Source organism: Furipterus horrens, unplaced genomic scaffold (assembly GCF_987537825.1).
Source record: "Furipterus horrens unplaced genomic scaffold, mFurHor1.1.pri manual_scaffold_3, whole genome shotgun sequence".
In the NCBI taxonomy this organism is placed as follows: Eukaryota; Metazoa; Chordata; class Mammalia; order Chiroptera; family Furipteridae; genus Furipterus; species Furipterus horrens.
Genome location: NW_028327173.1, coordinates 140028264 through 140100352, shown reverse-complemented (window position 1 = coordinate 140100352; position 72089 = coordinate 140028264). Strand labels below are relative to the sequence as shown.

Sequence of the window (72089 nt, the reverse complement as noted above, 5' to 3'; positions counted from 1 at the left end):
TAGTTCAAAAGGCAGTTTCATTTTTAGAGTTATGAGGTAATTCCATACTGTTTTCCATAGTGGCTGCACCAGTCTGCATTCCCACCAGCAGTGCACTAGGGTTCCCTTTTCTCTGCATCCTCGCCAGCACTTGTTGTTTGTTGATTTGTTGATGATGGCCATTCTGCCTGGTGTATCTAATGGGCTTTAATGTGTATTTTCAACTTGTATATGTTCTTGCAAAATGCAACTTCTGTGCATACTTCTTTTTTTACCCTCATTGAAAGATGTTTATTGATTTGAGAGAGAGAGAGGAATGGAGAGAGAGAGAAACATAGATGTGAGAGACAAACCTCAATAAGTTGACCTCCATACTCACCCGGATTGGGGATTGAACCCACAACCAGGTATGTGCCCTGACTGGGAATCAAACCTACAACCTTTTTGGTGTACGGGACAATGCTCCAACCAACTGAGCCACCCAGCCAGGGCCATACATTTTTTAACATGCTTTTTTCACTCAGCACTAAGGTTCCATCCACGGTGTTACATGTACCCCCACTGCCTCTAACTGCTCCGTGGTACTCCATGGCACCCACTCACTCCTGAGGATGGATACCCAGGTCCTACTCTCCTACTCTCCCAGGCACCACAAATAACTGTGATAGACTTCCTCATACATTGCTCTTTGCGGACCAATGAGGGGATTTCCCTGAGATGTGCGCCCACAAGTGGAATTTCGGGGTCATTGGGTATACATAAAGTTAATATGACTGAAGAGAGACAGATTCCTGTCCAGAATGGGTGCACTTATCTAGCCTCCCACCAGCAATGCCTACGAATTCCTGTATCCCCATGAGGAGGGAGCATTCTAAAGCAGAAATATGCCCACAGTTCTCCCCTGCTTGCCTCTCCCCTCCCCATGATGCCTTCCCACTGCTCTCTGGATGGAGTCTCCCTGCTTAACACAGCCTCCAAGGCCACAGTGGCCAACACTTGCCCTCCTCTTCCCTCCCACTGGGCTTGGTTGCACATATGTATCTGCACTCGGGTCTTGGCCCCATGTGCCCTGTTCTCCATACACACCCACCATGTGGTCATTTTTCCAAACCCACTGGAGGAGCACCTTAACCCCAAGCTGGTCTATATACCTCCTCTGGATTTCACAGCTCCATGCTTCCCTTCACCACAGTCCTGACCTGCTGGGCTGTTGGTGTCTTTATATCTCTTGTACTTCCATTAAACCAAAGTTTCCCAACGCCGGCACTTTTGACAATTTGGGGTGAATGATTCTTCCCTGTGGGAGCTTTCCTATGTAAATATTTTAGGATGTTTAGCAATATCACTGGCCTCTACCCACGGATGCCATTAGCATCTCTTTCTCCAAGTCATACCAACCAAAACTGTCTCCAGACATTGTCAGATATTCCCAGGGGATCAAAAATCACGCCCTTGGGGGAAACCATTGCATCAGACCATAAATTGCCCAGGGCCTGGGGTTGGGTCTCGTTGATGTTTGTATCTCCAGCACCCAGAGCAAACCTGGTCCAGGTTAGCTGCTCAATAAATGTTGCCCAAATGAACGGCAACCAATCTTCGTGCAAAGATCTGAGGGTAGGACTCAGAGATTCAGATTCTGGGATATGCATGATGTCATGGGGTGGGAGGTGTCTCTTTTTTTCCTCCCTCAAAAACCACCCAAATCATCTTCTCCTTTTGTTCTTATGCTCTCCCTTTTGGGGAGGGAAAATCGAAACTGCCAACAAACTTACTGTGTGGCCTTGAGCAAGCCACCACACCTCTCTGAGCCTCAGCTTCCCCACCTATAAAATGTGGACAGATAGCCTGTGTGAGTTTGTAAATGCTGACTGAGTCAACAAGGAAGGCCATGCTCTACTCAAAGACTCGTGGCACAGAGCAACAACTGCCCCCGACCCTGGGGCCTCTCCCACAAGGAAACACTCAGTGGAGAGAGGTAAGCCAGGTGGCATTTATAATGAGCGTGGCGGGGGCCTTGGTGTTTGTTGTATTAAATATAGTCGAAGATGCAGAAGTAATTCCAGCAGGGAGAATGAGTCAGTTGGAAGGCTGCCGTACGCTCTGGCAGGTCAGCAATGAGCAGCTCAAGGACCTCTCCTTTTATTGAGTTTTACAAGTATAGAAATCAATAGGGAGGGTAAGAAATGAGCTAACAGGCACATTCCAATATTGATTATAATACACAATTACTTACTTGGGATTAAAACAAAAGGAGGTGAATATATAAACTATAAAGAATGTTTCCTGAGGTGGCTAAGATGGCAGTGGAGTAGAGGCAGTGTTCTCTGCTCGCTCCTGTTAAGGAGAGACTCCAGGAACGAATGCGGAGAGGAGTGACTGAGTGGGTGTGGATCGCCGATAGCGTGAACAGGGAGGGGAGTGTGGGAGCAGCGTGGAGGGGGGTGGAGGGGTTTACCACACACTGCAGGCTGAGTCATTCCGGGACCCAGTCGTCTGCAGTACCATGCCCAAGGGCTCAATAGCCGAGAGCTACTTGGAGGCTCCCCCTGCTAGGGGCGCACTGGTAAATGAAGTCTCGTAGGGAGTTAGGGAGAGGATTCGGCTGAAAAAGCCAGAGGAGTGGGAGAACAGTGAACAACCAGGACTGGGAGAAACTGTGTGATCTGAGTCTAGAGGGAGGCCTCCTCAGCTGCAACCTCCGACCGAAAGCTCGGCATTCCGGGCGCACGCAGCACCCGCGCTAGGGCCCTACAGGACAGAGGGACAGTTTGGGGGCAAGGAGACGGGCTGTGCAGAAAAGCCACTGCGGAACTCCGGACCAGGGGAGAGCTTCTGAGCAGGAGAGCAGTGCATGCCCCCGGCGCTTTGAGTGATGGCGCTATAATCCCACAGAACAAAGGGTGGGTTCGGGGCTAGGAGAGAGATAGGGCGCACAGGGCGTGTAAGCAGGGAAGCGAGCGGAGGCTGTGGCTCGGGAATGGAGATGTTTTAGGGCGGGGAGAAGGGCCCACAGGGAAAGGCCACTGCAGAGCTCCAGACTGGTGGAGAGCTCCTGGGTAGGAGAATGCCACGTTGACCGACCACACTAGAGTTCTGCAGAACAAATGGATGGTGCTGGGGCGGGGAAGGAGATAGAGCGCGCAGGCCTATAGACAGGGAAGCCAGCGGAAGCTGTAGCTCAGAATAGAGACCGTTTTGGGGCAAGGAGAAGAGCCCACGCAGGAAAGCCGCTGCAGAGCTCCAGAGTAGGGGAGAGGTCCTGGGCAGGAGAGTGCCACTGGGCCCGGTGCTTTGACCGACTGCGCCAGAGTCCTGCAGAACAAAGGGACGGTCTTGAGACAGGGAGAGAGGTAGGGCGCGCAGGCATATAGAAGGGGCAGAGAGTGGAAGCTGTAGCCCGCGAATAGAGACACGACTGGAGGCAGGGCAGGGATCGCTGGCAGGCACAGGCTGGTCCAACAGTGGGAAGGAGTAGCTGGACAAGCCTGAGGAGGGCTGAGGGTGCCACAGGAGGGGACAACTAAACGCAGCTCACAACAGAGCAGCAGTAGGCCCACGAATAAAAGACTAGCAACCCCAGAATCAAGCAGGACGTTCTCACAGCCAGCCAACCAACCAGAAAAGATTTGAAACCCATGGAATTTTGAATAGGGGTGGACCCAGGAAGGAAGGAAGGAAGGAAAAACAAAAAGCAAACAAACAACAACAACAACAACAAAAAAAAAAATACAGAGACTGTGCCCAAAAGTTGAATTGAGTTAAAATCATCTCATTCTTTTATTTCTTACTCTCTCTGTTACTGACCCTCCCGTCCTTTCTTATTCTCTCTTCTCTTCTCCCCTCCTCTTCCCTCCCTTCCCTCCCTTTAGCATGTCTCCCCTTCATCCTATTCTTTGTTAATTTTTTAATTTCAAGTTCTTTCCCATTCCTTCCTATTCCCTTCTTCTTATCTCCTTCCCTCCCCCCTATTCTCGTCCTCTCTCCGTTGCCTTTCTCTCTCTTTCCTTCTTCCGCGCTAAGCACTTTCAATTTTATTAAATTTCTTTCTTTATTTTGTCCCCCTTCCCTCATCGTTTTTCTTTCTTCCCTTTCCCTTGTTTTCCTTCTCTCCCTATATATATTCTGTCTTTCTTTCTTTCTTCCTCCCTAGTCCACTTTATTTTCTGATCTTTTAATTTTTTAATTTTAATTCTAATCTATTTCCCTCCCTCTTCACCATCCCCTTCTTACCCTTTTACTCTTTCCTCCCCATCCCTTCTCTCCTTTCTCTCCCTCTTGTATTTCTCTCCTTCATCCTATCTTTTGTCAACTCTTCAATTTCAATTTTTTCCCTCCTTAATATCTCCTCTTCCTCTCAATTTCCTTCCTTCCCCCATGTTCTTTCCCTCCCTCATCCTCTTCTTTCTTCCCTTCTTTCTTTCTATGTACTTTTAATTTTATTAATATTTCTCTTTATTTTGCCCCCCTCTCCCTCTCCATTCATTTATTTTTTTATTCCCTTTCCCCTCTCTTAGTCCTCTCTATATATATCCTCTTTCTCTCTATCTCACTATTTTATATCATGTATTAATCTTCTATTTTTTAAAAATTTTAATCCATTCCCCCCTCTTCTCCCTCCCCTTCTTCTTTCATTCTCTTTCCTACCCTCCTCTTCTCTACTTCCCCTCTCTCTTTCCTCTCTCCCTTCCTGTCCTGCTATTCTCTACTCTGTATTTTTATTCTTGAAAAATTCTTTCTCAATCTGTTTCCTACCTTCTAACCCCCTCAGCCCTCTGCTTCAATTTTTGGCTGTCTGTCTACCTGGATGTCTGTTGTGTCTATCCTCCCTTCTACACTAAACATATAGCATATACCTATTATATAATCTTAATACTATACACTTCCACTTTCTCACTACATACTGGAACCCTCTCCTCCTTTTCAAACATACAGTGTAAATGTTAATTGTTGTCTTGCATAGCTTTGATCCCAATTGCTAATATTATTACTCTATCACCTTCGCTCTCAAAAATTACCCTCCCTTCATTTAAAACACTCCTATCTGTTTCTCCTATGAAATAGGAGTCCCAGTATCTGCACAAGTATATTAATACGGGCTCATTTGCAACCTATAGTGAGATTGTAGTTGGGGGAGATATTGGAGGGTGTGGGTTTCTTGCCTGGGTTGTGTGATTACGTTTTAACAGCACCTTCACAAAAGATCTCAAGACAAGGTGGGCAGAGTGACTCTCAATCAACTAACCAGAGGAAAAGACCCACCAAAGAGTAGCTGAAATACAACCAGGCAGATTAAACAAATAACATAAAGGACAACACAGACGGAGATGCAAGATGGCGGAGGAGTAAGTGGAAGCTACACGAACCTCCTCCCAGGACCAGTCTGGATTTACAACTTAATTTTGGAGAAATCATCTGGAATAACCAAACAAACACCAGCTGGAAAGAAGTCTTATAACCATGGAGAGACAGAAAAGGCCACAACATCCCAACGTGACCAGTAGGGAGTACGGAGATGCAGAAGGACTGGCTGGGCTCACACGGGTAGCAGCTGAGGGACTGAGAAACAGCTCAGCAGCCGGGGGTTCCCCCTGAGAAGGACAGGGTCTAAACCCCCAGCTGAGCTTCCCAGCCTACAGCGACAGAGTGGAAAGCAAAATAGCATCCAACTGTGGAAAGTGAAAAGCCACAGGGTTTCTTGCTAGCCAGAGAGAAACAGCAGGAGAAAAAGAGCTCTTAAGTGAATCACATACAAAACTATTTTGGCCCCCACTTACCCTGGGCTCAATCAGAGGGAAGGCAGAGAGGACTGAAGACACTTGGGGAGAGTTTGACGCTGTGGCTTTGAGGGGAGAACTGGAGGAGCAGCCGACCCGGTCCCAGTGCTGACTCATCCCCAGAACAGCAGGCAGACCATACCCCTCTGAGTGGCGTCAGCCTGAGGGGAAATAGAATCCCTGCCTACAGGAATTAAGCTGCCACACACACGGTCCTTAAGCCTGACGGCTACTCATAGATTGAGTAGATTAACAACTAAAGAAGACAAAGGCAGTAGATCCCTGGAAGTCTCCAACAGGCTCCCTAGGCCCAGAATGATACAGGTTCTGACGCCACCAGGGGCAGAGCCAGGAAGTGCAGATCATTCTAAGAAGCACCAACAAACAATAGGAGTCACAAAAATGGGGAGACAGAGAAACAACCCCCCATCAAAATGAAAGGTAGAATCCCCAGAAAGAGTGCTAAATGAAATAGAGGGGAGCCAACTATCAGATATGGAATTCAAAACATGGATTATGGAGAAGCTGAATGAGCTCAGCGGAAACTACAAAGAACTCCAGGGAAACTACAAGGAACTCCAGAAAAACTACAAGGAACTTACTGAGAATTACACCAGCATGAAAAAGGACAGAGAAGCTATGAATAAGAGCCAGGAGGAAATCAAGAATACAATCTCTGAACTGAAGAACACAGTAGAAGGAATTAAAAGCAGGCTAGAGGAAGCAGAAGACCAGATCAGCGAGCTAGAGGACAACGTAGACAAAAACTCCCAGACAGTACAACAGAATGAAAAAAGACTGAAGAGGTTCTAAGACAGCTGCAGGACAATATGAAACGTAATAATATCCGTATCATAGGAATTCCAGAAGGAGAAGAAGAAGAGCAAGAGATAGAAAACCTCTTTGAAAAACTAATGACAGAAAACTTCCCTAACACGAGGAAAGAGTCACACAAGTCCAGGAAGCACAGAGGGTCCCAGTGAAGATGAACCCCAACAGGCCCACTTCAAGACACATCATAATTAAAATGGCAACATTCAAAGACAGAGAGAATCCTAAAAGCAGCAAGAGAGAAACAACTAATAACATACAAGGGAGCTCCAATAAGGCTATCATCAGATTTCTCAGCAGAAACACTACAAGCCAGAAGGGAATGGCAAAAAATATTCCAAGCAATGAAAAACAAAGGCCTACAACCAAGAATACTCTACCCAGCAAAGCTCTCATTCAAAATAAAGGATGAAATAAGGAGTTTCCAAGAGAAAAGAAGGTTAAAGAATACATCTCCACCAAACCAGCATTGCAAGAGATGTTAAAAGGTCTGCTTCAAGAAGATAAAGAAACAGAGAGAGACAGAAAGGAACACAAGTACAAAGGGGGAAAATGACAATGAATAAGTCCCTATCAATAATAACCTTAAATGTAAACAGCTTAAATGCACCAATCAAAAGACATAGGGTAACTGAATGGATTAGAAAGCATGACCCACATATATGCTGTCTACAAGAGACCCACCTTAGAACAAAAGATCTACACAGACTAAAAGTGAAGGGATGGAAAAAAGTATTTCAAGCAAATGGACATGAAAAAAAAGCTGAGGTAGCAATACTTATGTCAGACAAAACAGATTTCACAGCAAAGGCCATAAAAAGAGACAAAGAAGGGCATTTCATAATACTTAAGGGAAAAGTCCATCAAGAAGATATAACCCTCATAAATATATATGCACCCAACTTAGGAGCACCCAAATATGTAAGGAAAAATTTGAAAGACTCCAAGAAAGATATAGACAGCAACACACTCATAGTAGCGGACTTTAACACCCCATTGTCAACAATGGACAGATCTTCAAAGCAAAGAAACACCAAAGATATTGAGGCACTGAACAACACTCTAGATCAAATGGACTTAGTCGATATATATAGAACTTTTCACCCCGAAGAGGTAAAATATACATTCTTCTCAAGTGCACATGGAACATTTTCAAAGATAGACCACATATAGGACACAAAACAAGCCTCAACAAAGTCAAGAAAATAGAAAGTATATCAAGCATCTTCTCAGGTCACAACGGCTTAAAATTGGAAGTCAACCTCAAGGAACAAACTCAAAAACATTCAAACTCATGGAGAATGAATAACATGCTATTAAATAATAAATGGGTTAACAATGACATCGAGGAAGAAATCAAAAAGTTTCTGGAAAATAATGATAATGAACACACAACAGCCCAAAACCTATGGGATACAGTGAAAGCAGTTCTGAGAGGAAAGTTCATAGCAATATAGGCCTACCTAAAAAAGATAGAGAAATCTCTAATAAAAAATTTAATCCTCCAGCTACAAGAACTAGAGAGAGAACAACAAGCAAAGCCCAGATCAAGTAGAAAGAAGGAAATCATCAAGATCAGAGCCCAATTAAATGACATAGAGACTAACGATTCGAAAAATCAACATAAGTAGGAGCTGGTTCTATGCAAAGATAAACAAAATTGACAAACCTTTAACCAGGCTCATCAAGAAAACAAGAGAGAGGACCCAAATAAATAAAATCAGAAATGAAAGAGGAGAAATCACAACCGATACCACAGAAATACAAAGGATTGTAAGAAATTATTATGAACAGCTGTATGGCAAGAAATTTGACAACCTAGAGGAAATGGACAAATTCCAGGAAACCTATAGTCTTCCCAAACTGAATCAAGAAGAAGCAGAAAGTCTGAATAGACCAATAACAGCTAGTGAAATTGAAACAGTAATCAAAAAACTCCCAGCACACAAAAGCCCTGGGCCAGAGGGCTTCACAGGGGAATTCTACAAAACATTTAGGAAAGAACTAACTCCTATCCTCCTCAGACTATTCCAAAAGATCCAAGAAGAGGGGAGACTCCCAAACTCGTTCTATGAAGCAAGTATAACCCTACTTCCAAAACCAGGTCAAGACACAACAAAGAAAGAAAACTACAGGCCAATATCGCTGATGAACATAGTTGCTAAAATCCTCAACAAAATATTGGGAAACCGGATCCAGAAACACATTAGAAAGATCATACACCACGATAAAGTGGGATTCATCCCAGGGATGCAAGGATGGTTTAACATTTGCAAATCGATAAACGTAATACACCACATAAACAAAATGAAAGACAAAAACCACATGATCATATCAATAGATGCAGAAAAAGCATTTGATAAAGTACAACACCCATTTATGATGAAAACTCTCAGCAAAATGGGAATAGAGGGAGCATACCTCAACATAATAAAGGCCATATATGAGAAACCTGAAGCCAACATCATACTCAATGGGCAAAAGCTGAGAGCATTCCCTCTGAGATCAGGAACAAGACAAGGATGCCCACTCTCTCCACTCCTATTCAACATAGTCTTGGAAGTTCTAGCCACAGCAGACAAGAAAGAGAAATAAAAGGCATCCAAATTGGAAAAGAGGAAGTAAAACTGTCATTATTTGCAGATGACATGATAGTGTACATAGAAAACACTACAGACTCCACAAAGAAACTACTCAACCTAATAAGTGAACTCGGCAAAATAGCAGGGTACAAAGTCAATATTAAGAAATTGAAGGCATTTCTGTACACCAACAATAAAAACTCAGAGAGAGAAACTGAAAGAAAAATCCCATTTACCACAGCAACAAGAAAAATAAGGTACCTAGGAAGAAACTTAACCAAGGAGATAAAAGACCTGTACTCAGAAAACTACATAACACTGAAGAAAGAAATTAAAGAAGATACAAATAAATGGAAGCATATACCATGCTCATGGATGGGAAGAATCAACATCATTAACATGGCCATACTACCCAAAGCGATTTATAGATTCAATGCAATCCCTATTAAAATGCCAATGACATATTTCTCAGACCTAGAACAAATACTTCAAAAATTTATATGGAACCAAAAAAGAGCTTGAATAGCCACAGCAGTTTTGAGGAAAAAGAACACAGCAGGAGGAATCACAATACCTGATATCGAACTATATTACAAGGCCACGGTAATCAAAACAGTCTGGTACTGGCATAAGAACAGACATATAGATCAATGGAACAGAATAGAGAGCCCAGAAATAAACCCAGGTCTATATGATCAACTAATATTTGACAAAGTGGGAAGGAATATCAAATGGAGTGAAAAGAGCCTCTTCAACAAATGGTGTTGGGAGAACTGGACAGGGACATGCAAAAAAATGAAACTAGACCACCAACTCACACCATACACCAGAATAAACTCAAAATGGATCAAAGACTTAAATGTAAGCCGTGATACCATAAAAGTCCTAGAGGAAAAAATAGGCAGGAAAATTTCAGATATCCCACGTAGCAACATTTTCACTGATATATCTCCTAAGGCAAGGGAGATAAAGGAAAGAATAAACAAGTGGGACTACATCAAACTAAAAAGTTTCTGCTCAGCTAAAGAAAACATCAGCAAGATGCAAAGGAAACCAACCATATGGGAAAATATATTCGCCAATGACATCTCAGACAAGGGATTCATCTCCAAAATATATAAAGAACTCACACGACTCAACACCCAATACAGACAACCCAATTAAAAAATAGGCAAAGGACCTGAACAAACACTTCTCCAAAGAGGACATACAGAGGGTCCATAGACATATGAAAGAATGCTCAACATCACTAGCCATCAGAGAGATGCAAATAAAAACCACAAGGAGATACCACCTCACACCAGTCAGAATGGCCATCATCAACAAATCAATAAACAACTTGTGCTGGAGAGGATGCGGAGAAATGGGAACCCTGGTGCATTGCTGGTGGGAATGCAGACTGGTGCAGCCACTATGGAAAACAGTTTGGAATTCCCTCAAAAAACTAAAAATGGAACTGCCTTTTGAACCAGCAATTCCATTGCTAGGATTATATCCAAAAAATCCTGAAACACCAATTCAAAAGAACCTATGCACCCCTATGTTCATAGCAGCACTATTTACAATAGCCAAGTGCTGGAAACAACCTAAGTGCCCATCTGTAGATGAGTGGATCAAAAAATTGTGGTACATTTACATAATGGAGTACTATGTAGCAGAGAGAAAGAAGGAACTTCTACCATTTGCAACAACACGGATGGAACTAGAGAGAATTATGCTTAGCGAAATAAGCCAGGCAACGAAAGAAAAATACCTTATGCTGTCACCTATTACAGGAAACTAATGAACAACACAAAGAAATGAGCAAAATTGAACCACAGGTATGTAAACAAGGAGTAGACTAATAGTAACAAGGGGGGAGGCGGGAGGGAGAGAAGGGGGTAAGAAGGGGAAGGGTCTAGTCAAAGAACATATATAGATGACCCACGGACATGGACAGCTGAGTGGGGACTAAATGTTGGAGAGGGAGGGAACAGGGACAGGGAAGCAAGAGGGGGAAAATTTTGAGACAACTGTAATGGGAAAACAGACAAAAAAATTTTTAGTGGGGCAAAAATGAAAATATGAAAAATGGAAATGCCAGTTTAGTGAATATTAGAAGGACAAGGAATTTCCTTCACACTGTATATTTTTTTCCCTATCTGATCCCTCCAGAGTTTGGCATTCTAAAGAAGTAAGTAATAACATGAGTTTATTTGCATAAAACTAATAAGACCAGTTGTTAATAGAGGGTTGTTTTTTTTTTTTCTTTTTTTTTTTGACGAAGACTGTGACTGGAATGTCAAGCCTAAAGGAGACATGCTTTGGCTCAGGTTGTTGCCAAAAAGCCCCGAGGAACTGGGATTGACTTTCGAAGGTAATAAAAGCCCGCGAGATAAAAGGCCTGGTACCATGGTTGGTTGTACGGTCCACAGCAATCTTTCCAGGGAAGGAACGAAGGTTGTTTTCCTGAAAGATGGCTAGAAGGGACCTTAAGGCACAATGAAAAACCAGAAGGACTTAGAAAAGACAGGAGTGTACAGGCAAGGCTGAATGCCAGGTGTGTGGCCCAGCTTCTGTGCCCTGAAGAGCAGACTGAAGGTCACCCTAAATGTTCCTTGGGTAAGTTCCAGCAAAGCAAAACTAAAGATCATAAGTGATCATTTGCTGCTCTTGTTGTGTATATGCAAATGAACAGAATAAATTAAAAATGGACTTAATGCAGTCCCTTTAATGACAAGGAGGGTAATCTTAGGGAAAAAAACCATTATTCAAGGAAAATCACAATGATCAGCGGTAGACTATAAAGTAGTGCAGCTAACCGTCTCTAAAGTTTCTTTTTATTTAAAATATGTTTTCACTTGAAAGTTAAACCATGTCTGTGGTATCATCAAAGATATTTAAGTTACAGGCAAGAAGAATGTCAAGTGCCTTGCAACTGGATGTCTTTCCAATAAGACAGTCTTACAGATTTAGGGACTTGTTTGTAGGTTATAATACATAAATTAACATGTGTTTTCTGTTTTCAAAGGGCATAAGCCTATGACCGCATTACCCGAGTGATTGTCTGCACGTATAGGCCTCACTTAATCCTGTCTGCAGCGCTGCCTCCTGAGACTCAACGGTTTGGCTGAACTAAGTGGCTGGGTTGGCGAAGAATGGGGTGGTCTGTGGGCTTCACTTTAAAACTGGTTTCTCTTTTCTATCCTAATGGTGTGGACTGAAAGGGCCCAGAGGTCGGAGAGGGGGGAAACCTAAAATATTTCCCTCAGCCAAAACTAAGTGTAATGAGCAAAAGGGTTTTGGACAAGTGACATGTGCCTAGCACACCTTCCTCCAAAGAAGCCTTTATTTATTTATTTATTTTTTTTCCCTAATGTGGAACATTGAAAAATTAATCCCTGCCTTTTGTCATCTAGTGGTTATGGATTGAATGATGTCTTTTAACCCTTTTTGCCAAATATGTTGCCCCCAGAATACAACAAGGATGCCAGCCTGTTTAACCAAGCACGCCGTTGTCCGGGGACAGCCAACTGACCTGGAGTCTGCACGATCCTTCCCCATGTGGGAAGGCCACCCTCCCCTCCACACCCCCACTCTTATTAGGGATTTCTGGACCCAAGGGTAGGTAGGATGATGACCATGTCCAGCTTGAAGCAGCTAGAGGAGCATGAGACCTTCGCCCATTGTCCTTTATAAGATTATAAAGGGTCTTAATATCTAAGAGGGAAGGATTGTTATTTTTTATTCTTAAAGTCATTAATTATTTATTAAAGGGGGAAGAAGGATAAAAAGAATACATAGAAGGGTGAAGCAGGAGAACTTGTACGTACGAGCCATGGGTATGGACTTGGGGGCGGATTGCTGGGGCGGGGGTGCTGGGTGGAGGGGAGTAAAGGGGAAAAAGTTGGAACTATTGTAACCATATCATATCAAAACACTGCTTCAAGGACATCGATCAGAAGCCCAGTGCCCGCATGATCCAGGAGCGCCGCCGGTTGGAAGTGGGCAGGTTCTCATCACTAGGGCTCCCGCGATGTATGATGGCTGAATCCCCATGTGGCAGTGGCGATGAGTTCAGCCAACAGCTGGCCAGGATGTTGTCCTGGGCCTGGGCCGCACAGATACATACGGAGGCTTCTGGGTCGTGTCTCAAGTTTTTCAGAGCTGAGTCATGGGAAGGAAAGGGGCCACTTGTGAAGACCAGGTCTCCACATGGGTCTCACACCTTACCTTCCTTCTCACTTCCATGACATGGCTTCGGCACCCTTTGTTCAACCTCCCCTCATCTTACCTTCCTCTCAGCTTCTTCAATGCCTGAAGCAAAACCTGCCTCCTCCAGGAAGTCTTCTTGGAGTGCCCCAGCCTACCTTCAGTTTTCCCATCAGCTTTCCCAGTTACAAAATTAATATTCCCCTTTTAAGAGTCTGAAGTGCTTGCCCTGAACTAAGTGATTTTGAGTCTGGTTCTCTGAGTCTGGTTTCTTAGACTATAAGCTCCCTTAGGATGGGGCTATGTCCTCTGTCTTGGCGACTCCATGGTACATAACATGTACTCATCTGCATAAAGACTTAACACAACTGAATTGAGCTGAGGACCGTTCCCTTGGGACTTATCCCTTCCCTCTTCTATGACCCACTGTGGGCCTACGCATTCTCTCACTGGCCCCTGAAATCTCACCAACGCAGAGCACAACTTACCGGCTTTAACTTCATGCAGATGCTCTTCCGTCATTACGATCTTCATGAAGGGGACCAGGGACCCTTGAGCATAATCCGAGAGGTGAGCATATCTACCTCCTTACTCTGACCCCACCCCCATCCCACCCTCGGACCAGACCTCCTCAGAGAAACTCTCCCTTACCCTTCTCCAGCCTTGCAAATGGGGACACAAAAGGAGAACTTCATTCTGACCCTGCAGCAGAGGCCCTGGGAGAGGTGGCAGGCTCAAAGGGCAGGGATGGCACCAGGACAGGGGCAGGATGTGGGCTGTAGCCAACTCTGACAGACAGCCCCAGGCAGTCACTTAGTCAGACTGGCCCTTAGTATCCTCACCTGAGACTGGAGGCGGTGCTGCCCCAGCTGCCCCTTCTCTGGGGAGTTTGAACCACAATAACATGAAAGACACCAAGTGCCTGGTATACCCTCCAGGCAGGCAGTTGGCAGGGCCCATGGAGGGGCTGAGACCCAGCTCCTCAGCGATGTTGCTTAGCCCTCCCCTGCCCCCAGCCTGCATGCCTGGCTCCCAAAGTGCCACCAGATCCTTAAATGGCCTATACCTCTTGCAAGGCCCTTCCTACACTTTCTTACCTGGCTAATTCCTATTTATTTTTGAATATTCAGCTCAACATAGTTGCTCCTCCAGGAAATCGTTCCTGCCCCTGCCCCCAAGCTAGGTTAAATGCTTCTCTGGGTTCCCAGAGTCCCTGTGAGTCTCTCTCTATCTGTATATGGCCTGTTGTATTTTACATGTGACTTATGACTCTCCCATCAGACCAGGGGTTTCTTCAGCTTAAACTCCCTGGGGGAGAGGGAGGGCAGTCTCCAAGGATCCTAGAGCATGAGCACAATTGTATGCAGATATGCATTTTCCTAGAATAGGTGTTCCTAACTTTCTTCAGAGTCTCACAAAAGATCGGTCACCCATGGAGGCTGGAGTCCTGCCCCACAGTGGGGGCTGTCTGTGGGCAAGGCTGGCATTGCTCAACTCTGTTCCCCTAGCACAGCGCCTGGCAGAGAGGAGACTCCCGCGGTGTTAAACACCAACACTTTTAGAAGTGATTAATTTGGAACAAGATTTAGGAAGTAATGTCACTCCCCGGGAGAAGCTGCCTCTGAACAGGCCCCCACATTCTGAGGGCTCCCCCAGTCCAGGCATGACTCCTCTGTCCCATCACTGATCATGTGAACGGCATCACCCCCTGAAGGGTTCTTTGTTTCCCTGGACTAAGCATAGTGACTGACACAGAATAGAGGGTCAACCACCATTTGCTAAACAAACCACCGAAGGGATCCACGGATGGATGGATGGATAAAAAACTGCAACTGATTTGAGGAAAGTCAAGGAAACATCACTTTACAAAGTACAGGGCTGGGAGCATCATCCTCTCTAAGCCTCTTTGCAGCAGGGCTTCCTGGTCTTCGGTGAAGGGTGTGTAATTATTTTGTGGGGAGCGGGAGTATAGCTGGGAGAAGACATACCCAGCATGTCATCAGACGGGTCCCGCAGGGGATTCTGGGTGAGGGGACTCTGCTATTTGTTTTTTCCACACAGAGACAGAGCCTGGCACTGTGGTGAGAATGAAGGTAACTAACACTGAGTGAGCACCTTGACGTGCCAGGCTTCACGTTAAAAAAAAAAAAAATTCTTGTCTAGTCTGTGAAACAGGAGTTGCTCCCCATCTCACAGGTGAGAAAACTGAGCTCAAAGAGGGGGCATCATGGAGCTGAGATTCGACGTCACTTTTCCACGTCCACAGTGGCAGGTCCCCGCTGTGCCTGGGCCCAGGCTGCACTCCAGGGGGAACTGTTCTGCTATGTATAGTTGTCAAGGTTCTGACCTGCACAAGGACTCCAGGCTGAATCCAGCCTGTGGTCCACGCAGTGATCTCAGAGGAGAGAAGACCTTTCTAATTTGCACCACAACTATCTGCTAACCAACCCTCAAACCCCAGGGGAGGCACCCATCCAGGTGCCCAAAGGGCTGGCAGCTTCCTTCCACGTTGGAGATTGTGCAGAGCCCCAGGAGCAGCACTAGTGCCCGGGTAGGTTACCTATGAACATGACGGAGGACTTCCGGAGAGAGGCTCGGGAATTCTTGGCATACTCCAGGCTCTGGTTGAGAAATGTGAAGGCGCTGTCTCGGTGGGTGTTCACCTGGGACAAAGAGAACCCCCAAAGTGCTGAGCCCTCATGAGAACTAATTACTCATCCACTCCTCCCGAAGCTGGGAATGGTGACTGTCAGGCAGCCAAGCCCTGGCCTCTTGCCTCCTGAAAATCTCTGCCTGAGCCCCCAGAGGCCAGGCCTCATCTCCTGGCAGATTACAAAAATCACTTTTGTGGTCTTTCTGCCTTGAGTGTCTCCTCTTCCAACCCACCCCCCTGCTGCAGCTGGAAGGAAAATTCTAAAATGCAAGTCCATTCAGAGGTGAGGATGCACATGACGTACAAGGGACATGATCGATAAGGAGAAAGATCTGACCAGGGTGAAGGATTCAAGTTGCAGAGCAGGTGGGAATAAACTGGAAAGTGAGGAAGTTCTTAAAGGCCCTTAAAAGCCAAGCAGGCAGAGGGCTGACTTATGCTTTAGAAAATAGGAAGCCAGCATTCATTCATTTTTTTTCTTATTTTTAGATTTTATTTATTACTTTTAGAGAGAGGGGGAGGAAGGGAGAAAGAGGGAGGAAAACATCAACATATGGTTGCTGCTCATGCGCCCCCAACCAGGGACCTGGCCTGCAACTCATGCATGTGCCCTGACCAGGAATTGAACCAGAGGCCCTTTAGTTTGCAGGTGAGCGCTCAATCGGCTAAGCCACACAAGCCAGGGCCCAACATTCATTCTTGATAAGGTGATGGCAAAGCAATAATTTGGGCAAAATAATCTGACAGTGGGGCTTGGGATGAATTTGATCAAGTAGAAACTAGGGGGCAGACATCTTGCTAAGAGGCTGTTGTGGGAAATGAAGAGAAATCTGATCTGATCACTCCCCTGTTGACAATCTCCACATCAGGGAGTGAACTCCTGGGCATGACGCAAAGCCTTTATGATCATGTTCCTTGTCGGCCTCAACTTCCGCACTGCCTTCACCTGCCATGCACATTATGCTCCAGTCCCAGGATGTAGCCCAGTTCTCCTCAGATCTGTGCCTGATACAAGCAGTTGCTCCTAACTGTAGCGCCCTTCCCTCTCTTCATCTGAGGAATTGCCTCTCATCCCTTGAGGCTCAGCTCAGAAGCCAGCTCCTCCCTGAAGCTCCCGCAAACCTCAGGCAGAGCTGATCCCAGCACCTGTGATGTTTCTGCAGCATCTTGCACAATCTTTGTCACAGCACCTATGACATTGTGTTGTAATTATTTATACCCGTTTCCTCCACTGGATCCTAAGCTCCCCAGAGAGAAGGAGCCATCTCACTGCACTCAGGGCCTCAGTGCCCTGCACAGGACTTGGCATGCTGCAGGTGCCCAGAAACTGTTGGATGATGGATGGATGAGTGAGTGAGTGAATGAATGAATTGATGACTAGGTTCCCAACCCCTTCCTAAACCAAACGGTAGAACTTAACCTTCGCGTGAGCAAAACTAGGGACAGAGAATCCTGCAGAGTCACAAGCTGGCAGCCCACGGGCCATAAGTGACCAGCCGAGTGGTGACCCACACAGTGTTTTAAGCAAGCTAAACTGATTACTGATTAATGTCTTATAAAAATCTGGGTTTCACTCTGGCCAAGTAGCTCAACTGGTTAAAATGTCTTCCCAATATGGCAAGGTTATGGGTCAGATCCCTGGTCAGGGCATATACAAGAATCAACCAATGAATGCATCAATTAGTGGAACAATAAATCAATGTTTCTCTCTCTAATAATAAAAAAAAAAAAATCTGGGTTTCTAGCTTCTGTTGTGAAGGCGAGGACCTGGCAAGAGTGGCTGCACAGTGAGTTGGAGCACTCCACTCGGGCTTTCAGCAGGGACTGGGCCCTGCAGGCTGCCACAGGCACTACCGCTGCCACGTCACTCGTGATCATGTCTGCCCAAGTCCCTGGGCACTGCAAGTATGTGAATTAGCGCCCTGGCCAAGCACTTCCTCCAGGGCGTTTTCTCTCTGTGTAAAATGATGGTAACGATATCAGACACTGGGTGAGGAGATTTTGAGCCTTCCTGAGAATGGTGGTCCTGAAACATCTTCCCAATCTGATATTTTGTATATATTTGTTAGGTTGGTATGGGGAATACTGACATGCTCGGTCCAAATCTCCCTTTGGGTTTGAAAAATGCATTCTCCCAGCTATGGAGATTGCTTTGGCTGAAGAAAACCGTTAACCCAAGGTCACATCCCTTCCCAGGGGGGCTGGCGGCCAGAGACAGGCAGGATGTAAAGATATGACCCCCGACTCCAATTTGGGGAATCTCACGAAGTGCTGGCTGAGGCCTCCCTGCAACCACGAGGAGGCTTGACTGCTCTACCACTCCTGCTCCTCGCTTTCCCTTCTGCAGGTGTTAACCCCAAGGGTGCACCCTCTTAAACCCTGTGCGTGCTAATCTGTCTTAGAGTCTGCATCCAGGGGAACCCTGCCCATGACAACAGGGAGGGTAAATGAGACCAGATGGCAAAGCTTCCTAAATGTTATGCAGAGGTACTGGGCCATATCCAGCACTTTACTACCTTAGGATGTTCTCAGGTGTTACCTAGAAAAGGGGTTCTGTGTGGTCAGATAAGTTTGGAAAACCGTAAATTAAACAGCCATGAAACGTGCCCTTAGCACGGAACATCTCAGAGACTTCAAAGAGCTGATGGTGCTGCAAATACCCAAGAGGAAGATGACAATGCAGTGTTTCCCAAACCTAGTTTGGGACGTCTGAGAACGTCCTTTCTCCCCAGTAGGGCATATCCTATAGAACTGGTGTCATAGCCCTGGCTGCTGCGGCTCACTTGGTTGGAGCATCATCTCATAAACCAAGAGATCTCGGGTTCTATTCCCAGTCAGTGTACGTGCCTAGGTCTGGGGGCCGGGCCTGTCAGGGTGCATACAAGAGGCAACTGATCGATGTTTCTCTCTCACATCGATGTTCCTCTCCCTCTCTCTCTCTCCCCCTCCCTTCCCTTCTCTCTAAAAACCAATAAGCATGTCCTCAGGTAAGGATAAAAAGAAACAAAAGAATTGTTGTCACAGACAAGACACTCTGGGAATTCCTGTTGTAGAAAAGGGAGCCGGTAAAGCCCTTTCAGCAAGATAAACAGATGTGTGTTTTCACCAGACCACTCTGGTGGCCTGAGTGGGGAATGGATTGGAAAGGTGAGATTAAAAGCTGGGAGACCCACTGGAGGGCTAGACCCAAGTCCTAGCTGAGAGACATCCATGACCTGAACTAAAGGCAGTGACAGTGGGGGTGGAGAGGGAAAATCAGATTCAGACGTATTTAAGATATTTAAGATTGATCCAGTGTGGAAGGTGAGGGAGATGAAGGCGTCTAGGCCGATTCTGGGTTTCAGCTTTGGGGCTCAAGAGGGACAGAGCAGAATTGCAACAGGAAGTCATAAGTTTGGAAGAGACATGCTGAGCTTGCAGTGCGTGTGGTTCAGTTTGGGGGTTGTGTCTGGTAAACCCCTGGAAAGGGAACACTAGGAGTAAGGAGAGAAGTTAGAGACCTAGATGAACATTCAGGAGCCAACAACTCATGGGTGCTATTGGAATTTCCAGTCAAGATGTAAAAAGAAAGAAGAGGAAAGGAAAGAACTGCCCACCTCCAACATACTCATAAGGAACCACTGGCGTCTTGGAAGCACTCACAAGGTAGTTGCAAATCTTGGCCACCGTCCGTTGCTGGCTGTCCCAGGGCTTCCGGCTATAAGCTCTTTTTGGCAAGTCCCACGCCATGAAGCAAGAACAGCGGGACAGGGTCTTCACGCAGCACTGAGGACCAACAGAAAGAGAATACCAGAGCTGTGGAGTTCCGGGACAGCCAGAACATGTTCCAGAAGAAAGTCGTGTGAAACGGCACTTTGGAAAATCAATTCCTATTTGAAGTGGACAAGCGCAGCTGGTGTTTGGAAGAGGAATCCTGACACAGGTGCTTTCGGAAAACAGACTTCTCACCAGAGTGGTTAGTGACTCCGGATCAGTTTCCATAGAGGGAGAGGCACCCGCAGGGCCAGGGGCCTGCGCACACTCACCGGGCCCACCTTGGTGTTGCCCTCTTGCATGGTCAGCAGCAGGGGAACCAAGGCGCTGATCAGCTGTTCCTCCATGGCAGGGGTGCGGGGCGACGACCGCAGCTTCCGGACCACCTTGCCGTACAGCTTGATGCAGGAGGAGCGCACGTCTTCTCGTGACTGGGAGAGACGTGGAGGCTCAGGCACGCTCCCTCCTCCAGGAGGCAGCCTGGGCCTCTGCGCCTCACAGGGACACACCACGGCCTTCCTTCCACTCGTTCTGAGTGGCCCTCCAGGCACAGGAGGCACAGAGACAGAGAAGAGCAGAGGCCCCCTGGTGGGCCTGATCTGGGGCTGGTGTCTCCCTGCTGGAGCCCAGGTCTGGAGCTCCTCCCGCTCTTCCCAGCCAGGCCTCCTGCTCACCCAAAACATGTCTTAGAGTCAAGTGGGAAAATGAGCCCTCTGCCTGGACCAATAAGAAATGCACCTCCTGTAGGTGGACCAATAGCAATGAAGCAAGTCACTGGGAGACCTGATTATAAAAGAAGAGCTCCCTCCATGCGAGACAATTAGAAAAGGACCTTTCTATGCAGACCTATTACAAAAAGATGTAGACAAGTTGGAATGATGAATGAGGTACCCCTTCCCCTGGGCTGACTTGGCCCTGCCCACTTGGCACTGCCCAGGTGCCAGTGGGCCATGGAGGTATTGCAACCTGCAGGGAAGTAAAGAACCATCCTCTATAGCCAACTCCCACCCCTCCCACCCACACCCAAGGGGGTCCCTTACATCACTGAAGTGTGGCAGCAGGATCTGCAGCAGCTCCACATAGGCTGAGCTGTCATTCAGTTTCTTGTGGTCCAGCCCCTTGAAGATGGTCTTGAGGTTTTCGCCTGCCTCCATCAACAGCAGCCCATCCACATTCTTCAGAGCCTTCACCATGAAGGGCAGAAGAGCCTGCACCTTGGTGGTCTGTGGGGCAGGAGCATTTGGGATGGGGCCTCCTACTTGGGCTAACAGGTGGGAGACCCAGCCTCTGCTTCACCGAGAAGAACTCAGTGCAACAAGGCTCACTTCCAGGCCTTTGCTTCTGCCATCCCTCCGGCCTGGGACACCCTCACTGAAGCTTTTGCTGTCCTCAGAGCCTTCTTTGGCCCTGCCGACTCCTTCCTGGCCTGAATACCCGAAGCACTTGGCTGTCTACTCCCTTCCTTGTATAATTATTAGTTAGCTTTAGAGTCTACATCTTGTCATTTCACCTGCTATATATATATATATATATCATGAGCCGTAACAGTGCTTGGTAGAAAAAAACAAAGCACTTTTAAGAAATGCTAATGATGTCCCAACAATCCTAGCCTTGGTTTCCTAATCTGTAAAGCAGGAATAATTACTGCCATCCCCAGCCCCTCTCACACACACGCTGCCTTTAGGGACATTATGAAAACTCTGGATTACAAACTACTTCAAAACAAATGAAGTATTTAGGGAATTATTAAGGGATACCCATTTTACAGATGGAGCAGCTGAGGAAGGGACAGAAACAGGCTCCGATTCTGATTCTAGCCACCGGCATCTGAAAGTCGATGACAGCAAGCTCCGTCCTTCCTCCAACCCAGAGTCCAGCTGGGCTGGGCTTTCCTCTACCCTTGGCTTACCTTCTCAGTCTTGCGGGCCAGGGTGGCCAGGCCTCGGATGGACAGAACCTTCATGATGGGATCGCGGTGGTTCAGGCCTTCCACCATCCGCCCCAAAGAGTATTTCTCAGGAATCAGCTGCACCTGCTCCATCTGGAGGAGCTAAGGGAGGAACAGTGATTACTCCCTGGACGGAGGGGATAGGCAGTCCTCTGGGTCCCCACGCACTGGTAGCACAGGCCGGATGACCAGGGGCCGGGTGTGGGGCACGAACAATTATTGCCCAGTCAGCAACGTCCAATGCAAGCCACATGTACAGGCCTACACTTCCTAATACCGCATTAAAAGAGTGAAAAGAAATAGGTAACGTTAACTTTACTAATACATATTATTTAACCCAGTATATCCAAACTAGTATCATTTCAGCATGTAATCAATATAAAAATTATTGATATATTTCACACTGAAACTTGGTGTGAATTTTATACCCAAACACATTTCAATTCAGACTGCATTACAAGGGTCACTAGGTCCCATGTGGCTGGTGGCAACCACATTGGACAGTCCAGCTTTGGTTAGTGATAGCCACTGGTCCTCTGTCTCCACCCGGCATTCAGAGGTGATGGCCCTGTGCCCTGTCCTTTCTGCCTACTCTTCCCAGTGAGCCCCCCATTCTCAGAATCTTAACTGCTGTCCCTGGGTAAATAACTCCTAAGTCTGGGCCTCCGGCTCAGCCTCCATCTGGAGCTTCCAATTTGGAAAACCAACAGTTTACCGCACACCTCCACTGGATGTCCAGCACCTCATGTCAGAGTTGAACATGTCACTACCCAGCTCAGAGCCCCCATTCTCCCCCATTGCCTTCCACCATCAACCCTAATTGCTCTGGGGCCCCATTCGTGCCTGCCTGCCCTCTAGCCACACTCACTATCAACCAGCTTCTAAACAAGCTGCGCACCATTCATGGAATGACCCAGACTGTTTTGTCCCTTTAGGGTGGACAGGATGCCCTTCTGCCACAGCAGCCACCTCCGCTCTAGCCCATGCTTACTTTGCGTGACTCCATCTAGAACTCAGCCCCTGAGAAGCCATGTCTGACAGTGCCCCCAAGACTCACCTCGGCAGCTGGCTCCCTTCTCTGGGCCCCCTAGGGCCCTGAACATGGAGACCTTAGGACTCCCCTCTGCTAATGTATCTGCCTGCCCTCTCCCATTGTGGGTTTCCTTGAGGACACAAACGAGTGTTTCTCCTTTGGGTCCCTTTGAGACAGCTGTGTTGTGGCATATGTGCTTAGGGGACACTTGTTGCCTGAAACATGAAATTTGGTTCCTTTCCTCACTAGAATTGCCCTTCCTCCTGTGTCCCCATTGCAGGGTTAGCAATCCCCCCACCCCCAGTTCTTTTCCCAGCCCCAAACCAGGCATCACTCTCATCTCCTTCCTCTCCCTCCACACCCTCCCCACCCACCACAACCACCACTCTTCAATTTCCTCCTAGTTGTCCTCATAAACACTTCTCCTACCTCTTACCTTGCCCTATATCTACTGAGACTAGTGAGACCATGTGTCTGTATAATGAGAAGAGGGAGCTGGGGAGAGGGGCTCCTACCCATCCATACAAGATACTCAGGCCTGCTATGCACCAGGTTCTGTGCTGGGCACTAGAAATACAGGAAAGAGTAAAGATGATGATGATGGTAATAATAGCAACAGAGTTGACTCACAGAGAGCACTTCCTGTGTCCTGGAACTGTTCTGAGTGCTGGATGTAAACTCACTGAATCCTCATCGAAACCTATGAGATCGGCAGTTCATTATCCCCGTATTACAGGTGAGGAAACCGAGGCACAGGCAGGTTCCGTGACTCACCCAAGGTCACAAAGCTCCCTAGAGGAGTTCTCCGGCCATTGGTAGAAGCAAGTACACATACGACACTCACAGCATAGGGGCCTGGGGGGCTAGGGAGGAACATCTGAGCTACATCAAAGTTCCAGAGTGTACGCAGCAGGCCTGGCTCTGGCCAGGAGCAGACCACCACCTCTTCTGGGAAGTCGGAGAGCCTAGGGGAGGACCCTTGCTCCCAGAGGAAGGGCCACTGCTCAGGGTTCCAGGGGAATGCTGAGGAAGATTAAGTCTAGAGTCCTTGACCTTGTGGTGAACACAAGAGCATCCCCCGAGATCTGGCAAGGTCCAACTTTCCACCCCCTCCCCAAAGAAACTGTGTGGCAGCCACTTAAGACTAAGGCTGATTGCAATAGGAGAGCCAGTCATGGAGACGTGGTCTGAAGCTCTCTGGACTTCCTGAGCTGCGTGACCTGGAAAAATGCCCCTAAACTTGCGCCTCACAAGTCTTCCTTTGCAGCACTGCTGTGCAGATTAGAAGGGTAACTAACAAATGAAAGCGGTCAGCACAGGGTTTGGGACATAGTAGGCCCTCAAGAAATGGTATTTTCCCTTTCCACACCGGAACCATGCGGAAAATTAGAAGTAAGACCCATGCTTATCATCCTGGAGGTGATGTTCTGCTGGTGCCTGCAAAGCCAGGCAAAGTGTCCATTCCGACCCTCACTCCTCTATTCAATCTCCCCATCTGGGAGCCCTCTGAGGACTGGGTCTGGGGCTGCAATGCATGGCCCCTGTTCTGCAGACTCGCAGTCCAGAAGAGGACTTCTGCAGAGGCAGAAAATATGCAAGGAGTACGTGGAGTGCCATGCTGCCTCCTGTCCACCTGGCAGACTTTGCTCACCTGTCAAGGCCTGTCTCAAATGGCACCTCCTCCAGGAAGCCTTCCTTAACTGAGCCTCCTGCCTCTTAGCCCCACTGTACAGACCCCGGTGATAGCCCTGACCCGCTCTACGACAATCGGCAAGTCAAAAGAGGCACACAGGGCTAGGTTAAGAGAGTGGGTTTTGCAAGTGTCCGTCAACCGATGAATGGATAAACAAAACATGGTATATACATACTACGAAATATGATTTAGCCTTAAAAAGGAACGAAATTCTACAACATCCGTGAATCTTAAGAACCTTATGTTAAGTACAATATGCCAGATAGTGTAGATTTCACTTGTCCAAAACCTAGAAAAGGCAGATTCACAGAGACAGGAAGTAGAAGGTGGTTCCAGGGGCCAGAGGAGGGGGGATGGGAAGTTTCAGTTTGGGAAGGAAGATGAAAACGTTCTGGAGATGATGGTGGTGATGGCTGCACAACACTACGAATGCACTTAATGCCACTGTGCTGTACAGTTAAAATTATTAAAGCAGTAAGTTTTATGATATACATGGTGGGGCAAAAGTAGGCTTACAGCTGTTCGTATGGAAAATAATACAATAATTAATAAATAATAATACAAAAATAATGTACTCACAAGTGTAAACCTACTCTTGCCCCATGTGTATTTTACCACACGCGTGCACACGCGCGCACACACACACACACATACACACAGTGTTCTAAGAGCTCAGATGTCTGGGTTTGAATGCCGGATCTGCCACTTACAGGCTGCATGGCCTTAGGAAAGTTATTTAAATCTGTGCCTGTTTATTCCTCTGAAATGGGAGATAGAATGGTATCTGCACCACCGGATTGTGTGAGGATTACATGAATCGGTATGTGTAAGGCTCCTAGAATGTGCCTGGAAGGTAGTAAGTGCTCAGTACATGTTCTATTATTATAAGTCAGTCTCCCCTTCTGGGTCTGACCCTATCCATGTCCTGACTCATCTTTCCCCAGCAACCCCTTCCTAGTACCCACACACACACTCACTCAGCTTAGATGTCACTTGCTCAAGGAAGCCCTCCCTGATGAGCCCCATCATAGCACACATCACTCTACAGCACCCCATGTTATAACGGGATGTCCTCTCGCTCCTTTGTTGCACCAAGGATTCATTGAGGGCAGGGCAGAGTCAAACGTATGTTTATAGCTCCAATCTGGTGCTTGGCATACAGAAATGCCCAGCAAAGGATAGCGGTTGCCTGGGGAACAGAAGGGGTCTGAGAAGAGTGGAATGGGGTGAAGGAGTGGAGAGAGGAGGAGAAAAGGGAGGGAAGAAGGAGCTCTTCACATTCAGGAGAACTCATGCTCACGACAGACTGTCAATTGTTAAGTACTACTTGCGCGGGGAAAAAGACCGCTAATGTGAACTGAAGCCTATGCTCAGGGGAAGGCCTGGGAGCAGCCCCATCCTGCACGCGGTGCCCCATTGGTACCTCCACAAAGAAGGCGGTGGCGGTGATCTTGTGCTTCTCATCGCCTCGCTCCAGGAGCGGGATGAGCAGGTAGAGGATGCGGCACAGGTCCTCGCAGGAGCAGTGCACCATGGCCCTGCAGGTGGGGAAGGGGAGCAGTCCCTCAGGCTCTCCGGCCCCAGGGAGGCCTGCTGTGCGGGAGTCTGGCTGAGACACTGCAAACCATGGACAAGACAGGGTCACCTGGGCTTCTGCATTCCCAGGATTTCCCACCTGGACAGGACCTCAGAGGCCATCTAGTTTAACTATTTTGTTTTACAGATGGGGAAACTGAGGCTTAGAGTAGGAATGTGGCTTGCCCAACAGCACAGGGCAAATCAGTAAGACAGCCTGGCTTCAGACTGCCCACTGAACAGGACCACCCCAGGAGGAGGAGGCAGGAAGGAGAGGGTGTGAGGACCCACTCACTAAGCGCCCGGCAGCAGCCAGGTGCTTTCACATTGTTATTGCATTTGATCCTCCCCATTAAGCCTCGAGCAGATTACCATTATTATTATTCCCATTTTCGTAAATAAGGGGACAGGGGCTTCAAGTGTAACCTGCTCAGGATCACAGAACTGGAAAAATGGCAGAGCTGGCACCGCAGACCAGGGCCCCCCACTCCAGCTGCCTTGTTCATTGTACCAAGTCAGTGGTTCTCAAAACGTGGCCCCTCGATCAGCAGTATCAGCATCCCTAGATACGTGTCAAAAATTCACATTCTCGGGCCCCCATCCCAGACCGACTGAATCAGAAACTTGGAGAGTGGGGCCCAGCAATCAGTGTTGCCCTGCTTGCTCAAGTCTGGGGACCACTGCACTATGCTCCATTATCAGTGAACCCAGGAAGTGTGGCAGCTGTGCACAGAGACTGGAGTAAGGCAGCTCGGGTTCAAATCCTGGCCCCACCACTAGCTGTGTGACGTTGGCAAGTCACTTAACTTCTCTGTGCCTTGGTTTCCTCTTTGGGAACACTGGGATAGCAGTAGTACTATTTCATCAGTCGCGGTGAGAATTAAATGGAATAATCCACATACATACAGCTCTTTGCATGGTGCCTCAAGCATAGTAAGTGCTCAATAAATGTGCTTGTATCCTGAGACCCCAAGGAGACCCCATCCTGGGCACTTGGTGCAGGGCTGAGGCAGGCATTCCTGCAGGACCCACATCTTTAAAATCAAGGTGTCTGTCCTCTCCTGACCCCATGGGAGGCTGTGTGTGGTTGCAGGGAAGAGCCCCAGTTGGGGTCAGCAGGTCATTTCCCAGCTTGGCCACTTCCTGGCTGTGTGACCTTTGGGACACAACTGTCCCTCTCTGGCATCGTCCTCTGCATCAGTAATTCCTGCCCCACCAGGCAGCATAACGATAGTAAGAGCTAACCTGTGTGTCTGAGCTCTGACCATATGCCAGGGGCTGTTCCGAGTTCTTTACTTAATCCTCACCCCAAATCTTGGCTCTGGGTCCTATTATTACTTCCTTACTACTGAAGGGAAAGCGGAGACATGGACAGGGATGTAACTTGCCCTGGGTCACACAGATGGGACACAGCAAGCGGGCATTCAGACGTAGGCAGACTACCTCCAAAGCCACACTCTGAACCTCTCAGCCATCCCAACATTTCTGTAGCATTGGGGGTATTAAATTCATGATGCTGTGAGGAAAGGTGCTTTATAAACAACCTAAGTGCTCTGCGGTTGCCAGGTACCGTGGTAAGCAGTTTGCTCTGAAGAGCATGTACCATCGTTCACATCTATATTGTCTATCCACCAAGGCAGACAGGATCTGCTGGTTTTAGAGGAGAGGTGATGGACTGAGGGAAGGGTTTTGCCCAGAGACATGCAAACCCAAGTCTGTCTGAAGATGCTGAGGTCCCTCCCCTCCCTCCAATCCCTGCCTTGGGGGCCCCTGGCCTCACCTAGCCAGCAGGGACACTCCTCGGTGGTGGTCCTCCGCTTGTCCCATGAGCTCCCAGCCGCCCTGCTCATCCAGAAAGGTGGCCTCGGACGAGCAGCCCATCTTCAGCAGCAGGGTTTTCACCACTTTGACCACCCAGCTGCCAAGATAAGGGAGCTGAGACCTCATGTCACCCCGCCCCCAGCAGGCTGGGTCGCCCTCCACCCAGGACTCTCCCACCATCAGCTCCCATCTGGCCAGACAAGCTCCTCTCTGTCATGCTAATCAATAGATAGTGGTGTCCAGTGGATCCACAAAAAGTGGCTTTTTTACAAACAATTTTTAGCTTTGAGAACAAGAAAGTAAACAGAAGCAAGACGTCCCTCTCTTTGGAGCTGCTGCTTTACCCTCTCTTTTCCCCTGAGTTTCTTTACTGAATGGAGAGGTTGGATTGGAGCCTCCCGCCGCCCAGGTCCTGCCTCAACCTTGCCCTCCACCCCCATCAAGCCCATGGCGGGGGGAGCTCCATGGGACAGTCCTTTCTGCTCCTTCACACACAGTCTCCTGTCCAAGCCTGAGTCCTTCATTCGCTCAGGACACTTAAGTAGTGAGTCCCAAGTCTAGGTGCACAACAAAAGTTCCTGGGGAGCCTGCGCAACCCGGGGACTATCAGGCTCGGACGCTGGTCTGTGCTTTGAAGGCCCTGGGTGGGCCTGAGGAGCCCCGGTACGAGGGAGCAGGAGGAGGGCTCCGCCAGGGGCTGTCATCCTCCTGCGTGCCTGCCACGGCCCCGGCTGCTCATGGGAATATCTTGTATATGTGTGTGTCTGGATATGCACGTGTGTAGATCTGTGCATGCGTGTATGAGCCTTTAGTAAAATAAAAACTGACAATGTGTGTAATAAAGTTTACATTTAAACACAGTTTTCCAGAAAGCCAAACCCTTGCTTTAAGAGTTTAAGACACGGTTTTGTGGGCATAGTTCAGCTGATGCCCATGGCTGGTGGTTCTCAGCATCCCGGACAAGGCATCAAAGCATTTTGGAACTCAGGTGATGTTCAGGAATTTGCTCTGAATTTTTCTGTTTGGGGTTTTGTAATGAATATGAGTCCAGTGTAGAAATTCAAGTCATGCAATCCTTGTGCGGATTCTTTGAAACATGTGCTGTCGGGGACAGTCCTTCACCAGCCATGCCGTTAAGAGTTTCTAGTTACACACACACGTGCATACATGCACACACATGCATACACACACACACACACACACACACACACGAGGGGACGGAGTGGGGCAGACCCCAGGTGTTGTTCACCCTAACAGCCGAGGGCTCACCCTCCCCAACTCTCCTATCCACTGTCCTCCCTCTGCCCCTGAAATTCCAGCACTGGCTAAGCTGAGATTTATGCATTTTGTTTAGAGAAGGAAGGTTATACCTTCCAGTTCCAGTATTAGCAGCACCTTTAACTAAAACAGAACGAACCACCTGCGTGTGCTCTCTGTTATGTGTCTCCATGTCCGGTGGCAGTTGGTCGCCTCTCGCTAACTGGTTTGGGGACAGCATTGAGCTCAGGGCTCAGAAGCTCCACAGAAAAGAATGTGACTTAAGAGGTTTCAGACAGTCACAGTAGACCCCTGACCTCATCTGTGCAGCCCACAAAGAATGTAGATTTAGGCCAAAACTTCCAAACACAGAGCTACGTCATTCATAGTTTGTCTTCTCTCACTTCACCACTTTCTCAATAAGGCTCCAAAGTTTAACAAAAATGACCTTCTTCATCACCCTTCCTCCCCACCTCACTCCCGAAGAGACACCTGGAAAAGCCCAAAGAAGGCCAGCCTGCGCTGCTTTGTAAAAAGGCAGAGGTACACTGTTGGGAGAAAGCTGCGGGGTAGGGGGTGCATTTCCTTCGGCTCTCCAAACACCAACTCTGCGAGCTTCACCTTCCTGGAAGGTTCTTGGCTTTTCCCAGCAAATGGAGCCAGTGTTGCCCTGTTCCTGCACTGGGATGGGGGGTGGGAAGAGGGCAGGGAGCAAGGATCTAACACCAGCTGCTTCAGAGCCCGAGGCTGCTGCAGAGCATGGAAGCTGGAGTGCACGCAATGCACTGTCAAGCTCTATCTATGGTGTCCGGTCCAGCAGGACGCCCCCACCCCCGTCAAACCCAAGTCTGTGTGACAGAGCTGGCGCCCACACTCATCGCCTCCACCCACCTCTCCTCACGGGAGGGTGCGACAGTCTCTGTGCACTTAGCCATCTCCTTAGAGCTTTTCCATTCCTTCACCGGGGCCTGGAGCACCCACGACCTACTTGGCTTCCACGCCCCGATGCCTAGTTTCCTCGGGCTGCCCTAACCAACGGCCACATAACTGGTGGCTTAAAACAACAGAAATTTATTCTCTCTCCATTCTGGACACCACAAGTCCCAAATCCAGTTGCCAGCAGGGCCCTGCTCCCTCTGAAGGTCGAGGAGAGCACCCGTCCCGGCCTCCGCCTGCTTCCGGTGACTCATGGCGTTCCTTGGCTTGTGGCTGCGGCACTCCGGTCTCTGCCTCTCTTCACGTGGCCTTCCCCTCCGTGTGCGTCTTTTCCTCTTCGTGTAAGAACACTTACTGCTGCATTTAGGACCCACCTGGCTCGTCCAGGAGGATGTCATCTCAAGCTCCTCAATTATCTTCAAAGACTCTTTTTCCAAATAAGGTCACACTTGGAGGTTCCAGGTGGGACCCAGCATGCAGCCCTCTCCACCCAGGTACCACCCCGTGGCTTTTCTGGTCCCCTTCAGCGTGGCACTTGCCCACCTCTGGTTTTCTGTCTCAGGTGCTGCCTCCTGCGAGGCAGAGGTGAGGGGGGGCGCTCAGGCTCTCTTCCAGCTCTCTGGTGCAAGCGTCAGCGGATTGAAGCCCTCCATGTCCGGAGTTTGCACCTTCACTCGGCAGCCCAGGACTTTTCCACGATGTGTTCCTCTTCTTCCTCCTCCAGTGCCCCCTCCACTTTCCTCTGGTTTTGTTTTCCCTCCAGCCACCAGCTTTCTGAGTCAGGGGTGACACCCTCATGGCAGCACCTGTGAGCGCCAGGGGAATGAGTGCCAGTGTCCTGCTGTGATGTCATCCCCTTTAGTCCTTACAACACACCTAGGGGGTAGAAATCTCTTACCCCATTTTATAGGCAAAGGAACAAGCCACCAAGACGTTAAGGTAGTTTCCCTAAAGTGCAAAGCACAAAGTGGTGGAACCATGACTCAAATCCAAGCCCAGCTGCACAACTGCTTGCCCTGTGCCCCTCAAAATGCACCACTGTGAGCATAACACTCAAGAGAAGCCAGAAAGGAAAAAGCTAACAAACCGGTCTACATACATTTAAAATCTCTGAGTGGCAAAAACAAACAAACAAAAAATAAATAAACAATAAAATAGTTGCCAGTCACGTAACAAACTAGAATATAAATGACAAAGAGCAGTGTCCTTAATATGTAAAGCGCTTTTACAAATAATTAAGGAAAATTCCCAACAGTTTTGTATAAAATTGGACAAAGGACAAGAAAAAGTGGCTCACAGAAAACACAAACAGCATCTCAACCTCAACCCCGCTCACAAGAAGAGAAACACAAACTAAAATTGCAGCAAAATACAGCATTCTCTCACTTATCGCAGGTATTACGTTCTAGAGCCCCCTCCCCCGTGAAGTAGGAAACTTACATTTATTCTACACTCTGAAACCTACGTAACTTTAACACCATACGTATACAGTACCGCAAAATCCCGTGATATAGCGAAAAATCCACGATAAATAATCAAATATAATATTATTTTTTAAAATTCCCTGATGCAGTGAGGCTGCGATAAGTGAACTGCGATATAGAGAGGGACTACTGTACCTTTTTTCCCCCAGTTCTCAGACTGGCTGAGATGAAAATGTTTTATACAGTATTGTGCTGGCAAAATGCGAGGAGACAGACACTCATACACCACTGGTGGCGGTGCCCTTGTTGGAGGCTATTTGGCAAGTTCGTTGCTTTAGGATATATTGCAATTCCTCTTCCATCACATCACTGGTCAAGAACCCTTTTCCCCACACATTCCTATTCCACCTGACTATTTAGATGCAGAAACCTTCTGTGCTGCAGCCATTCTGCTGTCAGGAATTCCTCCTATACATACGATCGCATGTGTGCACATACAGACATGTGGACAAGCAAACTCACGGCAGCATTGTTTGTAATCAAAAAGGGCTTCAAAGTGCCTAAATGAAGAGGACTCTAGTGAAATAAATTACGGTACATTGAAATTAACATTGAAATTAATTTTTTACATGGAAATATCATGCAGCTGTGAAAAATAATGGGTGGCACTATATGTAATGATCTCCAAGACATAATATATGCTAAAAGCGAAAATGTGTAACTGCGTAAGGGTCACAGTTCCATCGGTAGAAAAACAGAGAAATAAATGTGTGCTTATCTTTGTACACACCACCTCTGGAAGGTCATGAAAGAACTCTGTCCTTCTGGGGAGGGTGACTGGGTGAAGAAAATGTCTTTTGAGATTTTTACCATGTCCATTTATTACCTATTCCAATTAATCATTTAAAACTGGATGTCCAGGCCTTAGATAAAACCCCCCTGGGGAGGGCCGATTCTCTCCCGCAGCCCAGCACTAAGCAGAGTCTGACACACAGCAAGGGCTCACAAATAGTTGCTGAACAAATGATTGCCTCTCATAGAAGTGTGGTTCTGTTTTCTCTTCAAGTCTCACAGCTGATTTCTATTTACTGATTGCCCTAAAGACTTTCAGAAGGGCCCTTGGGGGGTGGCCCTCCCTGAGCCAGGAACAGCAGGAGCATACCGCACAGGTACGAAGGCAGACAGCTGTGCATCCTCCTTGGCATCCTTGTGGGAACCCACGAGGCCAGACAGGTTGAGGCCGATGTGGTAATGCACCTGAACGAGCAAGGCCAGAAGCAGCTGGGGATAGATGCGCCTCACATGGTCCAGGCAGCTGTCGACGGACAGGAGCTCACACAGGCCGCTGGCTGCCTGGGGGCAGAGAAGAGGCGTGTGGGAAGTCCTGGCCCACTGTCTCAGCATTGCTGGCAGGGGGTGGACTGCTTCTCTAGGAGGTCAGACCTGGATCTTTGCTCTACTCTGGCGTGGCCTGGGAAAGCCCAGATCTTCCCGAATCCCGACTCCCACTTCTGGCTTTGTGGGTGAGCCCTGCACTGGAGCAATAACAAAAGCCTCTTTGATGTTGACACACCCCCTGGAAGATCATGGTGGTGGTCTTGATCCCACTGTGCCAGTGAGGAGACAAGAGCAGAAGGGTGATGGGACTTGCCCAAGGGTCACCTAGCCCCTGGGGTGCAGGGCTGAGTCTTGAACCGAGGGTTTCAGATAGGGCTGTGGCATGCCCTTCCTCGTCCTCTTTTGTACCACAGGAACACAGACCGCAAAGCGGCACCAGCTGACCCTTTACTTTGGGCCATTAAGGTGGACTGCCCTCACTGCCTCCCCATGTGGCCAGCAGCTAAAAGAAACAAGCCACAGCCTGGAGCAGGAGCCAGGAAGGACCTGTTCTGAACTCCATGACAACCTGCCTCACACACCCTCCCCGACACCAATCCTCCCAAGCCCTGGGAATTTGGCTTCGTTGGCATTTGTCCCACCAGGTTCCCAAGGACCAAATTTGCACTCACCGCTGTCCCCCTCCAACTTCCCCACCTACATTCACTCTGGTCCTGGCCTGGGCCCACCCCTCACACTTGGCTCACTGAATCCTCCCTAACTTGCAGGACAATGTGGGGGCAGGGAGCAGGCAGTAATGGGTTGGGGTCACAAGACCTGATGGCTCTTTCTGGCTCCACCGCTCCCTGCCCCCCTTTGAGCCTCAGATTCATCCTCCATAAGGTGAGGTCACTGGGCCTCGTCCAGCCAGCCCCACAGATGTGGTGAGAAGTGAATGAAGGAGAAGGGAGACTGCTTCCTAAAGAAATGATTGAAATTTGTGCCACCATGCAGCTGGCCCATTTAATTGTGAAGTGAAAGAGCCCATGACTTGTTCCCATGGAAATAAATGACATAATGTGGGCTGGAGGAGAACAATAAACGGCCCTTATTTGTAATTCACGGCTTAGGAAACCCTTTCACGCATCCACTATCTCACTCTTCTCAACAGGTAAGACAGAGAGGCAGGAGTTATGACTACTCATTTGACAGATCTTACTATGAAAGCTAAGGAGGGGGAAGTGACTGGCCAAGGTTACACAGAGAGGCAGTGGCAGAGCTAAGATGAGTCTCTTGGACTCAAAGCCTTTCCACTTGTCAGCAGCCCAAAACTAATACTTTATTCAAAGAAAGCAGTCTGCGGTGTAGAGAAAAGCCTCTGGTGATGTGCCATAAGGCTCTGCTCTTGGCTTAATCTTGCTCAAATGGTGTATCAATGCCACAAGGTAAAAATTTGCCCACGCCGTATCTATGCTCAAACTATGCTTGTTCAGCAAGACGCATGGATGAGTGACTGGAGAATACATGGGAGGAGTGAATTAAATGCCGAAATCAGGGAGGGCACGGGGCGCCTGATCCATAGAGCTCGATGCTGGCAGAGAGATCCGATGGGGAAGCACGGGATCTGGGTTTGAGTCCTGCCACCACCACTCAATGGCTGTGTGACCTTGGGCAAGACACACACTGTTCCTAAACAGGAGGATCTCCCTCTGTAAAGGATAATACCACCCACTCCTCCATTCCCCATATCTTTGCTTATTTGCTTCCCTCCCTTAGAATGTCTTGCTCTCTGCTGAGTCCCCAGAACTTACGTGTGCTCAATAAACAATTGTTAAATATATCAGTTGAAATTTCTTGAATATCTGCTCTGTGCCAGGTAAATGTTAGACGTTTACTATTCCAGGCCACTGACGTAACTGTAAGTAGCAGCACTGCTGCCATCGATGGATCACAGTCAAGAGCAGACAGACAGACACTTACCCAAGGCCACACAACTAGCTGCTCGCAGAGCAGCACCCTAGAAGCTGGGCGGGTTGACTCCAGCAGGAGGGGGAAGGAGAAAAGGGGCAGGCAGACAGGGCTCACCGCTAGTGGCTTGCTGGAGGCCCCGCCCTTCTTGGTGACAGGCTCCTCCTTCAGGATGAGCAGGAGCAGGTCCAGGACCTTTTTGATATCACGGCTGTGCTTGTACAGTATCAGCTGCCTCCACATCTCTGCTCCATTGCTGGGAGGTTGGGGGTAAGATAGTTATGGGGACCAGGCCCGCGGGGGCAACCCAGCTTCCCACTGTTACCCATGGGCATGCTAGCAAATTCCTGGAATGGTCCAGAAAACACTCCCTGTGAGGCAGGGGGCTAACAGCGATACAAAACCCTATTTCCCAGCTATTATGCCAGGTGCTTTACAGACAATTTATTACTTCAGCAAATATCGAGCGTCTGCTATCGTCCAGGCACTAAGCATATCTCTGGGGATACAGATACGAACAGACATTTAACATTCAGGGTCACTGAATTCTCACAATGACCCTCAAGGTGGGTTGTTATTCCCATTTTAGACATGGAGAGTTGAGGCTCAGAGACGTGGAGTCACCAGTCTAAGACAACACAGCTCATGAGTTGTATCATCAAGAAGTGACCGGGTCTGGTGTCCCAAAGCCTGTGCTCCTTCCCCCAGGCCAAGGAGCCCTTTGGGGCCTGGACCCTGCATCTGTCACATGATATCAAGAAGCCCACGCCCCCGTCCCTTAGGAGGCAGTACCCCAGGCAGGGGAAGGCGCCTGCGCCAGGCGGCACCGGCCTGCGGGCATTCTGATGGGCCGGTGAGCTACAGGGTTAACCCAGCCCTTTCTACCTTCTGCAGGAACATGTGAGCCTCCCATTAACTTTCCAGCTCTGTTCCCCTGGAAACCTGATAAAGATAGTATGTCAACTATGTTGCTAGGTAACATTGTTTATGGGAAAAGTGACCCAACTGGTAAATTGCATCTGAGCTGGGAGGAACTATAAATTAACTATAAGAACCGATGGGGACATTGTAGCATTGAGCTTCCTGGGGTGACTGTGCTTGTCCCTGTGGGGACCCTGGAAGCCAAGTCTATAGAGTTGTTAGAAGAAATGCTAGTTCCCGTGTGGCCTGAGCCACTTAAGCTAAGGCAGCTCCCGCACCTTCCGCCTGAGACCCACGAGACCAACTCTTGGAACCAGGGCCAAGGCTGGGGTAAGGGAAGTGAAGCATCCAGGGCACAAAACGTAAGGAGTCCCTCACTCTCAGGCTCACACAAGTGCAGGCAGGCAGGTCACCTGAGAGCAAGGGCCTCCTTGAATTTTGTTCCTGCTCCGTCTGGCCAGCTTCATGGGCTGCTGCAAGGTCTCCTGCAAAGAGGAGCCCCTGATGCCATCCTGTCCTATATCCTGAGTGACTCTGATTTCAAGTGTGGCCTCCACAGCCTTGTGAGTCTGCATGTCTAGTGGCTCCAAGAAGCAAACCCTCTGGTGGGCAGTGCAGTCACAAGGTTTAAATTCTTGCAGGTGGGAGGACAGATATGTGTCACCCCAGCCCTCACCACTGATGTCCTTGGCTTCTGTGAATGACACCAACTCTCCTTCTTAGAGACACACCCCATTTGCATAGCTCTGCACAATTCTGTTACCTTCACTCTCAACCAACCATCTTAAGATGTGGACCACACGCTTTCTGCCTTGATTTAGTCATTCAAAGGTGTGGGACCATTTCCAGGGCCAGGAGGCTGCACCAGTCACACTGGTCTCTCCTGGCCATGAGCTCACCATTGGCCACAGTCCCCTCTGCCCATCAGACCACCCGCTCCCTGAAGGCTGAGGGCACAGTGTGCCCTCCTGCACGGACCCGGCACAACTGGCTGCGTTACTCGGCACAACCACCCATATGGAGTGGGAATGCAGGCATTATTTCTTCCTTTGGCCTGTGGGGGAAAACTGAAGCCCAGAGAGCACAAGCAGGCTACCCAAGACCACACAGCAGCTGAAAGCTGAGTCAGGACTGTCACTCAGGCCTCCTTTCTATGGCATCATTATAGAGCTCTGGGCTTGGAGTTGGTCAGATCTGAGTTCAGGTCCTCATTTTGTTGCTGGCTCAGTGGATGCCTAGGGTAAGAAACTTCCCCTGAGCCTCAGTTTCCTCATCTGTAGAATGGGGTTATTGCACTATTAATGCTGAGCAAAGACAGCTAGCAGTGTTTGGGAAGTGCCTAATGGTCGTCGTAGTACCACGGATCACAGAAGAGGGGCCGTCTAGAAGGGCAAGGGACTCCTCTGGGTAGAAGAAGAGTCCCAGGCCCGGGCGGGGGCTGCTTCAACCCTCTGAGGCCAACCCCCACCTTGGTACCTGTCTAGTGGGAGAGGGCACAGGAGCAGGGCGTCCACGACCTCGGGCATAAAGGAGCTGGCCAGGAGAGAGACGGGCAGCAGGGCCACCTTCTGTGCCTGTGGCTCCTGGATGTGGCTCAGCTGCACGTAGACAGCCTCCGTGATTTCTGGGATCTGGAGGACGGCGGGAAGCCATGAGCACGCAGAGGGCCAATGGCGAGGCCAAGGGAGTTGTGGGGGCAGGGAGACAGAGGAGGAAAGGAGTGACAGGATAGAAGGGGACACACAGGAGAGAAAAGGGGAAGTGGGCAGAGTGCCTGCTCCTTCCCTGAAAGCGAGCTACTCTGTCTTCACTGCCCACCCCCGCTGCCCCACACTGGATGGGTGAGTTCTTCCCTGCCTTGAACTCAGCCACCACCACCCCTGCTTTCCTGAGGGATGAGCAGGCCCTGTGGGGTCTCCCAGCCCAGCCCCCACTCCCAGGGGCCTTACCACTTCCAGTGTCCTGTCTTCGTACCACGCCAGCACTGAGCGGAGTATCACCTCTGAGGCCAGCGGCATCGTCTCCCCTGAGTCTTTCCCCCGAGCCTCCGAGGCACCCTTCAGCCCTTCCAGGGCTGCTACCAACATGTCCTTTACCTCCTCGGGCCCCAGGAAGCTTCTGAATTCCTGAAACAAAGGCACAGAGATGCTGGCACACATGGACAAGACCCTGAATGAGCCATACACAGTTGCATAAACACCACCAAGCACACCCAGAGGTCAGCAGGGAGAGCCCGCAACCTCTGGGGAGGAGCTGCAAAACAAGAGGCGACGTGGCCCCAGAGCTGGGTGACTCAGCCCACTCACTGTGGCTCAGACCAGAGGGGTCATGGGCACTCAGGATGGCCCACGTGGTCAGGGAAGCCTTCCTGGAAGATGGGAGAGGAGGGGAGGGCATTGGGCAGGCTGGTGCTGCCCTTCTCCCCCATTCCCGGGAAGGCCCAGGGCTGGCAGGCAGCAAGCAGTCACCATGATCACACGCGGAATGTTCATGCGTGGGCTGACGGGGTTGTAGGGCCCCAGGAAACGCTTGTTGCTCTCATACAGTTCCGTCTTGGGGATCTCTTTCTCATCCCTGGCTCCTGTAAGAAGAGGACCTTCTCAGTGAGGCCTGATCACCCTTTCTCTAAAACTTCTTGTTAAACATAGATGTAGGAAGTGCATAAATCATAGGTACCCAGCTAAATAAATTTTCAAATGCTCAACCTATCCACGTAACTGGTGCCTAGGTCAAGAAACAGAATGTGATCAGCACCCCAGAAGCCCCTCGTATGCCCTCTTTCAGTCCACTCTGTCCCTCCCCTACCCTGGGGTAACCACTATTCCGACTTCTCAGCCCACAGATTAGATAACCTTACTGTTGGACTTCTACAAATGGACTCATATATTATGCGATCCTTGATGTCTGGCCTTCACTCAACATCATGTGGGTGAGATTCATGGCCCCTGTTGCAAGCAGCATTGCTTCATTCATCCTCAGTGCTGCCCAAGTTCCCATGGTATGAATATACTACAATTTATGTATCTGTCCTACCTCTGATGGACATTTGGGTTGGTTCCAGCTATTGTGCATAGTGCTGCTATAAACACTCTAGTATGTCTAATCATGTCTTTTGCTGACTACATGGACACATTTGCTAGGCAGATAACTAGGAGAGAAATTGCTGTGTCCTTGGGTAGACATAGATTCAGCTTCAGGGGATACTGACAAACAGCTTTCCGCGGTGGAGGCCAGTGATGCTCCCACCGCAGATCCTGAGAGCTCCAGTGGTTCACGTTTCACCAGCGTGCGGCACTGTCCCTTTCATTTTTGCCATTCCGGTAGGCGTATGGCAATGCCCCTTAATCGGCAATCCCCCTGCTCCTGGCATTCCCAACTCCCCTTTTCTGCTTTCTTTTTTCTTTAGGACTCATCATCATCTGACTTACTATAGGTATTACTTTTTATATTTTGTTGTCTATTGACAACAAGAAGGTAAGTTCAACAGGGTGGATTATTTGGTTAATTGATTTTATATTTATTTCATCACTGCTATGTCCCAGTGCCTAGAATAGTATCTGGCATATGATGGTTTGTATTTTCTATTGAAGGAAAAACATTTCAGATGCATTTTATGAGCCCTTACTATGGCCTGACCTGGGTCCTTCCTGGATCTCCCAGTGTAGGCAAGACATGGGCATGAGAAAGGTCCATCAGGTGGAGTGACCACATGAACCAAGTGCGTGGGTTTTTTGTAAAGGGAAGGAGCTTGGGACCTGGAATCAGGCAAACGCAGGTTTTATATTCTAGCTTTGCTGCTTCCTACGGTCAGGGGGTCCAGACAAACCACTTTTCTCCTGCAGAATCTAACAGAGTGGATTTGGCCTAAGCTTGCCAGATAAAATACAGGATAACCAGTTAAATATGAATTTCAGGTAAACAAATAATTTTTAGTGAAAATATATCTCAAATATATAATACTTTCAATCAGATTATTCATTGTTTACCTGAAATTCACACTTAAGTGAGTGTTCTGTGTTTTTATTTGTAAAATCTAGCAATACTAACTTGGTCTATACTATTCCTGACCTTAAGGCTGATTATTAACATGACTTACATCACTTTTGCCCATTACTCAGGAGGTCTGAGTGGTTCCTGGGCAGCAGCGAAAATAGTCCAGGGGACAAATCTTTGTCCCAAATGTTAGAGGTCAAGAAAAGCAGGGACACCAGACAGATCCCAAAGGCCTGAAACTAATAAGACCATCATTGTAGGCATGGAGAAAAGAAAACTTGCCCTGGCTGGTGTGGCTCAGTGGATTGAGCACCGGCCTACGAGCCAAAGGGTCACTGGTTCAATTCCCAGTCAGGGCGCATGCCTGGGTTGCAGGCCAGGTCCCCAGTTGGGGGTGCACAAGAGGCACCCACATATTGATGTTTCTCTCCCTCTCTTTCTCCTTCCCTTCCCCTGCCTCTAAAAACAAGGAAATAAAGTCTTTAAGAAAGAAAAAAGAAAGCTCTATTTGACAAGTGCCTATAATGTGTGGTACTGAGCTGGTCTTTTTACATATATGATCTCACTTAATTTTTCAGAAAGCTTGCGAGTTATATGCTATTTTACCCTTTTCTACAGATGAATAAATCTAGACCTGGACAAGGAAAGTACTTGTCTGAGGTCATACAGCTAGGGAGGGCCAGAGCCAGGTCTTGTACCCAGGTCACTCTGCCTCCAGAGCCAGGGCAGTTTAAACAACATGCCAAGGTCCCTTGGTTTGAGGCAGTGTTGGGACTGTGGAAAAAAGAAGGACACAAGTAATCGATGATACAGTGCGCTTCTAGGTGCAGTGCCTTCTGGGCACCTGTGTCAGCCCATGCTGCAATGCTAGCTCCCTGGAAGAACATCCCAGGAATGTTCTCCACTTACAGGTTTGAACCACTGTGCTTCTAAGATACAATCTGTTCTTTGTTCATTCATTCCATAAATATTCACTGAGCACCCACCACGTGCCTGGCCCATGGCTAGTCCTTGGGGATTCATCGGTGAACAAGACACAGCCTTGCCCTGTCCTCAAGTGAGATTATAGTCTAGTGGAGAAGACAGACCAGGAACTAAGAGATTAGGGCTATCATGCCTGAGTATACATGGTTCCACGGGAATGTGAAAATGAGAGTCACAGATTACATTTGGAAGGATGAGGAAAAGCTTAGATAGAAGGATTGCTTCAATCAAAATAGGTTTGTTTATAGCCTTTGTCCCTGGTCCTGTGGGGACTAATTCTTTGTACCTCTACATACCCCATCAGACCCTGTGCTGGTCTCCACCATCTCCCACCCACCAGTGCCTTGCTACTGCCTTAGTCAAGTGCCTAGCTGAATGCCTGCCTGCTCAGAAGCTTTGCTTCAGAGGTGCTCTAGACTTACGTTTTCGGAGGCCCAGGATGGTATAAAGGATGGCGATGCCCTCCAGAGCCTCCCGGCCAATATGCTCATCGGGATCCCCGATGCGAACGGTGAGTCTTCCCAGCAGAAGCCCCAGGCCCGTGAATCCGAAACATACCTATTTGTGTTATAATAATCTTAGGGACTGAGTCTTATAGGTTCAATAATGCTATACAGCAAATGGTAAAAAGAGATGGAATGTCTGTCCCTGATAGCGGAGCCCTCTGAGGACGGTAAGGGCCACCTGGGAATCTCTGGACAGGTTGGACAGGTGCACAGGCTCCCTCAGAACTGGGAATATTCCCCCCAGGAGGCCCCCGCCCCATCTCCTGGAGGCCACTCACAGAGTAAGGCAGGGTGAGAAGTGTGTGCTTCAACACAGAAACATTGCTGCTCACAGCAAGAGCTCGTTCATGGGCCTTTCCAGAGTTCATCCAGGGCCCCAGGGGCTGTGAGGACAAGGGTAAGACTCAGAGCTACAGGCTGGCTGCCAGCCCCTACTGCCTGGGTGGGCAGCCCAGTCTTCACTGATCAGCTTCTGGGGAGAGCATAAAGACCACTCCCCACAGATCTTCTCTTCTTCTTAGAGCATAGGGAGTCATGGGGTCCAGAAGCTGAGAATAGGACTGAAACACTAGAGGGAGGATGGTCAATGAGGAGAGAGATGAAAAATGGAGAATCATGAGGCTCAAAGAAGAAGACAGGGGCATGAATGAACAGAGCAAAGATACGGGGGCAGCTACCATGGGAGTATGGAAGGGAGGGAGAGAGTGAAGAGGCAAAGAGGCACGGGTCTGGGACAAGGAGGCAGAACACACACAAGATCACATCCTGAAATCAAATCACTCCTTCTGGGTCCAGCACCCATCACCCCCTCCTCCTAAGCCAATCCTCCTTTCTTCTCCACCCTTCCCCTCCCCCCTGTCCCCTCACCTCCAAAATGCTCGTCAGCCCAGCAGCAATGGGGCACTCAACAAAGAGAGCATTGAGCAGTGTCTGCAGGGCTTCCAAGGTATGACAGTAAAGTGTCTGTAGACAGGAGAAGGACCAAGCTACTAGCAGGCCTCTGGAGCAGACCCTCACCCCAGGCAACCCCTTGTGTGGACCCAGGAAGCTGCTCTTCGGTCCCACCCGAGACTAACTTAACGTATGATACTGGACACATTACTTCCCCTCCATGGATTACAGTTTCCTTATCCACAAATTGGTCGTTATTATCGCTGCACTTTTTACCTTATAGTGAAGGAAGCAGATACCCAACATTCACTAAGAATCTACCATAGGCCAAGTAAGCAACAAATGAGAGGGTGAGTGGGAAAATGCTCCAGAACTCTAAGAGCTAGGTAAACTTTTATTATTGTCTCTAGGGAAGCGCTCTGGTTCTTTTTTTAATTGCTATTCCTAGACTTAAATAGGTTTTCCAAGTCGCCTCTTCAGGGCCGCCACCTCTCCCATGCCCGGGCTCCTCCCCTGTCAATCACACCACAGGCCTGGGTTTTAGGAAGGTGCAGGCATTACACATACACGAGGCTGAGCTATGGGTTGGAGCCACTCTGGAAAAGTCCTCTCTCCTCTGCCTTCCCTTGTCCTGCCAGTTCCCCATGTCTGCCTCTCACATTGGTATTGCCCAGGCTTCCTGAGTCTGTTCATTCACACCAGGGTTGCACCACAACCACCAAGTAAACCTCACTCTCCAGCTAAGCCCCTCGGTCCTTCTCATCTGCAGCCCAGCACTGTGCAGCGCTGACCTCTGCTGGCTGGACCTGTTACTACAAGGGGTCCTCCGCCTTCCTGGGCCCAAACAAGGATTGCCCGCCCTTCCTTTGGGTCTTATCTCAGGGCACCACCTCTGGGACCCAGAGCCCTCTTACCGCCACGTGGTCTGCCCCCACAGCTCTCAGCCTCACTTCTCAGCACTCTCGCCCGACCCTGGGCTCCAGCCACACCGCCTCAGTGTCATCCTTGCTGTCACCATGTTCTCTCCAGCCTCAGGCCTCTGCACAGGCTGTTCCCTCGGCCCGGCATGCTTTTCCTTCTGCCAGCCCCACTCCCTTCAGCTAACAAGCTCTTCTTTAACCTTTCAGCTCCAGCACCAAGAATCCTGAACCCCCGCCCACCTAGGCCAGGTCCCCTCCATTCCAGGCTCTTCATAGCAGCAGTACTTCTTGCTCGCAGCATGTACCAGTGTTGTAATTTTGCATTAACTGCATAATTCTCTGATAAGGTCTATCTCACCCCTGCCCTTGCCCCTCCTCTATCCCACCCCTGTGCTTCTAGTAGGCCCTCCGTTAATATTCAATGAATGAAAGGATGAATGAATGAATGAATGAATGAGCTTTACTCTGAGCCGAAACACCGCTCCCTTGACTTCCCCCACTGACCCTACACCCTACACTAAAGGTCACCTCTGACCGTTCCTCCTGGGACAACTGCAGAGGTTGAAAGGCTTTCATGTGTTTGAGCTCCTTGAGGTCCTGCTTCTCTGGGCCACAGCCAGTCTTTCTTCCTTGTGACCTAGCCCTCAACCAGCCTCCTCTCAATCCTGGCTACCTCCTCTGGCCATACCAATGCCTGCCCACCTGCCTCTCGCTGGGCAGGGCTCAGAAGTCAATAGAACCCTCCAGATGAGGGACTGATCCCTATTCCAAAAATCCGTTCACTCACCAAACATCCCTCTCATACCAAGAGAGGGTCAGCACATTGCCCCAGGCCCTGCAACTCGAGCAAGCACCCTTCCTTTCCCTGCTGGGAGTCCTACCATGTACCTCACTCTGAGGACCCTGGACCACCCTAGGACCCACCGGGGAGGGCGCTGCTTACCTGTACGGTGTCAGCCTTGGCCTCATCTTTCTCCTGCATGGCCTGCACAGAAGGCAGGGAGAACACACTCTTCACACACGTGTTCACCAGCTCTGACCTTTCCCAAAGATCCAGCACAGGATGGCTGTGACTGGTGAGGAGACAGAAAGCAAAGGCATAGAGTGAGGGAGGCTGGAGCTATGAATGCAGGGCTGGGGCGAGGGTACCTCGACGGGGTGCCAGGCGTGGGCCTGAGATTCAGATCCACAAAGGGTGAGGTGAGGTGGGGGGAGGAGGGAAGTGGGTGCGGAGAGCAGACAGCCCTGGGAGGGACTGGGCACGGGGAGAGGAGAAGGCCCAGGAGTGGGGTTAGGGCACAGCAGAGAGGCTCCAGAAGACAGAGGTGGAGCCCATGGCAAGAAGAAGAGGAGATGGGTGTCGGGGAGGGGCTGTGGACACCTCAGCTGCGTCAGGGTCTCCATGGCCTGCTGGCGGACGGGGCTGGAGAGGGAATCCAGTGGTTCCTCCTGGATCTGCCTCTGAGCAGGGCACACAGAAGGGCCGATGAGGGGAGCAGGCCGCTGCAGACCACCAGGGCTGCGGCTACCCCTCCAGGAGCAGCTACAGCAGCCCCTCAGCCTGGGCAGAACTCCCCACCTCCACGCTCTGGCAGCCTCCAGTCGGAGGGAGCCAGCTCACTGCTCAGACCTGTCTGGAGCCTCAGTTCAAAGCCACCCAAACACCCCACATTCTAACCAGCTGCGTCTCTGAAGCCCCATGGTCGGGAGGTTTATTTAAACCACAGACTAGCCCAAAGCAAAAACACCACAAAGGGCCCTCGAGAGAAATCCAGTTGAATTCCTTTCAAAATGTTCTTCTAATTACTTCTCACTTTTGATTTACTACCTACAGACAATAGGTGCTCAATTAATATTAGTTAAATGAAGGTATCAAGGGCAAGGATATTTTCCCTCTCTAAGGGACTCAAAGCTAAGTATGATTTTGGAAACTTCTCTGCTTATCACCACCCAGCGCATGCTGGTGGATAACTGAGAAATGACTGTATTTAGCAAAAAGATAAGAAAATTCCCCACCAGAACTAACTTTTGGTATTAAGTAATAAAACTGCTCCCAGGTACACAATGCTCTACAGTAAACCATTGGATTGTGTTCTCCCCCGCCAAGCAGTGACACAGGCATTGTCACAGATGAGCAGAGTGAGGCTCAGAGAAGGGACATGACTTGCCTGGGCTCCCTCTAGACAGGCAGAGAGCAGTTAGAGGTGGAGCTGAGACTCAAGGCCAAGTGCCCTGCCTCCTCGTCTCTCCTCTCCCCGCCTAGCCCCCTGGCTCATCAGTGGGTAGACTCAGGACTTCCGCTCCTCCCACCCCAATGCCACAGACCAGACGTGGCTCTCGCACCATCATCTTCTTCACCATAGTCTTCTTCTCTCCTTCACCTTCCAGCACATCCTGGCTCTTCTGGAGGGTGATGACATTCTCAGCCTCGGGGGCAGCAGAGGGCAAAGCCACAGGGTGAGAGCCGCACTGAACCCAGCTTTCAGGGGCTGTCCCTACCCCTGCATCAGCCACCCGCCGCCTGCAGGCATGTCAGCTTGCTCCTCCCCAGCTGCCAGCCCCAGTGTTGCTCAAGAGAAATGAGAAACCACAAAGGGAATATCTGGGGAATGGGTGAGCCTTGAGAAGGTGACCGCAGGGGTGTGTGGATAATCCTTGAAGTCCAGCGTTTGGAAGAGGACAGATATCAGGGGCTGCAGAATTCTCCCCCTTTGCCAGTCAACTAAGGGAGAAGCAGCGGCTGCGGGGACAGAACGGGTCCCCCACACCTCAAGCTGAAATCTCACCATATGTAATACCTCCTATGGGCCTTCTGCTATCTACCCTTCTTAAGGACATGTCCTAATCAGATTAAGGCACTCTGCTACCTGAGAGAGGCAACACATTTACTAATGTCCAATTCATCTATTCATTCTCCTTATCTTAGGGCAGAAGAAGGAGAAAAAAACATGAAATAAATAAAATAATGAATAAAATGACTTCATATAGTAAAGAAAGCAAAACAAGGTAATCAGATGAACAGTGTGGTGGGTTCAAGATCCCACAAGTTCTTCCCTATTCTGCCTATCAAGATGGCTCTGGGCTCATCCCACCACACGTTTCGACCAACAGAAGGCCATGCAAGTGCTGCTGTGCAGTTTCTGGCCTAACCCTTAAAGGAACTGGCAACCCTTCCCCTCTGGAACCCAGCTGCCATGGAATGGCAACGTCAGGTACACAGAGACTTGGGAAGATGGGGTCATCTTGGATGTTCCAGGCCCCCTCCCCCAGTGATCTCTGTCTACACCACACAGAGCAGAAGAACCACCCGCTGAGCCCAGTCACACTTTAGAATCATGAGAAATTGGGCCCTTTCCATCCTTACTTCCCTGGCTGTCAGACTGAACTTTTAAACCACTAAGTGTTGAGGCAGTTTGTTAAACAGCGATTAATGACTCTGGCTACTAAAGTGATGGGAGGGGGATGGCTCACTTAGAACACTGTCCAGGAAGGCCTCTCAGGGGAGATAATATTTAGACTGAGTCCTGAATGACAAGAAAGAGGTAGCCATGTGAAAAACAAGAAGGAGGGTCTGTCTGTCTCTCCAAAGTAGAATGTCATTTCACTAGTGTATCTCTAGTGCCTGAAACAGTGCCTGGCACATAGCAAGGGCTCACCTAAATTTGCCGAGTGATTGCAGTAACAAACTCTTTCTGTGCAGGGACCGTGCTCAGTGCTGTGCATACATTATGTAACACAGACCTCACTTCACTTTTATTTAGGCCTATCTTATAGGAAGAACCTTCCTGACAGAATAACAAGTGCAAAGGCCCTGAGGTAAGAATGAGTTTGGTATGGAACAGAAGAAGGCTAGTGTGGCAAGAGCAAGGTGGACAACTGGAACAATGCCGTGGGGTAAAGACAGATGCTTCCCAAATGCAACACCTCTTCATAGTTCTGTCACCTTCTCCCCACCCCCACCCACATGCTGCATTGAGCTGGCCTCTGAATCAGCCTGAGGGCAGGGCAGGGCCTCCCCCCTGTAAGTCCTGACCTGGGTGGATCCCCTACCTCCAGACTCTGTCCATCAGCCAGCCTTGCCCACATTCTGTGTGTCATATTCGTGTCCACCAGCCTGTCCCGTCTGCCCCAACTGGCCCTCAACAAGTCCTGCAGACACTGGCTTTCTCTGGCCTCCCGAGGCCTGGTGCGTGGCCAAGAACTGCGTCAGGCCTATGTCCTGAAACAGGCCATTTCCAGCCTTTCTGTCTCCAGTACAGACCCTCTCACAATTCATTTAGTTGTTTAGAAAACTTACTGAGCACCTCTGATATGCCAGGCACCACAGTAGATGCTGGGAATACAGCTGTGAATAAGACAGATGAAAATGCCCAGTGCATAGGAGATACATATAGCGAGAGAGACCGATAAAAAATAGGAAAGCATCTTGTGCATCGGATGGTGATGAACACCATGGAGAAAAGAGGAGCTGGGCAGAGAAACAGGGATGGCTGGGGCTGGGGAGTGGGGGCTGGGGGGCATCCCAGGAAGTCAGCTGTTTGTTGGGCAGGATGCATACCAGAGTCATTTTGTTGCCATCCTCTCCCTTCCCTGGCACGTTCACCAGGCATGAGGCCACGTCATCAAAGGCTTCTGCATGTCGTTGTTTCGATGAGGGAAGAAAGGAGTAGAAAGATATAATATACCTAGGGACCCACAGTCCCTTCTCTCCTCCCCAACTGGGCTTCTCTAATCCTTACTCTCCCGGCAGCCAGACTGGGCTCCCCCTACCCTGACCCTTCAATGGCACCCCAGTTCACTGAGCATAAAGTCAGCATCCTTGTCAGCGCCTTCAAGGCCCTGCCAGGTCAGCCTCCCTGACCCCACCCCCAGCCTTACTGTCGCTGCTCTCCCTCACTCACCATGCTCTGGCCACACTGGCCAGACAAGCTTCCATGCTCAGGGCCTTTGCACAAGGCAGTTTCCTCTACCTGGACCAATTCACTGCCACGTCCCCTTGCCCAGGTCCCACACCTGTCCTTCAGGTCTAAGCTTGCCTGCCTCTCCTCAAAGAGGCCTCCCCTGACCTTTGGGTTAATGGGGGTCCCACTGTGATCCTCTTGTGCATCAGCTTACTCTCTTTTTTCAACCATTATCACAATTTATAATGAAACTCTCATTTGTTATAGTAGTAGATACTTGCTATTTTGTCAGCCCCAGGTTTGCTCATCTTTCCTTTGGTAAAAGAATTCCTGCCTTCCCTGTGGGTTACCCATTCCATATAGTTAGATGAAGCTGAACCCTTGAAGCCCCACCTATCCCCCTCTTCAAATAGGCGCGGGCCTGCAACCCAAGCTTGGCCAATAAAAAGAGTCCTGTGCCCACCGCCACAGTGACTGGTCCAGGGATGGGCTCTTGGGTGAGCAGGGCAATAGAGCTCTTTATTTAAGAAAGTGTGTCTTCTCCTTCTGAGGACCTATGAGAGCCTAGAACTTCAGGGCCCTCTTGGCCACCAGAGGCTGCTGGAGCATTAAGCCAAGAGAAAGAAGCAGAGTCATCCCAATAGTAGTAAATACAGCCAGCACCAAGACCTTGGCTTCTAAGTACCATTCTCCACTAAAAGGAACAAGGCTCCTTGAGCTGATTCTAGGACTTGGGCAGGAAAAGTAGAAGATGAACTAGAAGACAAGGAAGAGACATCTTGAAAGGGAGAACAAGAGAACTCAAGCAACAATGAGGCTATGTCAAAGGGCACAAAAGCTTGCTTGAAGAGGAGTCCACTGGTCAAACTGGGGAAAGTTTCGGTATCACAATAAATAATGGCAGCAACACATGATACAGTCCATTGAATAAACTAGGAAGCCACAACTCCATACTAATATAAACAAGTAAATGAATAAGTAGAAAGTTTGATGAGGAATGGGGTATTTACACAGTTTCAGATAACCTCCTCACACAATATTTATTACAAAGGGGTAAATAGTGACTTCACAGTGGTGAACTTGGCAGCAACCATCTCACTCACGTGACCGAAGTGAGCATCATCAGTAACGGAACAAGCCAAAATCACACACCACCAGGTGGGACGCCATGAGAAAAGGCTAGCTCCCCTTCCATGCTCTTCCTGCCAAAGGCGCATGACACGGAGGTGATCATGGGGAAGCATCAGACAAACCCAAACCTGGGTGCAACTTACAAAACAGCTGGCCTGTAATCTTCAAATGTATCAAGAACATGAAAGTCCGGAGATCCAATGTGGCTTCAGTACCCTTGACTCCTCAGAGGCCCCCTGCAGCCATAGCCAGCAAGGGCTTGCAGGACCTGAAGCACAAGTGGAAGGGGTAGCCCAGGCTGCAGCCATGGGCGGGGTGGCCAAGTACACCCAGAAAACCATCCACAAGACTGCTAGCCAAGCCTCTGACACTTTCTCAGGGTTGAAAGGAAAAAAATAGGCTTCCTGAGGTGACAAAGGGGAGCCATGGGTGACTCCCCTCTAGGCCCTGAGCTCTGCTCAGCTGCTGCCCCCTTGGCCTGACAGCTCATTAAAGCACATGTTCAGAAAGAAAAAAAGAACATGAAAGTCAAGGAAAGGCTGAGGTGAGGACTGAGGAAACAAAACAAACTAGACAAAAAAGTGCAGTGAGTTATTCTGCACTGGATCTTTTTCTTCCAGAAAAAATTACCGGGACAATCAGTGACATTTGAATGGGGTCTGCGAATTAGATGGTAACAGTGTATTAACATTGATTTCATGATTTTGATGGTTAACCTTTGTTCTTTTTTGTAAGAAATAAAAAACAAAATTCAGGGATGTGGGACATCACTTGGCCATTTAATCAAATTATTCACAGACAAAAAATTTTATACTGTGCTTTCAATTTTTCTTCAAGTTTTCATTGTTTTAACATGTTTTAAAGGAATGAAAGAGAACTAGAGGCAATCTTTTTCAGACAAAAAATGATAAAAGTTTACCATCAACAGAATTCACTAAAGGAAATTCTAAAGTATGCTCTTCAAGCCATAGGAAATCAATGTCAGATGGAAGGTCTGAGATGCAATAAGCAATGAAATAAAAGAAAGATTAATATTTGGGTAACTATAAGAACATTAACTACATAAAACAATAATAACTTTATAGGATTAAGAAAATAATGAATATGCATTACCAGGACAGCATATAAATTAGGGGGAAGGAATTAAGTGGGGTTACTGTGTTTCGATCACAAAGGACCACATATTTATATGAAAAGTCCAAAACAGGTAAATTTATACAGAGAGTAGATTAGTGGTTGCCTAGAACTGGGGGACAGTGGGTTTGGGATGATATCTAAGAGGTTTGGGGGTTTCTTGGGGGGTGGGGGGTGTTGATGAAAATGTTCTACAGTTGATTGTGGTGATAGTTGCACAATTCTGTGTGTATTTTAGTACCATTAAATTATACACTTAAAGTGGAGAAATTTTATGATATCTAAATTATAACTCAATAAAGTTGTATTTTAAAAAGTTCAACATACAGAAACAAAATTTCCCTATACCATCAAGCATCATCAGTACAAAAGAGGAATTGTATTAAAAAATAAGATATGATTCACGCAAGCAATAAAAACTATAAAGTACATAGGAATTAACCTATCGAAAAATACAATAGATCTTGAGGGAGAATTTTTCAGTTCTAGTAAAAGCTATATCCTATATAAAGGAAAACTTCAATAGATGGATAAATTAATAGCATTCCAATACAAATGCCAGCAAGATTTTTCTGAAGACCTAGACAAACATATTCTAAAATATATATGGACCCTGCCCGGTGTGGCTCAGTGGATAGAGCGTCGGCCTGCAAACCAAAAGGTCGCCAGTTTGATTCCAGTCAGAGTACATGCCTGGGTTGCACACCAGGTTCCCGTTTGGGGGCATGAGAGAGGTAACCACACATTGATGTTTCTCTCCCTCTCTTTCTCCCTCCCTTCCTTTCTCTCTCAAAATAAATAAATAAAATCTTTTTTAAAAGAAAAATACTTTTAAGAAGAGAAATATCTACAGAATAGAGAAAATATTTGTAAATCATATATCTCACAAGAGTTTAGAATCCACAATATATAAAGAACTCACCACTTGGCGTGGTGAATACACAATACAATATACAGCTGATGCATATAGAATTATACACCTGAAACCTATATGATTTTATTGACCAATGTCACCCCAATCAATTCAATAAATAAAAATATAGAGAAAACTAAAAATTAAAAAACTCTAACAACTTAACAACAAAAAGATAACCCAATTTTTAAATCAGCAAATGACTTAAACAGGACACTTCTCCAAAGGAAGTGGGGGGGGGTATATACACACACACACACACACACACACATACACATATATACTTGAAAAATAGTCCGTCTGGAAAAAGTCCAGCCATGGTTAAAGAACAAGAAAGGTTTGTGCAACACCAATGGAAGCTGGTAGCCAAGGCGAGTGGACTGGAATACACATGTGTAAACGATGATGACTGCACTGTACTAGTCAGTGAAGGTGGTAGCCACCGCTGAGTGAGCATGTGTGCTGCGTGGCTGTCACATCCAAAGTGACTGAGCGAGTAGAGCATGAATCTGCATCGGTTCTGCATTCAGCTTGAACACGCCTCCGAAGAAACTGTTCGCATGACTCAGAAGGCTGCGGCTAGGAGCGACAGGTGATTGCAGCTTCATGAGGACGATGTGCTTGCTCATTCATCACATCTTGTGCAGAGTTCTTGGTGAAACATCAAATCACCCAGGTGACTCGGCCCCCCTTACAGCCCAGGTTTGGTACTTCTGGCTTTCCCCAAAACTAAAACCAATGAGTTTCAGGAAAATACCACAGGGCAGCTGATGGTGACTGGGAGAACTGTGTGAGGTCCCAAGGTGCCTACTTTGAAGGGAACTGGGGCATCATTGTCCTATGTACAATGTCTCTTGTAACCTGTAGCTTCTTCAATAAATGTCTCTATTTTTCATATTACATGGCTGGATACCTTCTGGACAGACCATATATATAAAATATTTTTAAGAAATGTGTATATATATATATATATATATAACCAACAAGCACATGAAAAGATGCTCAACATCATTCGTCATTAAGGAAATGCAAATCAAAACCAAAAAGAGATACTACTTCACACCATTAGGATGGTTATAATTTTTTAATGGAAAATTACAAGTGTTGGCAAGGATGTATAGTAATTGGAGCCCTCAAATTGGATGTGGGAAGTTGGAATCCCACTGCTTGTGGGAATGTAAAATCATGTAACCTCTGTAAAAACCAACTGGGTAATTCTTCAAGAAGTTAAGCATAGAATTATCATACAATCCAGCAATTCTACTCTTATGTATATACTCAAAAGAATTGAAAATTGGTGTTCCAACAAAAACTTGTACACACATGTTCATAGCAGCACTATTAACAACAGCCAAAGGTAGAAATACCCCTAATGTTTGTCAGCTGGTGAATGGATAAACAAAAATGGTATATCCATACAACGGAATTTTATTCAGCCATAGAAAAGAATTAAATACATGCTAAACATAAACTTTGAAAATGTGCTAAGTGAAAGAAGCCAGACACAAAAGGTCACATATTGGATGCTTCCATTTATATAAAATAACTAGAATAATCAAATCTAGAGATGCTGAAAGCACATTAAAGCAGACAAAAACGTTGCCAGGGCAGAGAAAGGAGGGACTGGGAAGTGATGCTTAATGGGTACACAGTTTCCTTTTGGACTGACAAAAAATATCCTGGAACTAGGTAGTGGTGTTACCCAACATTGTGAAGGTACTAAATGTTACTAACAATACATTTTATGCTAAGTGTATTGTATCACAATTTTTAAATGCTTGTTACAGACAACAGGGGATAGACCCACTTTTCCCTACTCCTGCCTCCTAAATACAACTAAATACCCTGAAAAAAGCTCAACAGACAAGTCAGTGAACTAGCTAGAGACCTCAGGACTTAAGGGATGACATGAGAGTGAGTGCTCCCCGGTTTTCTTTTTATCTCCCATAAAACCCCGACTGAGCACCAGAGAGGCCTGCAACACAGTTCTGCCAAGAATGCTTACAAACGCACACACACATGCGCACAGAGAGAGAAAAAGGAGAAGAAAAGCTTGCTTTCTGACCAAAAGATCAGGAAAGGAGAAGTCCAATAGAGGGGAAGTCCCAGTGAGGTGCCCAAATCCCCACTCTTCATCTACATCTAGGCAGTGACAGGCCAATCCAACTTCAGTGTCAGTGTTAGCAGAGCCCTGCATCTCTGGGCCCTCCACCCAGTGGCAGAGAACTTGCCAGGTCCCACAGTTCCTGGATCTCCAAGGACAACATATGTCCCAGGGAAGCACCGTCTGCCCCTACAGGCAGCCCCAGCAGTGCCAGAAGAACAAAGCAGAACAAAGCAAGGTTGACTCCCTGCTGAAACAGAAGATTAAAGTAGGGTCAAGAGACTTTTGATGTCCAGAGCACCAAAGATACAATCAAAAATCACTCATCATACCAAAAAATAGGAAAATCTTATCTTAAGAAAAGATAATCAACTAATGCCAACACTGAGATGAATCAGAAGTACAGAATTTCTGAGCATTCTTGAAACATATAAAAATACAAAATCTCAATCAATACATAAAGTTATTAAAAATACAATAACTGGAATTAAAGTAGAAGTTATTGTAAAGGCACAATAACTAAAAAAGAATTTTTAACTCGCTAGATGAGCTCAATAGCAGAGTAGAGATGACAGACGATAAATCAATGAACTTGATGAACAGATCAATAAATTTACTTAATTTCACTGACAAAGAGAAAACAGGCTGAAAAAATACAGACTCAGAGATATGTAGGAGGAAATTATATATATAGCTATAATCATTTTTATCATGAGAATTCCAGATGGAGAAGAGAAAGAATGCTGAAAAAAAAATTTCTAAGAAATAGTAGCTGAAAATAAACCAAATTTAGTGAAAGATATAAACATACAGATTCAGGAAGCTGAGAAAATCCAAAATGGGATAAACCCAAAGAAATCCATTTCAAAACATCATGATTAAACTTCTGAAAACTAAAAGAAAAAGAAGAGAAATAAAAAAAATCTTCAGAGAAGCCAGAGAACATTACCTCTAAGAGAACATCCCTTTGAATGGCAGTGGATTTCTTATGTGAAACCACGAGGCCAAAGAGAAGTGCTATACATTTTTCAGCTGCTGAAAGAAAAGAACCGCCAACTACAGATTTTCTGTCAAGACTCTTTCAGGAATTAAGTGGAAATATTGATATTCTCAAATAAAGGAAAAATGCTTGTAAATCCAACTACACCATTTCCCTCTCGGACCTCCTCTGTGACTTCTCATAGGCTTTCAGACTCTGGGGTGGGGGTATAGTTTACATATTTTTTTAAAAGACAGATTGCTGGACCTTGCTCTCAGAAACTCTACTTTGTAGCTCTGAAGGGGCCCAGGAATCAGCCTTTTGGTCAAGCTCTTCCCTACCTCCTCTCCCCAAAGTGATGATCACATAGCTGGTGGATGGACGCCCTGATCTGCTGTCTGATATGTGTATTTCCTTTACCAGTAAGCTCTGCCCACATGCCTCACCCCTCCATCTCTTCAGCGACATCCATCCCCTTCCCTGGTGCAATCCTTGAGTCACTCTCAATTAAGTTGCACCCCGTGCTCAAGCCATTCACAACTTCTCCCAGTGCCTCAAGTGCATTGACCAACCTTTTGACTTGGGGACTTTGCAAATACTCTTCTTTCTTCCTATAAACTTACCCAAGGCTACCCAACGAAACTTCCATCACCTCCCCTGGCTAACATATAGTCACGTATTAGATGCCAGCTTAAGAATCTCTTTCTTCAAGGAGTCTTCCTGAGACCCTCAAATGTGGGTGAGGAACCTTCCTCACATGAGCAACTCTTTTATCAGAGGATTGCTCTGTTTATTTACTTGTACATATACGTCTCCATCTAGAAAATGAGCTTAGTGAGTGTCTAGCTGTCTAGTTACCCTTGTTTTCCCAGCACATGACATAGTGCCTAGCACGCAGGGGAAGTTCAGAAAATATTCATAAAATAAAAAATTGAATGAATGAATGAATGACAACTCTTCAACATAAGTGTCATTAACCTTATTTACTGGCATATTAATTCAGACTGTTCACAGATATAAAGTGATTTTTGCAAAGTCCCCAGCAAGTGGCAGAGGCAGGATTCAAGCCCAGGTCCTCTACACTCAGGTTTCCCTACAATATTTCAGAGATTCTCCAAGCATGAATCACTGAGTGAATCTACGTCTTCCCAGTTCTCATTCTCTAAACCCTCTGCCACTATTAGGCCTCTATCCTAAAAGGAAAAGATCAATGAAAGCAACAAAAGTCTCCCAATGCTTATAATACACAAACCCCGGGCTTTGGAATTAGATAGACCTGAATTCAAAACCTGCTCTGTCTCCCACCAGCTGTGTTAGCCTGGGCACGTAGCCTTACCACAATGAGTATCAATCTTAATATGCAATCCACAAGATTACTGTAGGGAACAAAGTGAATAATGCAGAGAGTGATGATCACAGGGCCTGGCCCCCAGTAGGCCCTCAATAAATATTCATCCTCACCATCTCTTCCTCCCCCTGGGTAAGGGTACAGTGGGGGCAGGGGGACTTGAGAAAAAGACCAAGTCTTGCTTCCGGGTTGTCTGCCTTCTCTGTCCCCCAACCTATGGGACTGCCTCCTTGAGTCTTCTTCTCACTCTCTTCCCCCTCACCTGCCCCCAACTCCCACCCACCACACTCACAAAATTTTCTCCGTGAGCTTGAAGTTGCTGGTGTAAAGTTCAATGCCTTACCTCCTTCTGGAGTATCCATGTGGTAACAGAAAATTCAGCTTTAAGACAAAGGTATGAAGTTCCAACTGTGGAATTAAAACCCTAGGAGAGAGACTTTTACCCAGGAAGGGTGGGTGGGGTCAAGACCGTAACTGCCTTGTGAAGGCTGTGAAGGCTGCCCCCACTCCTGGAATGTTTCCAGAGCCACCTCTCAGGTTACCTAGGCTCCCCCAAGCCCAGGCCAGTGCTACAGTCTTTGTGAGGTCGACATGATGACACAGGAGTTCCCAGCCAATGGGGCCCTTGCTCATGCCAACGCACCAGTGAAAAGCAGTTAAGTGTTCTTCTGACACAGGCTTGTAGACCAGGACAAGTGGAACAGGCAAACTGAGATAGTTAAATGACCAAGCAGTTTACAACCATCTGGTAAATCGTGAAATCCTTTGTTCCCTAACCAGAGGATAAATAACTTAAATCACCCGACTCTCGGACATAGATAACAGAAATCCAATTAGTGCCAACCACACCCAAGGACAGATGAAGTCAGGGAAATAAATCTCATTTTGGCTCCTCAGCAGAAAGCTAATGAACATGCTATTGAGATCTCCCCTAGAGCTCCCCCAAATCTCCCAGCCTTTGAGACCCTCAAGAGGGGGCGCGCCGCGCACAGGGCCGCCGTTGCCGCCGCGGTTTGTCGCCGAAGGGAAATGGCAGACCTGGAGGAGCAGTTGTCTGATGAGGAGAAGGTACGTATCGCAGCAAAATTCATCATTCATGCCCCTCCTGGAGAATTTAATGAGGTGTTTAACAATGTTCAGTTACTGCTTAATAATGATAATCTTCTCAGAGAAGGAGCAGCCCATGCATTTGCACAATATAACTCGGACCAGTTTACTCCAGTAAAAATTGAAGGTTCTGAAGATCAGGTATTGATAACAGAACATGGTAATGTGGGAAATGGAAAGTTTTTGGATCCAAAAAATAGAATCTGTTTCAAATTTGATCACTTAAGAAAGGAAGCAACTGACCCAAGACCATATGAAGCAGAGAATGCAGTTGAATCATGGAGAACTTCAGTAGAAACTGCTCTACGAACTTACTAGCCCAAAGCAAAAACACCACAAAGGGCCCTTGAGAGAAATCCAGTTGAATTCCTTTTAAAATGTTCTTCTAATTACTTCTCACTTTTGATATACTACCTACAGACAATAGGTGCTCAATTAATATTAGTTAGATGAAGGTATCAAGGGCAGGGATATTTTCCCTCTCTAAGGGACTCAAAGCTAAGTATTATTTTGGAAACTTCTCTGCTTATCCCCACCCAGAACATGCTGGTGGATAACTGAGAAATGACTGTATTTAGCAAAATGATAAGAAAATTCCCCACCAGAACTAACTTTTGGTATTAAGTAATAAAACTGCTCCCAGGTACACAATGCTCTATAGTAAACCATTGGATTGTGTTCTCCCCCGCCAAGCAGTGACACAGGCATTGTCACAGGTGAGCAGAGTGAGGCTCAGAGAAGGGACATGACTTGCCTGGGCTCCCTCTAGACAGGTAGAGAACAGCTAGAGGTGGAGCTGAGACTCAAGGCCAAGTGCCCTGCCTCCTCGTCTCTCCTCTCCCCGCCTAGCTCCGTCTCATCAGTGGGTAGACTCAGGACTTCCGCTCCTCCCACCCCAATGCCACAGACCAGACGTGGCTCTCGCACCATCATCTTCTTCACCATAGTCTTCTTCTCTCCTTCACCTTCCAGCACATGCTGGCTATTCTGGAGGGTGATGACATTCTCAGCCTCGGGGGCAGCAGAGGGCAAAGCCACAGGGTGAGAGCCGCACTGAACCCAGCTTTCAGGGGCTGTCCCTACCCCTGCATCAGCCACCCGCCGCCTGCAGGCATGTCAGCTTGCTCCTCCCCAGCTGCCAGCCCCAGCGTTGCTCAAGAGAAATGAGAACCCACAAAGGGAACATCTGGGGAGTGGGTGAGCCTTGAGAAGGTGACCGCAGGGGTGTGTGGATAATCCTTGAAGTCCAGCGTTTGGAAGAGGACAGATATCAGGGGCTGCAGAATTCTCCCCCTTTGCCAGTCAACTAAGGGAGAAGCAGCGGCTGCGGGGACAGAAAGGGTCCCCCACACCTCAAGCTGAAATCTCACCATATGTAATACCTCCTATGGGCCTTCTGCTATCTACCCTTCTTGAGGACACGTCCTAATCAGATTAAGGCACTCTGCTACCTGAGAGAGGCAACACATTTACTAAGGTCCAATTCATCTATTCATTCTCCTTATCTTAGGGCAGAAGAAGGAGAAAAAAACATGAAATAAATAAAATAATGAATAAAATGACTTCATATAGTAAAGAAAGCAAAACAAGGTAATCAGATGAACAGTGTGGTGGGTTCAAGATCCCACAAGTTCTTTCTTACTCTGCCTATCAAGACGGCTCTGGGCTCATCCCACCACTCGTTTGGACCAACAGAAGGCCATGCAAGTGCTGCTGTGCAGTTTCTGGCCTAACACTTAAAGGAACTGGCAGCCCTTCCCCTCTGGAACCCAGCTGCCATGGAATGGCAACGTCAGGTACACAGAGACTTGGGAAGATGGGGTCATCTTGGATGTTCCAGGCCCCCTCCCCCAGTGATCTCTGTCTACACCACACAGAGCAGAAGAACCACCCGCTGAGCCCAGTCACACTTTAGAATCATGAGAAATTGGGCCCTTTCCATCCTTACTTCCCTGGCTGTCAGACTGAACTTTTAAACCACTAAGTGTTGAGGCAGTTTGTTAAACAGCGATTAATGACTTTGGCTACTAAAGTGATGGGAGGGGGATGGCTCACTTAGAACACTGTCCAGGAAGGCCTCTCAGGGGAGATAATATTTAGACTGAGTCCTGAATGACAAGAAAGAGGTAGCCATGTGAAAAACAAGAAGGAGGGTCTGTCTGTCTCTCCAAAGTAGAATGTCATTTCACTAGTGTATCTCTAGTGCCTGAAACAGTGCCTGGCACATAGCAAGGGCTCACCTAAATTTGCCGAGTGATTGCAGTAACAAACTCTTTCTGTGCAGGGACCGTGCTCAGTGCTGTGCATACATTATGTAACACAGACCTCACTTCAGTTTTATTTAGGCCTATCTTATAGGAAGAACCTTCCTGACAGAATAACAAATGCAAAGGCCCTGAGGTAAGAATGAGTTTGGTATGGAACAGAAGAAGGCTAGTGTGGCAAGAGCAAGGTGGACAACTGGAACAATGCCGTGGGGTAAAGACAGATGCTTCCCAAATGCAACACCTCTTCATAGTTCTGTCAGCTTCTCCCCACCCCCACCCACATGCTGCATTGAGCTGGCCTCTGAATCAGCCTGAGGGCAGGGCAGGGCCTCCCCCCTATAAGTCCTGACCTGGGTGGATCCCCTACCTCCAGACTCTGTCCATCAGCCAGCCTTGCCCACATTCTGTGTGTCATATTCGTGTCCACCAGCCTGTCCCGTCTGCCCCAACTGGCCCTCAACAAGTCCTGCAGACACTGGCTTTCTCTGGCCTCCCGAGGCCTGGTGCGTGGCCAAGACCTGCGTCAGGCCTATGTCCTGAAACAGGCCGTTTCCAGCCTTTCTGTCTCCAGTACAGACCCTCTCACAATTCATTCAGTTGTTTAGAAAACTTACTGAGCACCTCTGATATGCCAGGCACCACAGTAGATGCTGGGAATACAGCTGTGAATAAGACAGATGAAAATGCCCAGTGCATAGGAGATACATATAGCGAGAGAGACCGATAAAAATAGGAAAGCATCTTGTGCATCGGATGGTGATGAACACCATGGAGAAAAGAGGAGCTGGGCAGAGAAACAGGGATGGCTGGGGCTGGGGAGTGGGGGCTGGGGGGCATCCCAGGAAGTCAGCTGTTTGTTGGGCAGGATGCATACCAGAGTCATTTTGTTGCCATCCTCTTTCTTCCCCGGCACGTTCACCAGGCATGAGGCCACGTCATCAAAGGCTTCTGCATGTCGTTGTTTCGATGAGGGAAGAAAGGAGTAGAAAAATATAATATACCTAGGGGCCCACAGTCCCTTCTCTCCTCCCCAACTGGGCTTCTCTAATCCTTACTCTCCCGGCAGCCAGACTGGGCTCCCCCTACCCTGACCCTTCAATGGCACCCCAGTTCACTGAGCATAAAGTCAGCATCCTTGTCAGCGCCTTCAAGGCCCTGCCAGGTCAGCCTCCCTGACCCCACCCCCAGCCTTACTGTCGCTGCTCTCCCTCACTCACCATGCTCTGGCCACACTGGCCAGACAAGCTTCCATGCTCAGGGCCTTTGCACAAGGCAGTTTCCTCTACCTGGACCAATTCACTGCCACGTCCCCTTGCCCAGGTCCCACACCTGTCCTTCAGGTCTAAGCTTGCCTGCCTCTCCTCAAAGAGGCCTCCCCTGACCTTTGGGTTAATGGGGGTCCCACTGTGATCCTCTTGTGCATCAGCTTACTCTCTTTTTTCAACCATTATCACAATTTATAATGAAACTCTCATTTGTTATAGTAGTAGATACTTGCTATTTTGTCAGCCCCAGGTTTGCTCATCTTTCCTTTGGTAAAAGAATTCCTGCCTTCCCTGTGGGTTACCCATTCCATATAGTTAGATGAAGCTGAACCCTTGAAGCCCCACCTATCCCCCTCTTCAAATAGGCGCGGGCCTGCAACCCAAGCTTGGCCAATAAAAAGAGTCCTGTGCCCACCGCCACAGTGACTGGTCCAGGGATGGGCTCTTGGGTGAGCAGGGCAATAGAGCTCTTTATTTAAGAAAGTGTGTCTTCTCCTTCTGAGGACCTATGAGAGCCTAGAACTTCAGGGCCCTCTTGGCCACCAGAGGCTGCTGGAGCATTAAGCCAAGAGAAAGAAGCAAAGACATCCCAATAGTAGTAAATACAGCCAGCACCAAGACCTTGGCTTCTAAATACCATTTTCCACTAAAAGGAACAAGGCTCCTTGGGCTGATTCTAGGACTTGGGCAAAAAATAGAAGATTAGCTAGAAGACAAGAGACATCTTGAAACGGAGAACAAGAGAACTCAAGCAACAATGAGGCTATGTCAAAGGGCACAAAAGCTTGCTTGAAGAGGAGTCCACTGGTCAAACTGGGGAAAGTTTCGGTATCACAATAAATAATGGCAGCAACACATGATACAGTCCATTGAATAAACTAGGAAGCCACAACTCCATACTAATATAAACAAGTAAATGAATAAGTAGAAAGTTTGATGAGGAATGGGGTATTTACACAGTTTCAGATAACCTCCTCACACAATATTTATTACAAAGGGGTAAATAGTGACTTCACAGTGGTGCACTTGGCAGCAACCATCTCACTCACGTGACCGAAGTGAGCATCATCAGTAACGGAACAAGCCAAAATCACACACCACCAGGTGGGACGCCATGAGAAAAGGCTAGCTCCCCTTCCATGCTCTTCCTGCCAAAGGCGCATGACACGGAGGTGATCATGGGGAAGCATCAGACAAACCCAAACCTGGGTGCAACTTACAAAACAGCTGGCCTGTAATCTTCAAATGTATCAAGAACATGAAAGTCCGGAGATCCAATGTGGCTTCAGCTACCCTTGACTCCTCAGAGGCCCCCTGCAGCCATAGCCAGCAAGGGCTTGCAGGACCTGAAGCACAAGTGGAAGGGGTAGCCCAGGCTGCAGCCATGGGCGGGGTGGCCAAGTACACCCAGAAAACCATCCACAAGACTGCTAGCCAAGCCTCTGACACTTTCTCAGGGTTGAAAGGAAAAAAAATAGGCTTCCTGAGGTGACAAAAGGGAGCCGTGCGTGACTCCCCTCTAGGCCCTGAGCTCTGCTCAGCTGCTGCCCCCTTGGCCTGACAGCTCATTAAAGCACATGTTCAGAAAGAAAAAAAGAACATGAAAGTCAAGGAAAGGCTGAGGTGAGGACTGAGGAAACAAAACAAACTAGACAAAAAAGTGCAGTGAGTTATTCTGCACTGGATCTTTTTCTTCCAGAAAAAATTACCGGGACAATCAGTGACATTTGAATGGGGTCTGCGAATTAGATGGTAACAGTGTATTAACATTGATTTCATGATTTTGATGGTTAACCTTTGTTCTTTTTTGTAAGAAATAAAAAACAAAATTCAGGGATGTGGGACATCACTTGGCCATTTAATCAAATTATTCACAGACAAAAAATTTTATACTGTGCTTTCAATTTTTCTTCAAGTTTTCATTGTTTTAACATGTTTTAAAGGAATGAAAGAGAACTAGAGGCAATCTTTTTCAGACAAAAAAATGATAAAAGTTTACCATCAGCAGAATTCACTAAAGGAAATTCTAAAGTATGCTCTTCAAGCCATAGGAAATCAATGTCAGATGGAAGGTCTGAGATGCAATAAGCAATGAAATAAAAGAAAGATTAATATTTGGGTAACTATAAGAACATTAACTACATAAAATAATAATGATGTTATAGGATCAAGAAAATAATGAATATGCATTACCAGGACAGCATATAAATTAGGGGGAAGGAATTAAGTGGGGTTACTGTGTTTCGATCACAAAGGACCACATATTTATATGAAAAGTCCAAAACAGGTAAATTTATACAGAGAGTAGATTAGTGGTTGCCTAGAACTGGGGGACAATGGGTTTGGGATGATATCTAAGAGGTTTGGGGGTTTCTTGGGGGGTGGGGGGTGTTGATGAAAACGTTCTACAGTTGATTGTGGTGATAGTTGCACAATTCTGTGTGTATTTTAGTACCATTAAATTATACACTTAAAGTGGGGAAATTTTATGATATCTAAATTATAACTCAATAAAGTTGTATTTTAAAAAGTTCAACATACAGAAACAAAATTTCCCTATACCATCAAGCATCATCAGTACAAAAGAGGAATTGTATTAAAAAATAAGATATGATTCACGCAAGCAATAAAAACTATAAAGTACATAGGAATTAACCTATCGAAAAATACAATAGATCTTGAGGGAGAATTTTTCAGTTCTAGTAAAAGCTATATCCTATATAAAGGAAAACTTCAATAGATGGATAAATTAATAGCATTCCAATACAAATGCCAGCAAGATTTTTCTGAAGACCTAGACAAACATATTCTAAAATATATATGGACCCTGCCCGGTGTGGCTCAGTGGATAGAGCGTCGGCCTGCAAACCAAAAGGTCGCCAGTTTGATTCCAGTCAGAGTACATGCCTGGGTTGCACACCAGGTTCCCGTTTGGGGGCATGAGAGAGGTAACCACACATTGATGTTTCTCTCCCTCTCTTTCTCCCTCCCTTCCTTTCTCTCTAAAAATAAATAAATAAAATCTTTTAAAAAGTAAAATAAAATGTATATGGAAGAATGAGGGCTTGCTAATAGACGTCAGAGCATGGTTTGGATGCTGTTACCCTCAGAATAATTTTGAGACATTTTAAAGAGATTCTTACCCTACCAGATACGAATACATATTTGCAAAGCCATGGTAATTTTTTAATTGCAATATAGTATTGGTCCACGAACAAACATAAATATTTAGAGATCTAAATAATTGAGAGATCCTTACAACATCAAAAACAGGAGATTCATTTCCAAAACACCTGTATATCAGAAGTGAGTGAAGGTTCCAGATAGGACCCCAAGGCCTTGCTCAGGTGGGGAACCTCAAACGCTCTATAATAGAGGTGAGCTGAGCCTAGAGCCTGCCTCCTCCATTGATCTGGAAAGCCAGGTCTGAAATTTATCAAAAAAGAAAGAGGCATACATTTTGAAAGGAAGGTATAGTTAGTTGACTTGTAATCTGGACATAATAAAGGTATTATCATATGGATGATGTTAGAGTTAAGGAGACTGAAGTTCAGAGAGATTAAGTAGCTTGTCCCAAATCCCTCAACAAGCAGAGGCTGAGCACTGAATCTCTTGTGCATAATTAATATATTGCATGTTATCCACTGATTGATGTTCCCTTTCTTCCCCTCTCCTCTCCCCTCCCTGCCCCACAAGTCTAAATACAAGTTTCTTCCAGGACAGTGCCCTCTCTAGGGCTGTCACCCCTGCCACACTCACGTTCAGGGACACTTTGGAAGGCTCTGGTGTCCTTGTCTGTGGTGTTGTGGGTGGGGAACAACAGTGGGAACTGGCCCACCCCAGCACCGGCCATCTTGCTCAAGCTCTGCTGATCTTCCTCCAGGGGCACAGTGTGGATGGTGTTGTCCTCAGAATAATCGTGCTGGCTGCTCAGTGTCAGCGTGGACATGTCCCTGAAGATGAGGCTGGAGCCCAGATTCAGAGTCTCGCTGGAGCCCAGACTCAGAGTCTCCTTGGAGCCTAGTATCAAGGTCATGTATGAGGGTGGAGAAAAGGCGGAATTGGGTCCATAGGTGCTGGAGTGCAGGCTAATATCATCATTGGAGCCAGGACTCAGGGCCAAGCATGAGGCCTGAGTGACGGTCATGTTCAAATCAGACTTCACATTGCTATTTGAAGCCACATTGATGGTTCCCTTGGAACTCGCGTTCCAGGCTGTACCAAAGGCTCCTTTCAAAACAGACCCTGAGGTGTTATGTGAAACCAAAGTGATGGTCTCGTTGGTGTTTGTGATTGGGGTCCCACAGGAACCTGGAGCCACATTCAGGTCCAGCTTGGAGGTAGCTCTTGAGCCCACACTGAGCAGGTCATTGGAGCTGGTATCCAGAGAACAGTTTGAGGCTTGAGTAAGGAGGCCTTTTGAGCTTGGCCTGGAGATACATGAGCCCAGAGCTAGGGCTTCTCTTGAATAGGACCTTATAAGTGGATCTGATTCAGGCCTGGGAAGATTGGAGTTACTCTGACCCAAATCAAAAATTGTGCTTGAGTGGCAGTTGAAGGCCTCCTCAGAATTCAGCCCCGAGGAGTTGTTCCAGCTCAGACACTGGGCCTCAGTAGAGCCAGGACTCAGAACAAGGTTTGAGGCTGAACACGGGGGCCCCCGTGAGCTGGGCCTTGAGATGTGATTCCTATCCAGGCCCAGAGCTTCACCAGAGTGGGAAGTGGTGATCTGGAGGGAGGCTGGAGCCATGGCCTCACTGTCAACAGGCCTGGGGCTGTTATCAGACACCAGGCCAGGGGCTGGCTCAGAGACAGGACTCGGAATTAGATTAAGGTCTGGAAGAAGAGCCAAGCCAGGATTCACGGGTGGATTCAAGATAGGAACAAGGTCTGTATCTGGGTTTGGCCCAGAGATGGTGCCAGAGCCTAAACTAGGGCCCCGGTGGAGTTGAGACTCGGTGTCATCTTTGGTTCTTCATCGAGGGCCACACTGGCCCTTGGACTCAGAGCCATGTCTGGTCTAGACGTTCCTCAATGCCACTGCCCCTTTCTCTCAAATAGCTGACCGTTACACTCTCTGCAGTGTTCCTAAGAGAGAGAAAAGGCAATGCCTCACTTGTTAAAATTTCTCCATGGATCCCCACTATCTTTCAAATGAGGCCCTGTGTGACTTACAGGGACCTCCATGACCACGCCCAGCCCACTTTTCCAGCCCCACCCTACACAACAAAATATTCATCACCCTTTATTCCAATGACTCCATTAGTAGGCCAGCCCCTGCTGGGCAGAGCTCCACCCTGGCAAGAGCTGCATATCTTAGTCCTTGGGGCATCCACAGCACCTAGCACTGTGCCAAGTGCATGGTAGGAAGTCCATAAATGAGGAACCTCTCCCACCTTAAGTAGAAAAAGGGAAGGAGGAGCTTCCTTATGAGTCACCCCACTTCCAACCAACCCCTAACTTGCTAGAACTGTGGCCTAGACTCCCAAAGCAGACTTAGCAGAGCTGCCCACCATCCCTAACGGTTTGCCTATTCTGGGTGGGGCTGGCTACGTAGAGGACAAGCTGGGGCAATCATCAAAAACACAGCCCGCCTCAACCCAGCAATCTGACTGCTGGCTGACCTCCCTAATCCCCCCACCCTATCCCGCCCCACACCTAGACCACAGCTCGCCTGCATGCATGGTACTCCCTTCCCGACTCCATTCCACCATCCCTCAGTTCCTTTGAGCTTTTTCAAAGAGCCAGGCTCCTAGGTTAGGTCTGGGCCTTCTACATTTGGGCACCCCTTTCTCCAGCCTTCTGCCCTGGCTAACACCTACAGCTCCACCACTTCAGATTTCAGCTCAAATATTAAAAGCCTTCAGGTCTCCCACATAAGTGAGGTCCACTTGTAAGTTCCCAAGGCATCTGGTCCACTTCCCTTTTCTTGGCACATAATATCTGGTTTCTCCACTAGACAATAAGATCCACGAGAGTCTAGCACAGCACCTGGCACACGTCAAATGTTCCATAAGTAAGCTTGTTGTTTCATCTTTTTATCTCGTCTCCATTTCCTCACCCATTCTTTCACTAGCTGATTTCATCACTTACTCATTTACTATTCGCTCATGCACTCATTTACTAAATCACTTACTCCACAAACTTTGCTGTGCATCTTTACAGCTTGGCTTTGGAAAGGCCGTAGATTTGGAGTCACGTTATCCCAGGTTCAAGTCCCAGCTCATCCTCTCACTAGTGTTAGTGAATTTGGGTAAGAGACTTTCCCCCTCTGACCCTCATCCTCCTCATTGCTAATACGGAAGACAAAGCCTGCTCCCCAGGGTTGTTGCACACAAATAGCCCTCCTACTGCTTTCTATAAATCATTGCCATTTGCTCTATTTCTCTCTGCCAGGCACTGTGGGCAGAGGGGAGTAAGGCCCATTGTGCATTGGGAAAAGTAAGGCAGAGCACAATGGGAGCTGCTTTCATTCCAAGCAAGCAGCTTCACGTCCTGCCTCAGAAGTAGGAAAGGTTCACTCACCATTGGCACCAGAAGCAATTTTACCCTGAAGCTAATGAAATCGAAAATTCCAGGGCTCCTTGCTTGATAAGTCCCTTTACAAAAGAACTATACTTAATGTTGCATCCACAAGGTTTTGCTCGAAGCAAAGATAAAGCTTTTACTAATTGTAAAAATTTACATGCCTGGGGTGTGACTACCCAGTGACCTGCCCAGTTAGGAGTTCATGATCAAATCTCCCCGTGAGGTTACTTTCCATAGAACCCCTTTTCTCATCCACCATAGTGAATTTTCTCCTGTCCACCTCGTATCTGCCCTGCACCTCTCGTTCCCTCCTGCTGCTTCAGGGGACTGTGTTGTCCCAGTTCTTTCTCTACTTGCTTCTTCCCTGTGGCCTGTGAACATGGCTAACTTTTCTCTCAGCAAAAATCCTTCCTTCAAGTTCATTGCTTCTCCCAGCAGCCCCTCACTCAGCCCCTCACTCGCTGCAGTGACCAGCCTCTCCCCAGAACCCTTTTGGACTCCTCCCTCTCCTCACCTGGTCTCATGCATCGAATGAACCACCAAGTCCTGTTACCAGACTCAAGGGGTCCATTTGCCTGCACACATCAAAGCCCAATAAGACACTAACAGGAGTTTGCAGCCAAGAAAGTAAGGATTTATTAAGGCGATGGCGCCATGCCCGGAGTCACAGGTAGCTAATGCTCAAAGACCTGGCTCCCCAATAGCTTCCAGGGGGATGAATTATATAGGGAAAACATCATTAATCGTGGTTACTAAAGGAGTTAGGGTCGTGGTCTCTACTGATTGATTAGTGCTAGAGTAGGGGGGTAATTGATCATTGCATCTGGTCCTGATGTCGGCCATGGAGTTGTTCTGTCCAATTTCACAAGGATTTGTTCTGTGGGATTGTTCTGCCTTCTGTGGGTCTGGAGCTAAAACACAACTGAGGCCAAGATATTGTCTTTAGTTTGATTGAAAACTCTGTAGTCACTAGGCCCAGGACTACTGGAGGCTGACCAGAACCTCATTGTCCTGAGGGATTAATGATTAAGCAAGGAGGAGGGAGGTGGGTGAGCCAGGGCGCTGGGTGAGGCCAGCTTGGGTCAAAGGAAAAAATAAAATAAAAGGCCAGATTAAAGAAAATAAGGCCCCTGTGCAGTTACAGTTCTTTCAATTTTATGTCCAAATCTCTCCTGTTCCTCCAACCCCACACCCTCTAGCCTGGCTTCGGTCCTCATCATTAGACCCGCTCTTCTCCGGCCACTCTTCTCAATAATGTCCCACAAGGCAGGCTCTCCCCTCTGCTAGCCACGCTCCTCCTGCAGCTAAGCAGCTTCCCTGACAGCTCAATGCCCCCTTAACCCCTTCAGTGTCTCCATGCCTGCAGGGTCACGTGCAAGCTCTTCAGTCTGACTTTGAGGCCCCTTTTCAGTCACCCTCTGTCTGCCTGTCACCTTGTTTCTGCTCCCTTTTTGATTTTTAAAAATTGTATGCCGAAGCGTCATACAGATATAGGAAATGGCGCATACTCTCAATGCTGATGCATTTTCACTGAGCGAGGACACCCATGCAACCAGCACCCAGATCGAGAAAATAGACCATTGCTGCTCACAACCCCAGACACCTGCCAGTTCCCATCCCCCACAGAGGGTACCAGACCTTGACTTCCAACACCACTCTACATTTGTCTGCTTTTGACTTATACACATGGAATTACACAGCAACACCCTTTTAAGTTTTTGGCTTCTTTGGTTCAATATTATGTTTGTAAGATTGTACATAGTTTTGCATGTAGAAGCTCTTCCTTCTTTTAAATGTTGGCTCCCCTCTACATCCTTCCTGATTTTGAGCTCTTTCTGGAGGCTTCAGGTAGCTGTTTTGTATATTTTGTTCAGAATTCCTATCTCTAGGAGGGTTGCTCTGATAGATCGGAGCCCCACTGGCGTTGCCAGAGGTAGACTCTCCTTATTGTTATCTTATTTTTCTCCTCTTTTACTTTCTTTAGGATTACCACATTTGCCATCTTTTTCATTCCTTTTCCCCCCCCTTTTCTATGTCATTGAAAGTTCCATATTCTATATCTATCCCTTAGGGTTACTTTAGCCATTTTAACATGCATACCTCATACCGCAAAATGTAAAATTAAGTAATACTGTTACAAGGACCGTAGAAAAATCTAACTTCAATCAGCCACCTCCCAACTTATATATTATTATTATTTTTAAAACATTTTTTTTGTTTTATTGGGTTTCTTTTTTTCCTGTTTTAGTTTATTTCTTTTTTTTATATACATTATTCTTTACTTTATCAACCAGTTCAACTATCTGGAATGCTAAAAATATGTATTTTCTGAGAAAAGCTTTCATATGTCTCTGACCAAAAATTATTCATTTCCTTTGTACTTTCAGGAAATTATGTAAATTAATTGGGCAGTAAGGGATTCTAAAATCATGGATGGCTGTTGTTCATTCCATTGGTCACCGAACACTCTCCCCTGGGCGCCTGTCTGCAGGGCAGGGCCTGCTCTCCAGGAGCTTGAGTCCACTGGGAACATAGACTCCTGGGGACAAGACTAATGCAAGTTGAGGGAGGGGCATGACAACACAGATTTCACAAGTGAGGGAAAGGCCATTTGCCTTTCAGAAGGAAGTTCACTCGCCTTTCAGAAGAAAGTTTTAAGGATGCTCTGTGTGTGTGTGTGCAATTAGTAAAGGTTTAAATATTAAGGATGTGCTCTCATTTTTAAATATTGAAATCCAATTACACAGCCCGTGAGAATAAGCACCTTTAGCACTTTAAAAGGGGAATCATTCTAAAGTCTTTTCAACTCACTGATTATGTTTCCCCTGAGCAATAATAGCTTACTATAGGGATACAGAGTGGCTCTCGAAATACCACATGATTCCACTGCATCCTTACAACTCCCTTGTGAGGTAACTAGAAGAACAGTTCCCAAGAGCCCACCCACGTCAGGAGGCAGGTGGTGTGTGTACTGTTCATTCTATCTAATCCTCACAGCTGAAGGGGGCTGTTACACCCAGAGGGGCCCTGTGGCTTGTCCTGGTCACATCATTAGCAAAGGGAGGAGCTAAGACCCGCTACAGTTAGGTTCATCTAACATCAGAGTCTGTGTTCTCCCTGCCTCCAATATCAGGTTGCCTCCCTATCTCACAAATGTAAAAAGTGAAAAAAATGTGCCATTCAGGCCCTTAGCTGTAACACAGGTATATGTTTTTCAGGAGAGGAATACAAGACACCATAAAATTCAAAGTTCAGTATACAATTAAGAGTTCTTCACTGAAATACTCAATTCTGTAATTATTGTTTTAACAGGCAAATCAGTTTTCTAAGTGAAGTTACCAGATTTTACACTGCTGTAAGCTATAAATGTGAATGCTGGTAGCTATTACTGACTTCTGTGTATTCTGACTTCATGTCCTAAAGTAAAATAGCTAACTTAAAAAACAATACCTTAAATAATTTACAAAAACTTAACTGAGGTTTTAGTGCAATTAAAACTGTAAAGCACCCTGGCTGGTGTGGCTCTGTGGACTGAGGACAGGCCTGCGAACCGAGAGGTTGCTGGCTTGATTCCCAGTCAGGGCACGTGCCTGTGTTGCGGGCCAGGTCCCCAGTTCGGGGCGTGTGAGAGGAATCGATGGATGTATCTCACACGTCAATGTTTTTCTCCCTCTCTTTCTCCCTCCCTTCCCCTCTAAAAATAAATAATTTTTTTAAAAAATTGTAAATCATACTGGATAACAAGGTAAATTCACACAACAGAATACTATATAGCAATGAACAATCTATTTTATAGATCCAATTTATAGAAAATACAAAAACTAAACTACAGCATTGGGTCCTGATGACAGTTAACTGGTTACTGTGGGGGGGGGCAGTGAAAGTCGGGGAGCAACGGGGTCCTTGGGGTACTAGTAACACTGTTTCTTGATCTGGCTACTGCTTAAAAAGGTATGTAAGCTATGAAAATCTCTCAAACTCCACATTTATGATTTGCATAAAGAAAGTCTTCTTAAAATGAAAAATGCTAGATAAGCTCTGTTTACCAGAATTCTCTTTCTCTTGCACTTTAGGGGAACCAATTATAACAATATTAGCTCTACCTAGTTTATAAAACTTAAATATTGATGGTATTTAGAAGTTAAACAGATGGTATTCTTGGATTTACGATATTAAATTACAGAATAAAATAATTTCTTTTAATGCTGATATTCATATTAACAATTTGAAGCAGGCACTATAGAAGGACCAAAAAAGATTTTTATCTAACTGCTCATGTGAAACCAAGATTTAAATCCACATTAGAAAACACAGAACTACTCCTTTGTTTAAAAAGCAAAGAATGAAGCTAATGTTGGCAGTCTGAAGAATGCATGACAAACCAAAACTCATTTAGGCCAGATGCATTTTCACATAAGAATGCCTTATCAAAATGTTCTAATTCATAAGTACATTATCCAGGGAGGAAATGCACTGATTCTCAAAGTTAGTGAGTTCAATAATTCAGCAACTATTTTTTTTTCAACATCCAATGCTGTGATCCTTTAAAAAATGATAAATTTAAATTCTCAAGTTTACAAAGAAAACCTATATTCATATCATGAAGCTGCAGGCTTTAATTTTTAATCCATCAGTGCATTTTAAGTAAAGTTTTCATAAAATCAAATTGTTAATAATTAATATGGATGCAAGGTTTCATCATATCCTGGGCCTATTTATAATTTCTTGTAAGAGATAATTAATGCTTTTCAGAGAAACCAATCACTAATAATATTAGCAAACATTAATTAATCACTACCATGTATAGGGTTGGCCAAAAAGTTCATTTTTCCCCATAAATGGCTCTAGTAGCACTTAGCTGTCTTTAACATCATTTGAAACAATTTTGTTAGATTGTATTGTGACAGCTGTCATATTAGCGTGCATTAAAAAAAAAAGTTACCAAAATTGGTGAATTTTTGTGTAGTCATTTTAATACTGAAGAGGGAAGAAAATACGGAACATTTTCAGCATATTATGTTTTATTATTTAAAGACAGATAAACATGCAATTGAAATGCAAAAAAAGATTTGTGCAGTGTACAGAGAAGGTGCTGTGACTGATCAAATGTGCCAAAAGTGGTTTGCGAAGTTTCATGCTGTGTATATCTTGCTGGATGATGTTCCAAGGTCAGGTAATCCAGTTGAAGTTGATAGTGATCAAATTGAGACATTAATTGAGAACAATCAATGTCATACCATGTGGGAGAGAGCCAACATACTAAAAATATCCAAATCAATAAAGTTATTGGTGAAAATGAAAAATGTGTCCTTTAATTCATAGAAAAGACTAAATAGATTTTTTGGCCAACCCAATACTATACTAGCCATATGGTATGTTCAAAGTGTTTCCTTCATGAGTCACTACCTCCAGGCAGAGACTGCTATTTGCAAGTATCTGATGCCTCTCCCTGCAAAAGGATT

The 72089-nt window shown here is 47.2% G+C and overlaps 1 pseudogene; it reads right to left on the bottom strand.

The window, feature by feature from the left end:
- Window positions 1–13058: 13058 nt before the first annotated feature.
- On the bottom strand, window positions 13059–65112 carry LOC150016197 (maestro heat-like repeat-containing protein family member 7; annotated as a pseudogene).
- Between the last annotated feature and the right edge of the window lie 6977 nt (window positions 65113–72089).